Here is a 72,089-nt window from a genome sequence, read left to right on the forward strand (position 1 = left end):
TATTAATAGAAATGCTCTATATTTTAAAAGGCTTCTAAATTTTGATGATTTAACGGATTAGACTAAATCACTAAATATGACAAGGGAGAACGAAATGTTTCCTAACTATATTTTTGCGGAATTAATTGGATCACTAAATATTTTTGCGCAATGGAGAAGGAATATTTCCCAACTGTATGATTATGAGATGATTGATTGGGACACCAAGTATAGAAAAAGTTGGTGCGTCTGAGCCGAAAACAACTTAGCATTATCTCGAGAAAGTGGATTTACAAAATACTGAGTCGAATACCAAAATTTTCCACCCAATAAAAAGTCAACAGAAAGTATACTATATATATGATTAGCATAGAAAAGTCCTCCACCTAACATTCATAACAAGGAAACGAAGTATTCAATGATACGGGAATAAATCGCTAAAACAATTGTAGAAATCAAATCTAACGACTAAAACACTCGTAACACTGCATGATACGTAGCATTCAAGTCACACTCCATAATAAGTTTAAAATAAAGAATGTAGGATAATTATTAGGTTCTATAATTTATTAAACAGAGTACCATCAAATCGCGTACATATTGTTCACACCCAGTACAATTTCAACTGCCTATAAGAAGCAAGAAAGAAAAGAAAAGAGACTGTTTTTTGGACTTTACTCGGAAGCAAATCCACCGTCCATCCAATCATGTCGTATTCGAAATTCGGGGATCCAGTCTAATCTGCCAAATAATCAAATCCGATCCATTTCCACCCGATCCAAATGCATCTAGTGCTCCTTCGAAATTATCAACACTGTCTAAAACATCACCTATATTAACTTTGGCTAACGCCTGCCCCTGAACATTACCAGTTTTAAGTAAGCATATAGTAACAGTGGATGTACAGTACAAACATCAACTTGATCGAAATACATGAATGAAATCCCGATGTTGCCTAGCAGGACCATCACGATCTCTACTTACATGACATAGCCTACACCAAGCTTGCCAAAGTCTACTAAGAATTAATTTAAGCAAGTTTCAAATCCAAATTACTTCTTTTCCAAGGACACAACTACTCATCATAATGTATAACGTTATCAAACATACACCAACTTACCTCCAAATTGCCAATTGACTTGTATTTCTCCAAACTCTTCGTGCACCATTTAAGGGCTTTCTTGAACTCTCGTAGGTTCTGGTATGATTCTCCAATAACCAAAACTTTTCTTGGTCATAAAGCTCACTTGCTAAAACTTTCTTCTTTTTTGCAAATTCAAGGGTGAAACACACCCTTGAAGACCATATCCCAACCCAATTGGTCTGCTGACAGAGAATTTAGGAATGCAGAAGAAAATACATACATATATATGCTTGATGGAGCATAACTATCTCACAATGCAACATGCAGCAGCCTCATATGCCGCACTAAAATATAAAAGGAATTCTTTTCTACCAACAAAGATATATTAAGCTGGTTCTTTTACATATCATAATGTCCTTCTCAACTATTCCATCATAAACAAAATAAGAGACGCTAAAGAATTTAATTCCCTTGTTAAGACTACACAGAGGACAGAACCATATGAAAATCCCAAACAACAAACCGAAAAACTTGAACTCAGCAATTATAGGTACTAACCAGATCAATGGGTCATCATCCCTTTCACCTTCATGCATTTTCTCACTAACCAAACAGATACATTTTCTCACTAACAAAACATCTCCACTCAGCTCGACATTTTTTAATCAAATTAAGAAGTGGGATACTGATTCACCCGAGTCTTCCCCAAATTTCTCAGCGACCAACCAGAAAACTTTCCCATTGCCAATACATTCTTAATACCAAAATAAACATAAATTCCCAGGGAAAAAAGGACTCCAATCGAAATGAAATTCACACGAATCGAACCCAATCGAGAAAATACCTGATAAATAAGAGCCTCTTTGAAGCACTCGAGGCGAAGATAGAGCTCGCCGAGGGACTGACAGGTGGGGAGGCAATGCTTTTGGGGCAAGTACTTGACAGACAAATCGTAGTCGATTCGGAGCCACTGGAGGGCCGCCACGTACTCCCCTCTCTTCTTCAACATGTCGCCGATTGCGTTTGCCCACCGGGCCTCCTCCTCGTGGTTCCCCACCGCCTTCGCATTCCCGTATGACTTCTTCGCCGCCGTCAGCTGCGCGTGCTCCCGAGGCATTTCGTTTCTCTAATTCGTCGGAGGGATTCAGAAAGATCGGAATGCTAAATCCAGCATTTGCTATAGATGCAAACATTTAAAAACTTATAAACCACACATTTTCACAAGTTATCATCAAAAAGTTATTTTCATTAATTGATACTTGAGAGTACCATTGTTTTTCTCATCATAGAACAATGACTGATAGTCGGTACCATGGTAGCTACACATGAACAATGACAATGAGTTCATCATCCATATTTATTACAATATAACTAAGATTTCTTCACGATCTTAGAAGATCAGTGATGGTATTTAGCATTGAGGGGTGGGAACGCCGCAGGCAGAAGCAAGTTTTCTGGCGTTGGGGCTGGTGACGTATGTCCTGAGGGCTGGGTTCTTGATGTATCCGCAGAGGCAAGGCCTCTGCTCCCTCAGCTTCTGGCAGCAAGTGCCTGAAGGGGCTGACCCTGACCTTATTGGCCCCAAGCATGGGCTCAACTCCACCGGACTGCATGTCACTGCCTCCGCCGTCCCCGCCACTTCGCAAAGCACCACCGCCACCGCCAAACACAACACCAAACTGCGCGATGACAGCTTCATCGTCTTAGTAAAGTGGATTTAGAGAGAGAGAGAGTGAGAGAGAGAGAGAGAGAGAAAAGAGAACTGTATGTGGTGCACTTGGGCAAGTACCCTCGGTGCGTATTTATCGGAGTGAGCAGGCAACGCGTGGTGGGTGGGAAAGACTCATGTTACGGCTACTTTTCCCAAACTACTACGTGACCACCTTCATAAAGATATTTTTGCCAACCAACTTCTCCACTTGACGAGAATATTGACAATTTTTTCATAGAATAATGAAAATAATTTACGAGAGACAAATTCAGAGACCCAAAATTTTATCGATTTCAATGTCAAGGGCTAAAACGAGGATTTATGCCAGTTTTAGAAATCATTTTAATTGGCTAAAAATCCAAAAATAAAGTAAAAATACTTTATGCCTATTCTCTCAACTGGATTGAAGGATACGTTAGTTTTGTTGACATAGTACGGGTTCTTCTTGATCTTTTCAACTCGTTTTCACATTTGAGACCTGAAACCACAAGAATCAACCTAGCATAAAAAAAAAAGAATAAAAACCCAAAAAAAAGAAAAAAAAAACCCAAATTCCTATTGATTATCGGAGATGATTTTGGAACAGAATTGACTTGTTGACCAAATGATGTCCAGGAATATGAAAGAACAAGCTCAAGTCCATCTTAATTTCACACCAAGTGATAAAGACTCCAACGGTCATAATTACATTTTTTTTATCTGGAGAATTGACCCAAAGTTGTCCTAATTCATTGTCATATCAAAATCCATTAAAGTAGTGATATCTAAATGCATAGAAAATGACAATAAAGCAATATTATTAATGAAAGAAAGTATAACGTTAAAGCATATATGAAGGCGTAGAGTGAGACTTTGTGAAGAGTATAAAACAATTTAAAACATGAAGCCAAAAAAATATTATGTTGTTCTACTATTGAGCTTCTAGAGTTTAATAGTATAATGTTCTTCATCCATTACAATCGTAGTCCAATCTTGTTAAGATCACAATTTTGGACGAGATTAAAGGTAACACAACTCAAAATGAAGAAGAATTTTGTAGCATGTTGATTAAACCGTTGCTCGAAATTATTAAATAAATGGATCGAAATATAATTGATCGTATTTTACACACACACAAATGATGTGACACAAACAAAACCTTTAATATGATCAAGTCTCAGCTGTCTAACCTCATGAGTTGATAGTGGAGGGCAGACAGGGCGCTATATATGATCATAATAGTGCCTTATGCACGGCAGAAAAACCGCAAAGAAATTACAGTTCAGTTCGCTAAAAGCATTCATCCTTTCGTTTATAAGGGTCTCAAATTTTTCTGGCGTTAGGGCTGGTGACGTAGGTCCTGAGGGTTGAAATTTTGTAGCATAATGTTCTTCAAATATTTTTCGGGTGTTGGGGCTGGTGATGTAGGAAAGACCGATTTTATTATGTGAATTCAGCTGATTTGATTGGTTTGTGAGGGGTTTTTTTCTAGCATGATCTAAAATTATTCATTTACTTCAAATATTTGACTTTCCTTTTGTTAATTCATGCATATAAATACATATAAAATATTTAGGTTACGCGTAACACGTTGTGATTAAAAAAATACATTCTGCACGCGTATGAGCGTGTACATAAAAGCTAGTGTGTATATATATATAGTAGGCAATGCTGTGGTGGATGGGAAAGACTCTTGTCATGGCTACTTTTTCCATTTTTGTTTTTGGTGTGTGTGTGTGTGTCTATATATATATATAGATAGATAGTAGGCAACGCCATGGTGGATGGGATATATATATATATATATATATATATATATATATATATATATATATATATATATATAGAGTAAGCAACGCCGTGGTGGATGGAAAAGACTTTTGTCATGGCTACTATTTCCATTTTTGTTTTTGGTGTGTGTATATAGTCGGCAATGCCGTGGTGGATGGAAAAGACTCTTGTCATGGCTACTTTTTCCATTTTTGTTTTTGCTATTGATGTAAGACGCACGCAGTTTGCATTTCTCTTATGTTTTTTTTTTTTTTTCCGAAACGCTGTAACTTTTTTGTCTACCATGCTTGAACTCTACACATAATTTTTATATTTTGTTTTGTCTATCTTTTCTCTCTTATACTCATATTTCATCTTACTTTTCTCATACTAGTGTTGAATCCTTCATCTTCTCTTTAATAGTAAATAAATTTAAAAAAATTAAAGGCCTTGTCTCTGAAATTGGTATAACTCCTCATTTTGATACTTGACAATGAAAATTAATATAATTAGTCTGTGAGTTTGTTCACTATAAATTATTTTGATCATTTCATGAAAATATGTCGTTATCGTCGTTAAATTGTCACGTGAACGGTCATATGACCACTTTTTAGTCCTTGACATAACTCCTCACTTTCGTCCTTGACAATGAAAATTAATAGAATTAGTCCGTGAGTTTGTCCCTTATAAATTATTTTGGTCATTTTGTGAAATATTTGTCAATATCGTCGTTAAATTGTAACGTGAACGACCACATGACCACCTTTTATGGATATTTTGGTCAAACTAACCTCTTCACTTGACGTGAATATTGACAGATTTTTTATAATGACTAAAATGATTTTCAGTGAAGAAACTTTTGTTAATTTCAAAAACCATTTTGACTAAAAATCTAAAAATAAAATAAAAATACTTCGTGTCTATTCTGTCAACTGAAATGAAAAATGCATTAGTTTGTTGACATAGTACGGGTTCTCCATGAAACCATAACTGACAAAAAAAGAAGACATGAAACCATAAGAATCACCTTAGCACAAAAAAGAGAGCAAAAACTCATGCAAAAAATTAACCCAAATCCGTTCATTGAGAAACCCCAAGTAGCTCTCTATTATTAAACTACACGATTCTCTCAATGTGAGACAGAATAGAGTATGGAAGTAAAGTTAGATTTCGTATAGAATGCAAATGACATAATAAGTGATATTATACCTTAAAACTAATTGTGGAGAAAAATTTGAGCTCATTGTAGTTGAGATAACATTCACTCTAGTAAATTTGGTTGCACTCACGTATCTGTGTCAAACTAATTGTAAGAAGATCATCCAAATTTTGTAACATGTGTACAATTATTATTATTTGACCTCTAAATATGTAACGATAAACCCGAAAATTTAGTAGAAATTTATAAAATTACACAAGAACAATTGCTATTACTCAAGAACCAAAATACAACTCAATATCTTCAACATACTTTGCTCTGGGACAAAGCAAAATGTATAGACTGTTGCAGGCTAAAGATTCGAACTAACTTCCTAACAATTATTACACATGGACCAATAAACTCATATCACAAATCATGACATGGTAAGAGCTTAATAGCATCCTAACAATAATTGACCATTAAATGATAATTACATTAAGTTAACGTAGGCTAAGGCCTGATTTGGTACTGAGGTGATTTTGAAAAAAGCTGGGAGCTGTTTTTGTGTTTGGTAAACATTCAGCTTCAGCTTTTTTTCACAGTTTTGGATGAAAAAAAAAGCCAAAAACAAGAAGCTGCAAAATCCAGCTTTGAAAAACCGGTTTTTTTTCACATCTGTTTTACATAAAAGTTTACCAAACACTATAACACTGATTTTTTTTTTCAAAAGCACTTTTACAAAAAAGTTTACCAAACACTCTCCTGCTTTATTTCACAGCTGCTTATTCTCACAAAACAACAGAAACAATTTTTTTTTCAAAGCACAACAATACCAAACCAGCTCTAAGTCCTACCATTAAAATTGATAACAAAATAGTTTCAAGAACTTGTACATATTCACACTTTGATCCTTCAATTGCATTGCATCATGCGTTTCCACCAATTTTCGAAACTAGTCATGGGGTCCCCACCTTGCATTGAATAAGTGAATCCCACTGGTAATATGGGGACTATATTCCACAAGAAGAGATGATGAGTCATGGAAATTGCAAAGGAAAATGTAGACTAGTAAAAAAAGAGTCCTTAAATCGCTGCGAATTCGATTCTTTAAAACACCAGACAAAACCGTGTCACATGATTATCCCTTGAAACGAAAACGTCAAACTGATCTTTATCGTGGATAAAGCTTTTGAACTTTGTTTACTTCTCTTTCGGCATTGTGTCGCTGTCAGCGTCGGATTCATCATCGATGAAATTTAATCTTAAAATTTTTCACGTATAAGTGAAGAGTAGTATTTCTATATCCCAATACGAAGTTGCGAGACTGAAGTAGACACTCTCTATATTAATAGAAATGCTCTATATTTTAAAAGGCTTCTAAATTTTGATGATTTAACGGATTAGACTAAATCACTAAATATGACAAGGGAGAACGAAATGTTTCCTAACTATATTTTTGCGGAATTAATTGGATCACTAAATATTTTTGCGCAATGGAGAAGGAATATTTCCCAACTGTATGATTATGAGATGATTGATTGGGACACCAAGTATAGAAAAAGTTGGTGCGTCTGAGTCGAAAACAACTTAGCATTATCTCGAGAAAGTGGATTTACAAAATACTGAGTCGAATACCAAAATTTTCCACCCAATAAAAAGTCAAGAGAAAGTATACTATATATATGATTAGCATAGAAAAGTCCTCCACCTAACATTCATAACAAGGAAACGAAGTATTCAATTATACGGGAATAAATCGCTAAAACAATTGTAGAAATCAAATTTAACGACTAAAACACTCGTAACACTGCATGATACGTAGAATTCAAGTCACACTCCATAATAAGTTTAAATTAAAGAATGTAGGATAATTATTAGGTTCTATAATTTATTAAACAGAGTACCATCAAATCACGTACATATTGTTCACACCCAGTACAATTTCAACTGCCTATAAGAAGCAAGAAAGAAAAGAAAACACTGTTTTTTGGACTTTACTCGGAAGCAAATCCACCGTCCATCCAATCATGTCGGATTCGAAATTCGGGGATCCAGTCTAATCTGCCAAATAATCAAATCCGATCCATTTCCACCCGATCCAAATGGAATTAGACCGGATCAAACTGGTCGATTTGAGCACATTGAAACGGATCTTCAACACCCGTATCAGCACTAATATATAGAACCAATACTGAAATATATCAAGGAGATGATGTAAAGATCAAGTTGTCCGATATAAAGCCGGTTTACATAACGGCCAGCAATGGCGGAGAGGTCACAATGAAGACGTAATGAAACTATCGATTAAATTCAATTGGTTGATCAATCTAATAAGTTCTGCACTCTAAAACCAGAATCACAAAAATGCAGCACAATATTGCTCTTCCTTTCTTCAAACCCTTTTTACGACGAGTAGACCAAAAAATGAAAAAAATGTTTGTATTAACTGGACGATCTTCACCTGAGACCGCGAGACGCGAAATAAAACTCTTGCCACCCCCTTCCAGAAACAAATCACATTTTATTGGTTCTGAGTTTCCTCTGGTCCCTTTGCTTTGCCTCTCAGCATGTCAGTGAAATTTCCCCGCATGATTCGCCTTAATCTAGTGTCTTCTGCAGGTGGTAATGGTGCAGCCTTCGGGGACTCAACCAGCTCCGGTGGTGGCTCAGGACTTTCTTTCTTTCCCAGTAGACCACCTTCACCAAAGAAACTACTCACGGATGATGCAAGCCCAGCCCCCATCACCTTACTGATAGTGTCGAAAGTTCCACCAGATCTGTCCTTCATTACAATTTCAAGGGCTTCTTTGTGTGCAGGGTCAAGCGCATCAGTGTCTCTCAACAAGTTCTGTATCGCAGGCATAAGGAAGTCCCGAACACTTGTTGCTGAAATATCTGGATTCATTACATACATTTGAAACTCAATATCAGTAACACATTAGAATGCGCTGAAAAAACTGAAACATATGGCTGCAAATATAAACTAAGCTGACAATGGATTTAACATAATCGTAGTCCATCGGTTTAACATAATAGTGAGTCATCAAAAGTCTTCGCACAGATTGCCAACCAGTTAAGAATGCTAGGAAACTACAGTTTGGCATGGTGGGAATTGTTAGGGCACCAACAAAATAATAGTTTCTAAACGTGATTGTAAACTTCCAACGAAGATCAGTCAAAGTGAAAACTGATATGATCCAAGGGTATTGACTCAAACATCTTGTTTTTACATAAACACATGATTTCCAGCGTGTAAGCTCAAAAACTTAGAAGAACTAGTGAACCGTGTATCATAATAAACATTATAGTAGTTTAATATTGATGTTTGTTCGCATGCTAAAGAAGCATAACATCGTTGAGAGTAAAACTAAAAATAAAAATGCATGTGATTCCCTTTGACAAAATGCATAATGTATATTAATTCTGAAAATAATTTGCATAAACAAACCAAATTTCTTTAACATGTTCCAAAGAAGTGGACACAAGTGTCATGTTCAACATTATATGAAGGAAGCAAATGATAATGTTGCTCAAGATGTGTAAGGGCACATAAACTGAAGAAAAATTAATAAAATAACTATAAATAGAACATTTGGGTCCTAAAAAAAAAAGAAAACCTGTTGCATCCAGAGCACGGATTGCTTCACAAAATGCATTGGCTCTCTCACGCCGCCGCATCAAGTCACTTGAAGGTGGAGTGGCTGTCAGTTGAAAAATCTTGGATAAAAGATGTACATCATGTCAAAGAAACAAAGTAACCCAATGACTATTCAATAATGAATCCACTAGAACATTGCCCAACGAACTAAATAATGTGTGTGTGCTTATTAACACGTTGATGAAAATGTGCTAATAGTAATTTATTGAGTAAACATGTAGAGGATATAATCTTTAAGTCGATCTGTTGTATGTGGTACAGCAACCACCAATGCACGAACCACGGCAATGGTAGCTTCATGAGATCCATCCTCAAGAAAAGCATCCATTTGAACACGTATCTTATCAACAATCTGGGAGGTTTAAATTTGGTCAGCCAGATGTATGAAAATTATTCAATTAAGATAGCTAATATCTTAATTGCAGAAGGAAGAAAATTCATACCATGTCATTTTTAAAATGTTGGGCCACTGCTCCAAAGGCATCTATGCTTGCATACTTCACACTCAGGTTTTGGTCAGAGCCCAGAGTAACTAGGGCAGGCAATATATGAGTTGATGCAACTTTTGCATCAATATATGGAACCTATAAACGAAAGGAAACAAATTAATTATTGCTTAATGTCTGACACATAAAGAACATAGGACTCCAAGAATGGCAAAACTCACAATGACTTTCAACAGATTGGCAGCATTTATTTTCATATCTATGTTGGAGCTGACAACCATTTCCCAGAGTAAATTAAATATCATACCGTGATGATCTTCAAATGTGCTGCATTATGAAAAGCCCTTCAGTCAAAATTGAGTTATGAAAAAGTTAGTCGTAAAGGGTATTTATTGCTTTACTAACCAAAGGAAGCGAACAGCATCAACAATCTCAGCATTGCACTTCGTAGATTGATTTGCAACACCTTCAACTAATAGCTTTCTCAGGTACTCCAGTAATTGTTCATGCTTGCTTGGACCACCCAAAACACCAGCCAAGAGAAGAGGTAGGACACACATAGTAGCCAATCTCCTAGTCACAGCCGTTCTTGGCCTCAAACCTGTTATGTATTGTAGATAATATCCACAATTAAGAGCACAACCACACTGGTGTGAAAGGATTTCACATAACTTTAAAGTTATTACCTTTGATTCCGGAATGGGTTGCAGATGGAAAAAATGTCAATTCAGCATCTTCCCCAATGGCTACCAAGAATACAGGCAGCATTATGTGTGTCAAATAAGAATCCCCATAGAGTTCTGATACAGCCAATAGAAACTGCATTACCAACATTTAGATTAGAAACAACTAATAAAAGTATTGTTGATGATGTAATATAAAAATGACACCAAAGATGGAGAAAGATACCTTGGTAATTTGGTTTCGCAAATTATCCTCTTTTGGAGGTAACAAGCATGCGAGTTGTATTAAAGCAGGAAAGCAGTCAACATGCAGCCACTCAAATGCAGGCAATTGAACATGTCCACTATCGAGATAACAAAATGCTCATAAGCAGTTATAGTAAATCAAAATTTAACAATATCACTATCTCAAGACAAAAGTCAAACAGAAAATAGTAGACAGACCTGAAAAAAGAATATATAAGAAAGTAAAATAAAAAAGGAAAAATGAGAATAGAGCTTACCCTGCATACAATTCAAGGAAAGATTTGGAAAATATTGTTCCAGTTGTTTCAGGATCAGAAGAAACTGGGCACATCTGAATTGCTTTCTGGTGCACGTAAGGAAGAATTTCCACAAGCATTCGTAGTAAAACATCAACATTCCAGCGTTCTCGTTCACCTAAAACACGAAGATGTGACTCCACAGAACCTTCAACGCCCGAAAGAGGAGGACAGCGCTGCAATCTCACAAGGATGCAAATTAAAGAGTATTATTAGAGAGACCTTAGTCATAAGTGGAAAATATATTTTTACACAAACTGACCTGAACAGAACTGGATATATGAGAGAGTAGAACTCTTAAGATATGGTCTAATTTGTTTCCCCACTTGTTTACTGCAGGAACTAATTGCTTAAGCGTCGTTTCCACCACCACTCCAGAGGGATCACAGACCAATTGGAACATCAAGTCCTCAACCTATAAATAAAAAAATAGTAAAATATTGGAGAAAAATATCCTTGCCTACTTTATACATTTATTTCTTGTCAGTCATCATATTATGAGGAGAAAATTCTCCATTCCCTAGACCATGTGGCATCAACCTGTTCTAGAGCTTACATTGTAGCCATTTCTGTCAAGTCAGAATTCCTCTCCATGAGAGCCTCTGAAGCATATTAGTGAGGCTGACCTTGTAATATTTGTCCATGTTCGGGAAGAGTGGAAGCAGCAATGCAAGATTATGTGCAGCAGCCTCGCGGACAATAGTTGCAGAATCTTCTATGAGTTGTTGAACAATGGACAATATAAGAGAATCACGAATCTCAGGACGGACAAATTCTGCAAGCTCTCCACATGATTGAGCAACTAGCAGCCTGCGTTCCTCATACATATGATTTATCTGCAACCCACAAACCGGAGAAACATAAGAAAAACTTATCAGAAATACTAAAAGGTTAGAGAAGATCCTCTCAAGATGGGGCTCAAACTTACTTGTTCCCAACACTGGGGAAGCAATTCTGTTTCTGTTCTCATCTCTCCTACATCCTTAGCAAGGGTAACACATGCCTGAAATGCAGTTAAAATATTCAGGAACAAGTCCAAAACACTGCAGCTAGTTACAAATAATGTAGTACTTTAAATATTAGCCTCACATCCATTATAATTCTTCTCTGCTGCTCATCTGGGCGTTTGATTAGATTAAACAATGTGTGGGTTAAGGAATCCCGAGTGCTGCTATCTGGATGGCGTTCAATCGCACACATGATTAGGGGAAGAAGCTCCTGTGAATACATAACCAATAAAAAAAATATAAATATGTCCTTCTGTTAAAGGATCCATTTAAAGGTCCATATGTAGAAAACTTAATATAGAATACGGTGTACATACATACAATAGATAATAATATAGACATACATATATACACATACATAAAATATATATGTACATATGTTTATTAGGAAAAAGTAAAAGAAGCAAACCTCCCGATGGTTAATCAAAACATAAGGAACAATCTTCGGCAAAGCATCAGCAAGGATCTGAATGGTCTCTAAGCCCTGTAAAATATAAGCATAACTTTAGAAAATGAATAGAACGGAAAGGCAGGGTTCCAAAGCTTCCAAAATATCATTCTATGTTCTATTACTGAAAATTTAGATGGGTGTCCCATCCAAAATGAAAAGAAAAAGAAGCGTGCCAGGGTAGATATGAAAAGAAGAGCCAACCCTGGAAGAAGAAAAACATTTCTGATCCGGTCCGCTTATAAAGGCTTTGATGCAATAAAAGAAATGTAAAAGAAACTTGCCCTTTTCTCAGAAACATTTTCAGGACTAAGATTCTCTGACGTTAAATGTAGGCCGCTGCCTGTTGATGATTCGCCATTTTGTTTGGAGACGCTATCACCATTCACCAAGTTACTGCTATCACTTAAAACACTGACGGAGACCTCATGTGAAACTTCCTTCGGTTTAACTGTGTTATCATGAAAAGATTGAGCAGCCAGAGACTGATCTTCTTCCTTTTCCACAACTCTCGATTCCACATCAACTGGTGGGATTACACTTTTATCTTCATCCACGACAACGACCTTTTCTTCCATTTGCACAGACTCTTTTACAAAATTGGTGGAATCTGAATAATCATGAGCTTTTGTGTTTTTGGATTTAAAACTTTCTAGTTCCATCTGTAGTGATTTAATTTCTTCCTTGTATTTTTCCAAGGATAGAGGTTGGATTTGATCAGTTTCAGCAGCTACCATATTCCGTCCAGAACGATATCCTTCAATGTGCATTTTCAATGCAGTAACTTCAGCTCTGCAATCATTGAGCTCCTTTCTCTGGTGTTCCAAGGACTTCTTCAGATCTTGTACCTGAAATGAAGGGTTTATTATTTTCTTACGTATGAATATTCATTAGATAGCATCTTAATGCAGTGTAGTAAAGAGACTTACAAGGCTTTCTTTGTCTTTAAGATCCTTCTGAAGAGCTTCCATTGATTTGATTAGTGTACTTATTTGGCCTTCAGCCAAATCTTTGTTTTTAAGTAAGGATAGCTTTTCAAGATATAGACTCTCCTTTTCTTTCGATAAAGAATCATTTTCTTGGAGCATGGAAATTTTCTCCTGAATATAGCAAAGTATTTATTTTGAGTTGAGAAAAAGAAAAATGAAAAACCCTACATAGCAGTTGAACTTGCAAAGTTTCAATAATTAACTAATTAACTGCAAGTCTTAAAACTTGACATCAAGACAATCTAGGTATTTAAGTCAAAACAGTATGCATCCACAACAAGTGTTGTTGCAGAGGAAGTAGAAACCTATTGAGAAATAAATTAAGAGCAAAACTTGATGAAAATTTCGCAACCCACAGATATACAGATAGATATGCTTGAGCCATGGTTTTAGAGGAAAAAAAATAGCAAACTTAAATAACAAATGCGTTCAGCACATCAGAAAGTAAAAGAGATGGGTTTAGTTGTGGTCGAGTTAGCTCAGACTTCCAAAGTGCTAAACATGGATTACTAGATAGACGTAGCAACAGCCAGCAACTAATGAAGCATTAATTTCAGATGAAGTTAATTTCCAATGGCTAAGACTATTTGTCCTACACAGCTACCCAAGTAATAAACATATAACAAACATGCTACAGGACACAGGCCACGACCACAAAAGCAGAAGCAAGTGAAAAGCTTTGAATCCCTTGTCTAACAAGGTCGGGGAAAGCACGGCAAAAGACATTCTGTATATGGAACTTCAGAAACTTGCCAACATCACATATTCTGGGAAGTACCTCAGCAGCCTCTGTAGTGGATGAAAGATACTGATAATAATAATGGCGCAGTGCATCTGGCACACATGCGGGTGAGTTCTTCCAAACGTCTAGATTCTGATCTGTGACCTGCGGAGAATGTATTGACAGGTTATTAGAATATTAAAAAGATTAGTCAAAACAGGGTATCATAATATACCAAGATTTGCCACACAAAGAAAGTGACAATAGCACCACATTCACCTGATGAAAAGGTTTAGAAACCTAGTGGGCCTTCCAAGAGATCAACCTAGTACAATAGTTCCTAAAAAGTTGTTCAATGCTACGTATTACTGCAATCGAACAGCAATCCCAATCTTGTAAAAACATCTTTCTTTTCTTTATTTTAAATATTTGTTTTCCTCAAACCATTTTCTTTCTTTTGGTGATAAAACAAATTAAGCCTGCTGTTGTTACAATGTTAGAAAGCTACCATTACTTAAATAACAAGTAAGTCAAACTAACATTAAACAACTCATCAGCAGGGAAATTTCAACCATGAGAACAACAGGGTTCTTCACCCACAAAACTAGTTTTAAGCTTGACTAATCAACATAAAAACAAAAAACAGAATAACTTGTTTTTTGGTCTGACGATATTTGAGAGCAGAGTAAGGAAATACAAAGAAAGATTAAGGTATACGAGTTAGTCATCATCCTTCCGCCAATAAGAGGGATAGAGAAGGTATTACACCAAGTGATCAGTAAGGATATTACTAGTTACTAGTCATCTTCAATATGGATTTGTTCTTTTATAAGAGTTGCATCATCTTTTTGGTGGCCCTCTTGTTATAGTACACTACATTTGTTGAATATTTGTAATAAATTTTATTTCTTATAGAATTAAAAATTATACCGATTGAAGTGTGGAAGATCTTGGGAGAGATGGGTATAGCATGACCCACAAACCTTTTCAATAAGATTTTGAAAATGAAGAAGATGCCAAATGAGTGGCGAAAAAGCACTCTGGTGCCTATTTACAAAAACAAAGGCGACATACAAAATTGCATGAATTATATGGGTATTAAGTTAATGAGTCATACTATGAAGGTTTGGGAGAGTATAATTGAGCATAGACTGAGGCAAGGGACTTGGGTCTCAGAGAATCAATTTGGGTTCATGTCATGACGCTCGACGATGGAGACATTATATCTCTTACGAATATTGATGGAACGTTTTAGAGATATGCAAAAGGATTTGCTCATGGTCTTTATAGAGAAGAGAGGAGTTAGAGTGGCATATATCCAAGCAATAAAGGATACGTATGATGGAGCAATGATTGTAGTATGAACTCATGAAGGACAAACTGAAAGCTTTCCCATAACCATAGGGTTACACCAAAGGCTCAGCTTTAAGTCCTTACCTTTTGACATTGGTAATCGATGAGTTAACTGGACATATTCAAAATGATATCCCTTAGTGTATGCTTTTCACAGATGATATAGTACTGACAGATGAAACGCAGGGGGAGTAAAGAAGCTTAACCTTTGGTGGGAAGTGTTGGAATCTAAAGGTCTTCGCCTAAATAGGTCAAAAACAGAGTATATGGAGTGCAAGTACCAAAGAGAAAATGCTTTCGTTATCTTGGATCTATCTTGCAAAAGAATGGAGAATTAAATGGAGATCTTAACCATATAATACAAGCTGGATGGATGAAGTGGAAGAGTGCATTAGGTGTGTTGTGCGAAAGTCGTATGCCACTAAAGCTCAGGAGAAAATTTTGTAGGACGGCAATAAGACCAGCAATGTTTTATGGCATGGAATGTTAGGTAGTCAAAAAGTAACATGGGCAAAAAACGAGTGTAGCGGAGATGAGACTGCTTTGTTGAAATAGGATTAAGAACGAGCATATCCGAGGTAAAGTAGGAATGGCCGCAATTGAAGATGAGATGAGACAAAATCGATTAAGGTGGTTTGGACACTTGAACCTAAGACCTACAGATGCTCCAGTTAGAAAATGTGATTATGAGACGGAGGCTAAAGGAAAAAGGGGTAGAGACTTTGAAAGAGACTTTAATAAAAATATGGAGTACTTGGAGTTAACGGGGAAGCCTTGGTGTAAAATCGAGCACAATGGCATTTTAGGATTCAAACAGCCAACCCCACTTAGTAGGATAAGGCTTGGTGGTGGTTGTTGTTGTATAGAATTAAAAATTAAAAGTCATCTCCAACACTCTCAAAGCCCCCATATCAATTTGTAGGTGATGGATTTGTGACACATGTTTGAAGCAAAACTTCTAATGTTTGGATGGAAACGTTCCCTTAAAGAATGGCTAGAAATATAATTTACTCACTTTTGATATAAAATTTTAAACTTTCCAACATCACTTGCCTACAAACTGGTTGAATTCATGTGTCGCCCTGACGGTGTTTCATAGCTCTCCCTAATGATGGGCTGTAAAACACAAAATAAAATAATCTCTAGACAGGAGTATCAATAACCCAACAAACCACAAACTCAACCAAACACCTAGCAAAAAGAAATTCTAACTAAGATAGAATTCTAATTACAACATAATTTTACACTGCATATACATAAAATCTAGTAAATATTGTTAAGACGTGTTGTGTAGTTACCCTAGCAAGACTTGTTTACAATCCAGTACGATTAATCTGTTGTTGGAGGTTGAATCCAATAAACAGTAGGTAAGCCACAGAAACGAAAGGACTCGTCCTTTCACATATTAAAATACTGGGGAAAAACAAGGAAAGAAGAGAAACACACAAAGATAGATGCAAGAAGAGAAAAAGACAAGCATTCATGGTGATCCATACCTCCTCAAAAAACGTCATTGCAGTGAGCCGGTACCCCGCTATAAGCAAATATTCTTTTACTGCACAGTTAAGATCTCTGCGTTCGTTGTCCTTCAATGGACCCAAATCAGAAAAGGAAACATCTCTCTTTTGCCGCTGAAATTCTGGTCCATTATTTATGGAAACATTGGCATTTGAATCTGAATACAAATATGAGCAGAAAGTCATGGAACAGAAACATTTGCAGTTTACTAGTAAAGGAGTATATTGCACATATTGTGAATCTCGAATTTTTCCACTGTTTACAGGTGAAATACTGATTCCTGAAAATATAAATGCAATGAACAGTAACAAGAAGACGAAAAAGTGGTGGAAGTCTCCAGCAATGGCATTCATTTGTTAGAAGGTTTTCTACAAATCTGAATTCCAGTACATCTAGGAACAGGCACGGATGGAAAGAAAACCAAGGTTTTATGGGGCTGTATAGTTTCAGCTATCTTTTGGGCTATTTGGATGGAAGAAACAGGCTGATTCTTTAGGACTACGAAGTAAGTATAAGGGACCATCTTTGGGATAAAGTTTGGTTATGGTTATCTCTGTGGGCATCGGTTACTACAGAATTTAGAGATTTGTCTTTTTCAGAAATTTGGTGTAATTGGAATGCTGCTATTAGTTAGTTTTGTGATGTTTTCGTAGTTCCTAAGTGTCAGGGTGATGTTGCTATTTATCCTATTTTGTTTGTGCTTTTGCAGACTTCTTGTCCGCTCTTGTATTTTTATTGTTTCTTTGCATAAAAAATTGTTTGTTCTTCAAAACAAAGGAACAGGCATGGATGTCAATATCCAGTATGACAAAACCAACAAAGCTTGCCTCGTTATTTTACCTAATAACATCACTATAGATGTGCCTATGGCATTATGGTCGCACTTTATGAGCAGAGATTTAATAACCAAACTACATGAAAATACAAAGTTACTTAATACAAAGTTCTGCAGCAAACAAAATCACAGTGACTACCGTTCTAAAAGATATATCAGACTAGAAGCTAAAACAAGCATAACAATAGAATTTGAACTTCTGGAAAGAAGGGAAACTTACCTCTCAATTCATTTGAAGGTGATTCTGCTTTCTTCTGCAATTCGGCCTTCAGTTTTGAAATGTCCTCTTGGGCTAAGCGAAGCTCATATTCACTAATTGCTAATTTTTCTTCTACTGCTTCTTTCTCCTCTAGCAAACATTGAGGGTCTGCAACTGCATTCCAAAAATCAAAGCAGTAGAAAAATAAAACATTAGTAATGTTCCAATAGAAAATATTAGTAACAAGATTAAAGAGGTACAAGAAGTTTTCTTTTCAAGCTTCAATCATCACCTCATGAGGCAGAGACATAAACCATTTGTAAATCAGTTCTATCACTTTACTGAGAAAGTTCAATTGAAGTTATATTTAATTAGCTCAGCTTTCTGTTTAGTGGGCTCATTAGGCTTTCTTGCCCCCACCCCCCTACACACACACTCAGTCAATCACCACTACCAGAAACGCCCTTTGTAGTTGCGCTTAGAAGCCGCAACATACAATACAAATGGAATTCCTTCCCTTGGCTAGTATTTTTTTTCCCTTTTCATTATAAACAAAAATCAGTTAGGGGTTGGGTTGGTAATGGTAACCTCATTAAGAAAAAAGCATACTAGGATTTTTTTAGTTCAGTTTTTCGAACTGACAATCAAGATCAAGCCCGTTGCACTATTTTGACAACCTTATTTTCCGGAAACTTCAGGTTTTAATGAATCAACCAAAATTTATACAGAAAAGGCAACCAATGAAGCAAACATAGTTCCACTTAACAGAAAACACAACTAAAGAAGGCTATACAGAACTCCAGAACAAAGCCATCAAGAAACTGATATTCAGATCTCGCACCTGGCAGCCGAAAGCACATGCAATACAGTTATGCACCCACCACATACTCACACTTTTGGTTGCGTTCTCTAAATATGCCAAGTAACTCCTCCGCAGAAAGTAACATTTTCACAAAATTGACATATTGCTAAACTAATTTCTTTCTCAATTCAGGCTAATTCCTAGAATAAACCAGTGTTTTCTTCCAACCAACTGCATTTCTGCCTATAGCCTATCGCCTATCGCCCATCCTTTACATAGTGCTTCTATCTGATGGTTGAGGTAGCCCATTTGGGCAGATAATTAAAAGCATTTCAAACACTTTTGAGTTCTGTAACTAGTTTCAAATATAACTTGCCCCTCAAACAAACAAAATGTAATTCAACTTTCGCTATAATTGCCATCAACAACGATGTTTTGAATGCGAAAATTTTCAGTTATCATTAGCAAGAAGCCGCTAAGGAGACGAAGGATCATTCAAAATTAGGCAAAGTAAACGATCACGAGCGCGCCATTTTGATGCCATTAACAATGCCAAAGAAAACAGAGTAGAAACCAAAATTCCAAATCTATTAGCTCAACACATCCCTGCATTTTCTTAGAAACCAAACAGAATTAACGAAGATTTAAAATCAACCGAATTCAAACAGATTCAGAAGAGCGTGTGCGAGTGTGAATTGATCTTACGAACCTCGGAGAGAGTTGAAGCGAGAGATCTGATCGGAAGGGAATTGAGAGGAGTCGGCGAAGAAGTCCTTGAGTCGAATGGCCTGGTCGTCTCTGCCATCGTCGAGCAGCTCGTGGAGTAGCTCGAACGCCGTGAGCAGGTAGTTCTCTTCGAGCAGAAAATTCACGACGCAATTGCACAACGACGACCTCTCCACGTCCATCGGAGCTCACAACCTCCGAACCTTATCGCGACGCCATTGAAGAACCAGAGAACCAAAGCAGATCTCTCTCTGTGTCTCTCTATCTCTCTCTGTCTTTCTCTTATCGCTGCGTATGTTCTTCAGGAGCTCCTCCGGATCGAGTCGTTGAGCTGTGAGAGGGAGAGGGGAAGGACCGAGGGAACGTGGGCGATTGGGTGCGACGCATCATTCATTTCATCCGTGTTCTCTTGTCTTTTAAACCGTTGATGCGATGCTTGTTGGTTGTAGATCTACTGACCGCACTTTTCATTAGTACGTTCACCACGTGTATTTTGCATGGAAAACTGGAGTGGTGTACCACTGAGGAGGTCAACTAATGACTTTTTTTTATTATTTATTTTAGTACATCAATATTTTTTTATTAGAAGAAATAAGAGTTTGGCTAAACCACATAATAGCCAACCTAATTCGGTATCGACATCGTCATCCATGAGATTCAAACTTAACATATCTCACTTCCAAGTGAAGAAAAATATCACCAGTTTGCAAACTGAGTGGCAACTATAATTTAATTTAAAAACTGTAACTTAACCTCAAATTAAATTACAATTTTCACACTTAGTATTGTTTTGAAAAGTCGCCATGTGGCTTATACCAAATTTCTCTAACTCTAAATGTAAAATATATCGTTATATTTAAGAAAAACAACTTTGCAACCTCGTTGCTTTTGTGCCAAAAAACAATTATGAGAACATTCCTTGTAATTCTTAATTTCTTATAATTGGTTTAGTCTTTTAAATCAAATCATTTCATTCGTAGTTGCAAGTCGCTTTTGATGAAGCAATATAGGCAAAAGCTAGCTTCAATGGCATGGGTAATTGAGTATGTAAATTTTGCATGTTCTCCCAAAGTGGCAATGTTTCTTATTGTAGAATTATCAGAGAGACAGGTCGGAGGTCCACCTTCAACAACATCGATATTGTCATTAACTTGGTAATTACCAGCTGTCCAATCCGTCAGGTGTAGGGTTTTATCATAAAAGGCATCGGTATTAGTTGAAGTGGGATTGGGGTATTTAAACTCTTCTTTTTCTCATAGATACGATTGATGTGGAACATTTCAACATGCCTCTTCATGTGAGACCCAATTAATGGGTCATATGTGGGAGATCAACATGTCGACAACCACGTAGAGCTAGTGGGACTCACCCAACACATAGGGCCAATGGACCCACCATCATCATAGCAGTTAAGGAGACACACCCATCACATGGTAGTATAGCACGGGCCTGCTCCTTGTCTCTAATACCATGTAGAATTATCAGAGAGACGGACCAAAGGTTCACCTCCAACAACACTGATGTTGTCCCCAACTTGGTAATTACCACATGTCCAATTTTTCAAGTGTGGGGTTTTATCATAAAAGACCTCGGTAGTAGTTGGACTGGGTATTTAAACTTTTATTTTCTCATAGATACGATCGATGTGAGACATTTTAACACTTACTACACCACGAGTAGGCAAATCAAGCTCTACATCTCTTTTATTCATAACAAAATATTTTTTGTCGGAAAAAGATGACAAATCTAAAAGATAAAAGTAGATGTTATCGATGAAAGAAAACAATTGAATATAAATTTGACTACTAGGTTTAACTAATCCATTGGAGTGATAAACTTTTTTTATGAGTCAATTGAGTAAGCAACATGTAAAACCCCACCCCTGTATTATTTAAAAAAAAAATGGTTTTTGGGTCTTAATTGGTGAGCCCAAAAGGCCCACCCCTTTATTTGTGTCCCTCGACCCCAATCTCTCTTTATCATCTCATTCTTTCTCTTTTCCCTAACTCTCTCATATTTACCCATGCTCTCTCTCCTTCTGCTCGAGTACCACACCCACGCACCCACCACCACAACCACCTTATCACTCCGGCAAGCACACCCTCAAGCAACCATCATTCTAGGTCCTAAACGAAGCAAGGAAAACCCTTCTTCTCCTTCACATAGCATGACACAGTTACTGTGCATCCATTTCTGACGTTGTATTGTCGTCCCTTGCGAAGGTGAGCTTCAAAACTCCTTCTATCTTCCTCCCCCGTAGGCTAGATCACTTTATTGACGATTAAAAGTGACTTCGATGAAGGTTTGGACGTGAAAACAGATTGTGAAGTTTCCCCCATATTTTCTAGCGAGAACCCGGCCTTTGTAGGTATTTTCCAGCCGACTTCAGCCATTACTCGCCTCGAAATTGGTATAGATCTCTTCCTTGCTTCATGGACTTCATTTTGGTTTACGTTAAATGGTTATGTTTTGAGCTCTGTCGGAGCTAGGGAAGTCCTTGGCTTTGTTCTGGCTTTTCTCTTCCTTTAGGTCCGGTGACCTATGTGTTAGACTCAGGCCAGGTTTTCAAGCCCAAAGCCCCAAGGAGCCGAGGCCTTTTGGGCTATGCAAAGAGGGCCTAAGGCCCGTGAAACCCCTAAACCTTTTACCTAGAAACCTAAACCCAACCTAATTTCCTAATTCTAGAACCCAACCTAAAACCATAAGCGAACTAAGGCCCTTGGGCCGTGTGAAGCTTGGACCCAAGCTCAAAAACCCTAGGACCTTTCGACCCAAACCCTCCAGCCCATCAGATGGAATATTCTTGAAATATTTTAAGGAATATTCACCTGTTGACTTTTGTTGACTTTTTGAAAATTTAACCAGGACCTTTCTTAGGGTAATTCAACGTCCTGAATCCATTTTTTTGACATCCGTTTTCCCAAATTCAATTGTTATAATAAAGTTTTATTAATTGGACCCTTTATGTGCTTAGGTGCATATATTGTGGCGCCTCCACCTTCGTTAGTTCGCGCGGTTCTTCGGCGGCGAAGTATTTATGAGTGGACCCCTTCTAAAATGCATGTTTTAGTAGTAGAAATGCATACATGAAAAGCATGATTTACTACGTTTTGTGAACTTTTTATGAGAAATTGGTTATCATGTTATACTCAGCTTATTTCGAAATACCATTTTTTCTATCAAAACCATGTTCTTGTAAGGTATCTGATGGATGACGATATATTATTTAGAACATGTTTTCACACACTTCTTTATAGTATAGATGATGGATGACTTTATACTATGAAGATGCTTTTGATATATACGTATTTGGAAAGATTATTTTCAGTGGTTTTGTGCGTATCTAGTGGTCCCTATTATTGACATTTGGGTTGGGTGCTGTAGGAGCCTTCGAACGATTGATACTTATATTGACCTTCGGGTTAGATGCTGTAAGAGCCTTCGGGTGATTGCTACTTATATTGACCTTTGGGTTAGGTGTTGTAGGAGCCTTCGGACGATTGATACTTATATTAACCTTCGGGTTGGATGCTGTAGGAGCTTGCAGGCAATTGATATTTGTGAAGGAAGAGTTCTGAAGGAAGAGTTATGTGTTTTGCCTTTGGGTGATCATGATACCACTAGTTAGCACACTAGATATGAGATACGTTTTATGAAAGGTTTTATGGCACGTTAGGGTTTTCGGAAAAACATACTATATATTGTGCTATTAGGTTTCATAAAACTTGGTCCACTCATGTTTGTTTTGCGCCCTCATCAGGGCTAAAAATTGAGGCGTACAATCCCGGCGTCAAGGCACTTCTGCATCAGCATCTTTGAGTCATCTCGGTGTAGGACCCACTCCTTTATTCATTAACTTTTACATTATTTTCCTTTTAGTGTTCTAGATTAATGTATGCTTTGAACATGTTCCTCATTTGTATATTAATTATATTTAAATTTCTATTATTCTTATTCATATTTTTTTAGTTCTCAGCATTTGCACTCAACAAATGGCTTTTGTCACCCTTGGGTGTCAACCAACACGTACCTACCCTGGTGTTCGGAGAATATCGGGGTCGGGGTGTGTTAGATTGGTATCAGAGCCTAGTTTGTTCAGAGTATATGTAGGATCTTCTGTTACTGTAGTAGTGCGTCTGTCATAACATTATTTGGATGTCACGACTTCCGGATTTGCTGTCATTTGGCACGGTTGTGCAATCCTCATCACGTTATGAATTGTCACATCCTATTCAAAAAGAAGAAACTCATGTTTGGATTGTGCCTCAGAGGTGACAAATTGGATCGTTGAACGACTTTCAACATCAGATCGATACTCTGCAACATGCGTTCCTTAGGAATTGCGGGCAGAGTTGGTTTTACATTGAAGTGACGTGAATAAGGAAACTCAGTAAAAGGAAATCTGGTTAGGACCAGCTGAAGATCCGAGATGGCAATGCCACTATGCGACACGCGTTTCCTTGGAATTGCGGGCAAAGTTGGATCGACTTATAAGTGTTTGGAAAACAGAAAGTTTTTAATGGTATGAGTTGTTTAAGACCAATTAGAGACTTGAATTGGTGATGTCACTCTGTGACATGCATTCTCTAGGAATGGTGGGCGGAGTCACATCTATTTGAAAATTATTCGGAACATTCGAAGTTCATGTTGGAGAAAGGGAATGGATGCTAGTTGTTACGAGGATTAGTAAGTGGTAGTTTGGTGGGATCGAACTAATGTCTTCGGACTTGTTCCCACTGAGTAAATTCGTGTGGATCTTTAGAATAATTCTCGGCGATTGTTCTATCGATTACCTCATTGCTTACTTCAACGACGAAGTCAAGTTCACTGACCTTTGACCGTCAGCTTCACACCAAATCGTTCGAGCGTTGACTTCGTCTAGAGATTATACTTTTCTTGGGAAACTCCTCGGCAGCAGACGCTATTCTCACCAATTTCCCCAAAATGAGTTGAGATTCTTGTTGTTGTTGTAGTTGGACTTGGATGATGAAGATCTAGTCTTGTTTGGATAAACAAACTCCTTGAACTTCACCTGGGTTTGGTACTCGGCGGTAAACCCTAGCTCATTGTCAAGTACTTTTTGGTAGAGGTGAACTTAGGCTCTTGCTTGTAGCCCAACTGACAAGTGTTATTGTCTACTAACTATTCAGCCTTGTAATTTTCAGTGTAATGGCTTAAGACTCCACCATATTCATCATTGTACGAAGATTGAGCTTTGCTCTGAACTTCTCTAGACTCATAGAGCTTTGGTTTGCTCAAGGGCGTCACTCTAAGGTAGCCAATCAAGCCACTGCATGCATATGTAGGCTGCTTTGTATCTTTCTTCTTCGTCATTCTATTGATTCAAAGGTTCTATGTTTAATTTTTGAACTTTGAAACATCTCTCACAAAGTATTGTGAATTACGATGTCTTTGGCCTTGTCAAATCTTATTAGCAATTCTTAACTATTCTTTGATATTAGACCTTTTTTGGCTAAGAAACCAATTAACCTTACTGTGATGATTAACCAAATAATCATAAACAGTGACTTCTATTCCTGGTTCAAATCCTGATATCTTGTACTCTAAATTTTAATGGACTTGTTTTAACCCTCAAATTCTTGAGTGTTCTTTCAGCCTTCTCGACATGGTTTCTTGCTCAATCAGTGAGGAATTCACACTCGATCGATTTGGTGGAAGTGTGCGCTCAATTCTTATCGATTCAGACCGAAACGTTAGGAGCATAACCTTTTCACGAGCTTATCGAACTTACCAGGAAGAGTTCCACATGGCTGTGAGATTTGAGCCGCCTATTAGTAAGGATTGGTGAAGGTAGTGGTGCGAGTGGTTAATGGATTGCATCAGCAATCACTATCTTCATGCAGAAATGATTAGCCACCTCATATTATCTTGCTATAATTCATAGGCATCACATCCTACTCTAGTAATTCTTTCCCACCAATAGATAAGTTCGGTTGCTCAATTATTTTCAGTGTATCTTCCACCCAACCCTAATGCACCTTTGATAGACATCTATTGAGATTAAATTCCATCTTGAGTTTCGAGTCTTGTATCTGAACGATCTATCTAGACCTTGGAGGACGTGTTGTGTTCACTCGTATTGTAGCTTTGGCACATTTAGAAGTTGCACTTCTCTCGAAAAGTTTGTATTCTCATGGGATTTTTAGGTTGATCACTTGAGAGTCCTTCTTCTTTCCACTAACTTGGGCTTTGTTTGGCTAGAAATCTACGACTAAGCAAAAATGGAGAGGTGGTTTAAACACTACAATAGCTTCCTAAAGATACTGCTTATTGAGGAATACGACTTCTCATTTTCTGCTTGCTTGACTTGAGCTTTTGGTTATACCATTAACACGGTAGCCACTTCTCTTGAATTCCAAGATACTGTTTTCAAATGGATTCTTTAATGGTGAAACACTGGTGTAGTTAGTCACATTTGGAAGAACTGAGAAAGATGGTATGCTTGGTATTGGATGAAGTCGTCACGACGACATTTCTTATTTTGTTCGCATGGGGATGGCACTTTTTGCAACATGGTACGAGAGTTTTCTACATGCAACACTAGTTAACAAAAGAGTTTTGTGAACTTGTTTTCGGAGGATTGAATTTATGACATATGAAAGTGTGCACCCTTAGGAAATCACTGCTTGCTTATCGAGACAACAAAATGTGTGGTCGATATCGCGGGCAGTCGACTGTGATATTAATGGCTTATTCGTCAAGCAAGTGTGCATGAAGACCCTTCTACGGTAGATGTTACTGATTTGTTATTGTTGGGGCTCGACCCAAAGATAACTTTTCTCGTAATACATGACATTACATATGTTTGGGCGAGACCCACTTTCGTTTTCGGTTTTGGCTTTTAGTACGAGTTTTCAACCTATATGTTTGTACATATTTATTTTGACGCTATCAGATTTTACGTACATATTTTTGACCTTGTGTCGATATATGTTTTTAGCTTTATATCTTTATAAAGTATGGTTTTTATTTGTACACTGACAGGGGAAGAAGGTATGAGCCTGGAGGCATGAAAGATGGAATCATTGCAACTCGATCATGACGGTGTGGCATTTTTCCTTTTATGCAACTACTCTGACTTGATTTATTTGTTACGTGTGTGTATATATATATTTTAATTTTTATTTTCTTCTCCCTATTTTCGAGTATTTCAGTGTAGTAAGTTATTTCAAATTTTGGGGACGAAATTTTCTTTAAAGGGGGTAGATTGTAAGACCTCATCCCTGTTTTATTTAAAAAAACAAGGTTTTTGGGTCTTAATTGGTGAGCTCAAAGGGCCCACCCCTTTACTTGTGTCCCCCGACTCCAATCTCTCTTCATCTTCTCATTCTCTCTCTTTTCCCTAACTCTCTCCTCTTTACCTATGCTCTCTCTCTGCACTCTTTTTTTTTGGCTCGAGCACCACACCCACGCACCCACCACCAACCTTATCCCTCAAGCAACCATCATTCTAGATCCTAAACTAAGCAAGGAAAACTCTTCTTCTCCTTCAAATAGCACGACATAGTTACTATGCATCCATTTCCGACGATGTATCGCCGTCCCCGTTGAAGGTGAGCTTCGAAACTCCTTCTATCTTCCTCCCCCTTAGGCTAGATCACTTTATTGACGATTAAAAGTGATTTTGGTGAAGGTTTGGACGTGAAAACAGATCAGGAATTTTCCCTCATATTTTCCGGCGAGAACTCGGCCTTTGCAGGCGTTTTTCGGTTAACTCCAGCCACCATTTGCCTCGAAATTGGTAAAGATCTCTTTCTTGCTTCATGGGCTTCATTTTGGTATTTTGGTTTATGTGAAATGGTTATGTTTCGAGCTCTGTTGGAGCTAGGGAAGTCCCCGGCTGTGTTTCAGCCTTTCTCTTCCTTTGGGTTTGGCGACCTATGTGTTGAACTCAGGTCGGGCTTTCAAGCCTAAAGCCCTAAGGAGCCAAGGCTTTTTGGGCCGTGCAAAGAGGGCCTAAGGCCCGTGAAACCCCCAACCTTTTTACTTAGAAACCTAACCCAAAATCATAAGTGAACTAAGGCCCTTGGGCCATGTGAAGCTTGGAGCCAACTCAAAAACCCTAGGGCCATTCGGCCCAAACCTTCCAGCCTATCAGACGGAATATTCCCTTGTTGACTTTTTTTTTAACTTTTTGAAAATTTAACCGGGACCCTTCTTAGGGTAATTCAATGTCCTGAATCCATTTTTTGACGTCCGTTTCCCAAATTCAATTGTTATAATATAGTTTTATTAATTGGACCCTTTATGTGCTTAGGTGCATATATTGTGGCATCTCCATCTTCCCTAGTTTGCGCGGCTTTTCGGCAGCGAAGTATATGTGAATTGACCCCTTCTAAAATGCATGTTTTAATAGTAGAAATGCATACATGAAAAATATGATTTACTATGTTTTGTGAACTTTTTATGAGAAATTGATTATCATGCTATACTAAGTTTATTTTGGAATACCATATTTTCTATCAAAACCATGTTCTTGTAGGGTATTTGATGGATGACGATATACTATTTAGAACATGTTTTCATACACTTCTTTATAATATAGATGATGGATGACTTTATACTATGAAGATGCTTTTGAAATACACGTACCTATGTTTGGAAATATTATTTTCAGTGGTTTTGTGCGTATCTAGTGGTCCTTATTAGTGACCTTCGAGTTGGGTGCTGTAGGAGCTTTCAGGTGATTGATACTTATATACCTTCAGGTTGGGTGCTGGGTGCTGTAGGAGCCTTCGAGCGATTGATACTTATATTGACCTTCAGGTTGGGTGCTGTAGGAGCCTGCGGGCGATTGATATTTGTGAAGGAAGTGTTCCGAAGGAAGAGTTATATGTTCTGCCTTTAAGTGATTATGATACCACTAGTTAGCACACTATATACGAGATACGTTTTATGAAAAGTTTTATGGCATGCTAGGGTTTTTCGGAAAAACCTACTATATATTGTGCTATTAGTTTTCATAAAACTTGGTCCACTCATATTTGTTTTGTGCCCCCATCAGGACTTAGAATCGAAGCGTACAATCCCGATGTCAAGGCAGTTCCGCATCGGCATCTTCGAGTGCTCTCGGTGTATGACCCACTCCTTTATTCATTAAATTTTATATTGCTTTCCTTTTAGTGTTCTAAATTAGTGTATGCTCTGAACATGTTCCTCATTCGTATATTAATTATATTTAAATTTCAATTATTCTTATTCATATTTTTTTAGTTTTCAGCATTTGCACTTAATAAATGGCTTTCGTCACCCTCGGGTGTTGTCCAACAAATGACCATCCCAATATCCCACGGACATCGGGATCAGCGTGTGACATCGGGATCAGGGCGTGTCACAACATGTCACGTCAGAATTTATAGTGTAATTTAACCTACTTTAATTACCTTGGAGATTTTTGCCAAAAAAAAATTACTCTTAAAGATTCTCTACACATGAGATTAAGGTGAATAAAATTGTGGTAATAGTTTGAGCTCCAAGGTGATTGATGACTGCGTTCCCAGTTGTGTAACTTAGAAGAGACTGGGAGCGGAAAACAAGCATTCTATCATGTTTAAGTAGCAAGGGTGTGGAGAAGAAACAACCTTATATTAGGAGGTTACTAAGTTGGGTTTTTGCCGGTCCTATTTGTAATTGTTTGATTATTGATAGGATTTTTACCACCTGTAAAAGTTAGGATAAAGACACTTAAAAATACTTGTAAGAGTACAAGGTAATCGTAATATAGTCGGCTCTAGCAATGTCATTCTTTACATGGGTTGAATGAATAATTTATGTTAAAACCAAATCTTAATTAATTATATGAAAACAAAGTTTAGAAAAAGATGATTTTATAACCTAAAATTTAGAAACAAAATTTTAGTAAAAACAATTAAATAAACTGAGAAAGTAAATAAAAAAAAAAAGTTTTGAAAGTAAATTTGAGCACTACGGTTTTGCTGTCACCTTAATAATCCTACACAGTTCTTCCAATTACTTATGAATTACATATGTATATTTTGAAGGTTAGGTTTTGCTAAAGTATGTCCTACTTGGAACCTCCAACATAGAACCTATATATAATCTGCAACCCGTCCTTGCTATCTAGATCGAATGTGAACATGCAAGACTTATTAAGTTTTGTGAAACTTTTGAAAAACCATATAACCCTTAAGACGTGTCGTCTATCCTAAGAAGTTACACATATTAGCCACAAGAAGCCTTAATCAATTACAGGGATATCCCTCCGTCAAAATTGCATCTAATTACTTTTCTAAATATTCTAATGGTGCCCAATCAGTAAGACAAATAAAAAGTTTCAACATAGTGATTAATAATTCAAAACTTGTATGCATAATATCATAAGCAAATTGAAAAGAAACTAGATATTCTTGCTAAGGCTTGTTGCCTAGCCCTGGCAAAAGAAACTAGTTACAAACAATCATAAAATAAAATATTATTAAGAACATGGATAAAAAACACATTAAAAATAAACTTAAATCATCAAAATAGGGCCTCCCTAAAGTCTTACCTAAATAAATCTTACCTAAAAAATTGTCTTCTAAACACTAAGAAACATAATAGAATAAATAAAAGGTTTCTATTTATACTGAAATTCGGATTGCAGAGCCAACTAAATCAACTTCGATTTCATTTTCCTCTGCTTTTCCTCTCTCTCCGCTCCCCATATCTCTCGGCTTCAAGCCCACAAACCAAGTAGTGACGATCGAGCCTCAAACATGGCGGAGGCAAAATGGAGGTACAGTGACGGTCGACAACCACCTCCGGTGTTGATGAATTTGGCTGTCGGAAAGCGTCCTCGCTCCGATTATGGTATGTTGAATTTCTCGATTTTCCCTTTATTTGAGTTTCCTCTCTCCTTTTGCGTTTGTTTAGGGTTTATAAATTAGGGTTCTTAGGGATTTTAGGGTTTTCTCGCTCTCTCTTTTTTTCTTCAGAATTGCACTGTATTTCTCAGATCGGAGCTGTTCTTATTTTGAAAAAATTGGACTAATGTTGATTTTAGCTTTCGTCTCTCTGGTAATTACTCTGAACCCCCAAAAGATTTGAAATTTTTGGGAATTATTCTCATTGTTTTTGACAATTTGTTGTTGGAATTTGTATAAATTGCTGCAATTATGTTGTGAAGTGTTATGATTATTTCAAAGAACACCAATTCTATCAGTTGCAATCTGCAGATGGCTTATGAAATAATGCCCTGCGAAAGGAAGGGAAAAAAAGCCTAGAAAACACCATCGGATGATGTTTTAATCAATGGAGAAAACTGTAATTACCCACATTTTAACAAATGAAGGTTTCTTATTTCACTTTTTTGCAGGAAGCTATTAATTCTGCATCATCGGTGACTCAAACCTTAAGCGGAGAAGTGGCTGACGTTCAACGTAAGCTCATAGCTCTTGCAGCTGCATAAGGAAACTCAAGTGCAGTAAATCCTCTGGTCACACAACTCACTAATGGACCTTTGGGTGGTCTTCATGATAAGGTTTGTTCTATCTTAAATATGTGGAATATGTGGATATGTAACTCCACATGTTCAATTTTATCAAATGAGTGTTGGTTGGTAGGCTATTTTAATCATGAAAAGAAATTTATTTTAGTTGAGCAAACATTATGCACGGACTTGGAACTTCTTCCTTTGAATTGTAGTTGGAAGGGTGTATGATAAATTTAGTGGGATTTGAGCATAAGCCGGTTGCCAGCCCAATACAACTGATTGCATCCCGCAAGATTAATTTATCCACATTGAAGAATTTCTCATTATACAATTCTACTACATTTTTTTTCAAATTTAAATTTAAATATAAATTTTAAAATTTTGGTTTTGATTATGCAGTTCGTGGATTCCGTCTTGCTGCGGTATATTTAAATACTGCTGCCTGCTGTCCTCCACCATTTGAGCCTGGGCCTCCTCCACCCCCATAGTGGTATATTTTCTTAGGAGCGTACTTTGCATGAATTATTTTGTGTAATTGGTTGACTTAAATCTTTATTTGATCTAACTATTCCAATTTGGCTAATTTGTTTTTTAAATTTTTATTATATTGGAGTTGAATTTGGTATTTTGGGTATGCTATCTTTGGATGCTTAGAAAGATATGGATATGTTATATAAGAAACTGTAATTTACTTTTGTCTTTGATTTTTTACTAATGGGATGTTGTGATGGGGTTTAGTAATTTCCAGTATTCTTCAATTATTTTGAATTTACAAAATCAAATAACTCATGGAAATAAATTAATATTTCATTAATCTGTATGTAAGAGGACTTTACAATATGTCATCAAGTTTAGACCGACAACAATGAATGGCAAACTTAGGATTAATGCCTCTATTAATGTGATGTTTTCTCATGGTTGAGAAATATATACAGCTGTCTTATTTAATGGACAACATCATTCATCCTCTATATTTAATATTAATTGCTTTTCTTAATCTATTTTTCCGTCAATCTTTTCTGCTACATAACCTCATTTGGTTTTCCATTTTGTGAAATGTTTTGGAAGCGGGAGTGTGTGAAATGTGTTGATGCTGATGATAGTGCCGAATTTGGTGACACTCCTTAACTAGCAGAGCAGGTAACATAGCTTCTTCCAACTCAAATTTAATGATTCAAGCTGCCTAAGATTTGCATAACATTCCCAAGTTGTAGTTGATGTGCCTGAGTGGTTGAGTGCTTGACTAATGAATGTAACCACTAAGATTTGGATTGTTTTTGGGGGGTAAGAAATAAAATTGCTAATTTCGGATTTATGGGTTTGAATTTTTCTCGAGTATATGATTTTGTGTTTTGTGTGTATTGATTGACTGATGAAAATATGTAGCCATAAAATATTGATTTTGACATTTTTTTTTATAATAAAAAGGTTGTATGATTTGTAAAGATCCATGATTGATGATTTGGTGTTTTTGGGTTCGTGGGTTATTTTGATTGTTGAATGCCTTATCAATTTGGTTTTTAATGTCATTGTTTGTTTATCTATTTCCATAATAATCTTTTCAAATAAATGTTACTTTTTGACTTGTGAACTGTAATTTACCTTTCTTATTTTATCTTTTCTTGTAAATTTGATTTATAGGGCTCTTGGGTTGTGAATTGTGACTGAAAATTTGATCCTCACATGGAGTTAGGCAAAAACCACTATTTTTTTCTTATTACTTTTCTTTTAAATGCATTCTGATTCTGAGATTGCCTCTTTATATAATGTACAATTTTTGTAGTTGCCTTCAATGTTATTGTCATTGGCTCGGGTGCTCAAAAGATCTATACAATATGGTTTTGCCAATAATGTGGGTATTGGGTTGAATATCATAAAAGCGAATATCTGTAACTATAGATCTGCAAATGTTTGGTAGATAGAGCAATTTGGGAATTTGTTACCAAAACATTGATGGATAACATGTATATCATTTTTTTTTACGTGAATGTTGAATGTTGAATGCCTTATCATTTTGGTTTTTAACATGCCATTGTTTATCTATATCCAAAATGAGTCTGAATCTTTTCAAATAAATGTTACTTTCTGATTTGAGAAACTGTTATTCACGTTTTATTGATCTTTTCCTACATATTTGATTTACAGAGCTCTTGGGTTGTCAATTGTGACTGGAAATTCTACTCCTCACATGGATCATAGGTAAAAAACACTATTTTCTTTTCTTATTACTTTTCCTTCAAATGTGTTTTATTATGAGATCGTCTCTTTATATATTGTAAATTTCCAGCACTTATGCAAACTTCAGAGCATATAGGAAAGCAAATGTTTTCCATTTTAGATGCAAAGAACCAAATATGTTATCTATGTCTTCAATGAAACGCTTTAGTGTTATTCCTTTTAATTGTTTAGTTTTAATTGATGTTTGGATGCTTAAAAATATTCTTCATTTTGTCCTTTTGAACCTGAACGGATAATCAAATTGGAATAGTTTCTAATTTTTTAGTTCATTTTGCTTATCAGTTTATCGTACTTCTTTGAACCAAATGCAAATTCCAATCTTGCATTGTTAAGCCCTGAAATTAGAACAAAAAAACTTGCATGAAATAGAAGTTCTTTCTGATTGAGAACTCATTGTTCTTCTACTTGAAGTTTTCTCTGAGTGATTTCTGAATAATTTAGAAATGGGTATGTTAAATTGTGGGTTACGATTTCAAAACCCACGGTAGAGCACGGGCATTTTTTTTTTAGTTATAACTAAGATTAGGATAAAATATAAAGTATAAAATTGACTCGTCAATTATATATAGTGATTTGTTTTTTGCCTGATAAAATGCCTGTGAACGTTAATTTCTCTAAGTGGTGAGGTTTTACCTAGTTAAATCATGTTCACTGCGAGTTAACTTGTTGCTTCGCTTACTGTTATATAATATAAAGAATTGAATCTGTTTGTTGTCCAATTCTCATAAACTAGCAGAAGACTAGATAGTAACGCTATTTCAATCTTACTACCGGATTTGAACAAATTGGTGCATCATCCCATTGCGTTTTCAATTGGCACCAAACCCATCTTGCAAGTATTTTAATCCTAATGGATGTATGAGGTGCGTATATCCAGTTAGGCTTATGTACTCTATATTGGTGTTATACACGTTATAAATAGTATCTCCATTCAATATCATAAAATCAGTAGATATTATTTGTACCGGAATTTACGCTATTCGGTGTAATTAGCTTTAATCTAGCAGTTCAATTACCTAATATGGGAATGTACGGCTTATATAGGTTTAGGGCCGAGATCCCAGACTAATCTAAATTGAAATACAATGTGGGCCGAAATGACTTTAGGGTTGGTTGGGTATTGCTGTGCTTTGAAAAAAAGCTGCTTTAAACTGCTTTTGCTGTGCTGTGAGAATAAGCAGCTGTGAAATAAAGCAGCAGAGTGTTTGGTAAATTTTTTTGTAAAAGTGTTTTTGAAAGAAAAAAAAAGCAGTATTATAGTGTTTGGTAAACTTTTATGTAAAACAAATGTGAAAATAAAAACCAGTTTTTTAAAGTTGGGTTTTGCAGGTTCTTGTTTTTGGCTTTTTTCACTCAAAACTGTGAAAAAAAGCTGAAGCTGAATGTTTACCAAACACAAAAACAGCTCCCAGCTTTTTTTGATACCAGCTTTTTTCAGAATCATCTCAGTACCAAACCAGGTCTTAATATCGTCACGCCACTATTCGAGTTAATGTGATTTTGTGTTTGCCCATGTTCACGGTTAATTCAATAGTGCGGCTGCACTAATTTATGCAAGTGTAGAAAAGATGAAAATAAAAGGTTTAGCGTAAATTTAGAATTCTCTAAAATTTCATAGTTCTCAAATACTACCTCAGTTCTGTTGTAGATCTATTTAGCTGAACTATTCTAAGGGAATAGAGAGGGGGCTGACGGTAGCAAGAGAGAGGAGAGATTTAATTGTGAGGTGTGTGTTGTATCATCTCCATTGTGCATTTATTTATAGTAGTAGGATAAGTAAAATCCTTATCCTTTGAGGATTACAATTCTTAATAGGTAATCAACTCCTAATAGGAATATAAGAGATATTCCTAAATCCATTAGGATTTACATAATCATGTTCATATTCTAAATATGATTGCAACACTCCCCCTTGAGTATGTAAATACTCAACAAACCATCACATCATATCTTCATCAGATAGGGTAGAATAATTGATGAAGTTATCAGCACAACGGGTGAACGCAAGTCTCAAATTTAAAGAAAGTATGAATTGGTTGTAAAACTCATAAAATCTCGCTATGGTAAAACCCAAGGCATGGGGAAAACACATAGACTAAGGAGAAAAGTGAGAAGTATGCATAGTGTCTAAAACAAACGTAAAACATGACGAAAGCAATGAACTCAACGAAGTATGATCATCCTAGCATGGGTGCCTCATCAAAACCTCGTTAGGTGGCAAAAACTCAGGGGGAAAAATGCTCCTAATCGTAGGAAAAAGAGGAAGACTAATGAAAAGAGTTTGAAAACTTTGAATTTTAACGAAAAAGACAAAAATGTGTTGTAAGTGAATAGTATAAGGATTGACTTTTTAGAGTAAAAATGTGGTTTTTCGTTAAAATAAACAATACCGGGAGTTTTTCGTTAATGCTCCTAGGAAAAAGAGTATATTAAGATCAAGTGAGTATGCTTCAGGATACTCCCATTGAGTTAGGCATAACTTCCAAATAAGAGAACTACAAATGATTCAACTCAGATAATTTACGCATACCGATTCCTTGGACGAGTTTCTGAAAATTAGACTTGGGCAATGATTTGGTGAAGAGATCGGCCAGGTTGTCCTGGGAATAGATTTGCTTAACTTCAATGTTCTGATGTTACTGTTACTGGTGAGAGTAAAAGAATTTTGGTGCTATGTGCTTGGTGTTGTCTCCCTTGATTTATCCTTTCTTTAACTGTTCGATACATGCTGTATTGTCTTCAAAGATCGTCGTAAGAAGGTCAACGACGGAAGTAAGACCACTTGTACTTCGAATATGTTCCATAACTGCTCTTAAATAAAAGCACTCAAGCGATGCTTCATGCAGGGCGATAATCTCATCATGGTTCGAAGAAGTCGCAACTAGTGTTTGCTTGGTAGACTTTCAAGATATAGCGGTGTCTCCAACGGTAAAGACATAGCTCGTTTGAGAACGTGCCTTATGTGGACCAGCCAGATATCCAGCATTTACGTAACCAATAAGGCAAGAATTAATTTGATAACCATAAGGGGCAGCAATACTCGAAGATTCGTGGGTATAGAACAAGCCCAAATCCGTCGTACCCTTGAGGTAGCGGAAAATATCTTTAACACCATTCTAGTGCCTGTGTGTGGGCGCATTAATGTATCTAGCCAAAAGATTAACAGCGAAGGAAATGTTGGGTTTAGTGCATTAAGCCAAGTACAATAAAGCCCCAATTGCACTTAGGTATGGAACTTTGGGTTTCAAAATCTCTTCCTCATCCTCATTTGGATGGAAGAGATCTCGTTTAGCATCTAGAGTCCGAATGACCATAGGAGTACTCGAAGGCTTCACTTTATCCTCATTAAAATGGCGCAACACTTTTTGAGTGTAGTTCGATTAATGTACTAGGATTCCATCCAAACAATGCTTGATCTCTAGGTTGTGGTAATATCAAGGTTTCCCAAGATCTTTCATCTCAAATTCTGATTTCAAGTGTGCAACAATTTCCTCAAGCTTTGCGGGAGTTCCAATGAGGTTCATGTCTTTGACGTAAATTGCAACGATTGCAGATCAAGAATGTGACTTCTTTATGAACACGCATAGGCATAATTCGTTGTTCACATAATCCTAACTTGTCAAATATTTACTCAGACGGTTATACTACATCTGCTGGATTGTTTCAATCCGTAGAGTGATCTCCTCAATCTAATCGAGAGTGTTTTGTGGTCTAGATCTATTTGAACCAGTCAATAGAAGTCATTCTGGAACTTTCATGTATATTTCCGTATCTAGATCCCCATAGAGATACGCGGTTACTACGTCTATAAGCTGCATATTCAGTTTTTCAGAAACTACCAAACTTATTAGGTAGCAGAATGTTATAACGTCCATTACGGGGGAATACCTCTCTTTGTAATCAATCCCAGGGCGTTGAGAGAAGTCTTGCGCTACGAGGCGTGCTTTGTATTGCACTATTTCATTCTTCTCATTGCATTTCCTCACGAAAACCCAATTGTAGCTAACGGACTTCACGCGTGGTGGTGTGCGAATAATATGTCCAAACACTTTACGTTTTGCAAGTGAATTGAGTTCGGCTTAGATTGCTTGTTTCCAGTTTGACTAATCCGTTATGCGTCGGCATTCATCAACGAAATATGGTTTAATGTTATCACTAAGCATGATGTCAGTAGCTACTGTGTACGCAAATGTATCGTCGACGATCATCTCATTCCTATTCCAAACCTTATCCAATACTGCGTGATGGGCCGAAATCTCACGATTCTTGGGAGGTCGGTTTATCTTATCTAAGACATTACTGTAATCTAGAATAACCTCATGCGTTGGAACAGATGAGTGAGTGTTGGTCGGATTCAAACTAGGGTCATTAGTTGGTGTCGATTTCCTCTTTCGAGGTTGTGAATCCTTTGAATCAAAGGGTCTGCCATGCTTTAGGGTCGGAGCAGATGATTGGCTAGCCGTCAATGTATCGAGCCACGTGGAAGGTGCGGCCTTCCAGCCTTCGGGGACGGTCCAGCCTTCCCAGGCGGGATTGTGACGTACATGGGGTACATATATCCTTGCATGTGCTTTTGCAGCGGGTTTATGTGATCTTGTTACCTTAGCTAGATCATTAAAAGCATCTGGCGTACTCTAAGCAATGCTCTGAAGATCTATAATTTATCGTACTTCAGTTTCAGATTGGGCAATGCGGGGATCTAAATGAGACATAGTGAGAGTATACCACGACAATTCACGGCGTTCTCTAAGAACGTTAGTATGCTTAACTCTTCCTAGTGACAGGAAGACTGTCTTATCAAAGTGACAATCCACAAAACGTGCAGTAAAGAGATCTCCTGTCAAGGGTTTTAAATAGTCAACAATTGATGGTGAATCATAATCGATATAGATTCCCATTTTTTTTCTGAGGATCCATTTTGGTATGTAGTGGTGGCGCTATTGGCATATAAACTACGCACCTAAACACACGTAAATGTGAGACGTTAGGCTCGTATCCAGTAACTAATTGTAACAGTGAATCAGGTTCGATAGTGGTGGGCTTCAGGCGGATCAACATGGCTGCGTGCAATATTGCATAGCCTCAGGCAGATACCGGCATTTTGGTTCTCATAACCAAAGTTCAAGCTATCAATTGAAGGTGCTTTATGAAAGCTTCTCCTAGGCTGTTTTGAGTGTGAACATGAGGTACAAGATGTTCCACATCAATCCCTACTGACATGCAATAATTGTCAAAAGTCTGTGACGTAAACTCTCCAACGTTATCCAGTCGGATCGACTTAATCGGATAATCAGGATGATGAGCCCTTAGCTTAATAATTTGTTCTAGGAGTTTCGCAAATGCAACGTTGCTTATGGACAACAGGTAAACATGTGACCATGGTGTCGATGCATCAACCAACACCATAACATATCTAAATGGTTAGCATGTTGGTTGGATAGGTTCACAAATATCCCCTTGAATCCTCTGAAGAAACTTAAGGGGGTTGTGAATAATCTTTGTAATCGAGGGTTGAGTTTCAACTTCTTTGAAAACAGTTTCCATAAGTCAAAAAATATATCAAATGTTACAAGAATTAAAGCAAGAAAAAACAATCAATGTTTTAGAACATCCAGATGAGTCTCATGTAGAAACAATTTCTACAGTATGAGATTCAGAAAATGAAACTGAAACTGATTCCATTAGGAAAGTAGAACAAGCTTTTCAAAATCTTGAATTAAAACGAATCACAAACAAAAAAGTCAACCTAACAACTCTTACAAAAAATTGGTACCCGAGGCCAACATCCCTGGACATTCAATTTGAGGAAAGAAACATCCAAAACCAATTCTCAGTCTCTGCTGATAAACTCTATGAATGGAATATAGATGGTTTATCAGAACAAGAACTATTGAACAAACTACAACACATTTCCATGGTTGCTAATAGTTATATTACCAATCATAATCTTAGTCAAACACAAGTTGTCGACTTTTTGGTCATCGGATTCACGGGAATGCTTTATTCCTGGTGGGAGAAACATCTCACTAAACAGTCAAGAAATGAAATCAAACATGCAGTGAAAAAAATGAGGATGAAACACCCATCTTTGATGCGCATATTGGACAAGGAGTCCCAGATGCAGTTAATACCCTACTCTTTACCATCATAGAACATTTCATAGGTACACCCAACAATGTCACCTCCAGAATCCATGACCAACTTAGTAACCTAAGATGTCCTATCCTAAGCGATTTTAGATGGTACAAAGATGTGTTTATGTCTAGAGTCATGATTAAAGAAGATAGTAAACAACTATTTTGGAAAGAAAAATTCATTAATGGATTACCAAACATTTTTGCCCATAAAATCAGAAATGTTTTAGTTAATGAAGAAGATATCATACCATATCATACCCTTACTTATGGAAATATAATTAACATTATCCAGAAGGAAGGATTGAAAATATGTATAGATATGAAAATCTCAAAACAAGTTAATAAAGATAAATCAATATGAGTTAGAAACATTTTGTGAACAATATGGATTACCTCCTATTGCTCCATTCAACCAAAAGAAAAAAATCAGACGCCTACAATAGGTACCCATACAAATACTCCTGTAGGAGACACCCTAAATATAAAAAATTCAATAAGAATTTTGAAACAAATAAATTTTACGAGACACCCAAGTCCAACAAGTGGAAGAGAAAACCCTTAGGAAAATTCCACTAAAAAAAAACAAGAACAAAAAGAAAATTGCTACAAATGTGGCAAATTCGATCATTATACAAATAAATGCAGAGTCAAGAAAACAATCAACCAATTGAAAATCTCTGAGGAAGACAAAACCCAATTAATCCAAGTCTTAGAATTAAAGGACACAGACAATAGTCAATCAAAACATGATTTAAGTTCTAATTCGTCTTCTTCCAATAATTCCTCAAGTAACCTTTTATCCCCCGACATTAAAATAGGAAGCACTGATACTTGTTGTAAAAAGATTTCAGTCCTCAACAAACAAGAAGAACAAGAAGATCTTCTTATTGAATTAATCAGCAAGTAGATAACCCTGAATTAAAATCATTTTATTTAAAGAAGCTAAAAAAGCTAATTTCTTCTGAAGAAGCCAGTACTACTCAGCCCAAAGTATACCAGAAAATCAGCCGTAGTACAACTTTAGAAAGATTCAATAAGTCTAAAAAAGAGATTATAGTTAAGGATTTACAAAGTCAACAAAATCAAAGATGAAATTAGGTTTCTAAAATTAGAAAACCTAGAAATTCGTACATATCTCAGTAGAGTTCAAAAACAAACGCTTACCAACAATAATGACGAAGAACATAATAGTTCTTCCTCAAATCACAATTCAGACTCCTAGTTTGAAGAAAAATCAACAAAAGGATTAATATTAAGATTATTAGACAAGATAAGAATCAAGAAATGGTATTTTAAAATCAAAATAATAATTGAAGACTTTCATTTAGAAACAATTGCTTTGATTGATTTTGGCGCATACTTGAGTTGCATTCAAGAAGGATTAGTTCCTACTAAGTATTTTCATAAATCAACGGAGATACTTAGTGCTGCAAACCAATCACCAATGCAATTAAAATATGAAATTCCAAAAACCCATGTCCGTCAAAACAATGTTTGTTTTAAAACCCCATTTGTTTTAAAACTCCATTTGTTTTAATTAAAAATATTTCAGATCTAGTTATTTTAGGTCTTCCTTTCATAACCCTCCCATATTCTTTTAAGGTACACCATAATTGTATAACTACCAGAATGTTGGGGGAAAAAAAAATCATATTTGAGTTTTGCACGGAGACATATCTTTAAAAAATTAAGACAATTACAAAAAGATAGCATTTTAAAAGCCATCAACTTAGTTATAAAAAAATCACAACAAATTAATTTCTTCTTTCCTTTTAAGGTACACCATAATTGTATAACTACCAGAATATTGAGGGAAAAAAAAAAATCATATTTGAGTTTTGCACGGAGACAGATCTTAAAAAAATTAAGACAATTACAAAAAGATAGCATTTTAAAAGCCATCAACTTAGTTATAAAAAAATCACAACAAATTAATTTCTTAAAAGAAGAAATTAATTACAAAAGAATTGAAGAACAATTAACAAATGAATATTTGTTACAAAGTATTGACAATTTTCAAAAGAGACTTCTTAATGAATTTTTTTGGATATTCACGAGTCAAGAAGTCATAGAATTCTGCAATACAGAAATCCAAAAACTTCTCAATAAAGGAATAATTAGGAAAAGTAAATCACCTTGGTCATGTCCTGCTTTCTATGTTCAAAAGAATGCAAAATTAGAACGAGGAACCCCTAGGTTAGTCGTCAATTACAAACCTGTTAATGATGTCCTGGAATGGATACGATATACAATTCCTAACAAAAGAGATTTAATTAAGAGACTTAGCCAAACAGTAATCTTCTCAAAATTTGACATGAAGTCTGGATTTTGGCAAATTCAAATTCATGAGGATGATAAATATAAAACAACATTTGTCACTCCTTTTGGTCATTATGAATGAAATGTAATGTCATTCGGTCTTAAGAATACACCTAGTGAATTTCAAAATATTATGAATGAAATATTTAATCAATACAGTCATTTCTCAATTGTTTATATTGATGATGTTCTCATTTATTCCAAATCGATAGATGAGCATTGGAAACACTTAAACATGTTTGCTATGATAATTAAGTCGAATGGATTAGTTGTCTCAACAACCAAAATCAAGTTGTTCCTAACCAAAATTAGATTTTTAGGATACAATATCCACCAGTCAATCATTGAATCAATAGATAGAGTAATTCAATTTGCAGATAAGTTTCCAAATGAAATCACTGACAAAACCTAGTTACAGAGATTTCTAGGATGTTTAAATTATGTTGCAGAATTTTACCCACATCTTAGACAACAATGCAAACCCTTGTTTGATCGTCTAAAAGAAAATCCCCCATCATGATCTAATACTCATACTTCCATAGTCAAGCAAATCAAATCACATGTTAAGACTTTGTCTTGTCTTGGCATTCTAACCCCCAATTCATTCAAAATTGTTGAAACTGATGCCTCTGAAATTGATTACCAAGGTATTCTCAAACAATTAATTTCTTCTGGATTTCCTGAACAAATTGTTTGTTTTCATTTAGGACTATGAAATCCAGCACAAAGTACTTATAGCACTATTAAAAAAAAGTTTTTAGCAAATTGTTCATTTTCATTCCGGATCTATTGTATTATGTATTAGCAAATTTCAAGATGATTTATTAAATCAAAAGTTTTTAGTCAGAGTCGATTGCAAATTTGCAAAACATGTTTTACAAAAAGATGTTCAAAATATTGCATCAAAACAGATTTTTGCACGATGGCAAGCCATATTAAGTATTTTTTATTTTGAAATTGAATACATTAAAGGCAGACAAAATTGCATTCCTGATTTCGTAACTAGAGAATTTTTGCAGGGGAAGAATGACAGCAAGAAAACTTGATCAGAGGAGGCTTCCAACCACTCTACCACCTTCACCAGTCAAACAAGAATCAAGCCTAGCTTCTTCATCGGCCTTAGCCATTACCAACCGCTTCACTCCCTTAGGTTCCACAATAGGAAACTTCAGGCCAAACTACCAAACACCACAACCAAATTACCAAACGGCATTAGTTAGTCAATATGATCCTTATTCAACCTCGACATACCAATCATCATCATTCCAACCAGTCAGTTATACCAAAACATCACCATATGTCAAGAAAAATCCCAATGAATATCTTTTCAGTATCCCTTTCAACATCTATCAACAACAAGCACTAGAAAAAATAGCCAAAACAGTTTTCCCCCCAATTTCCATTATCAGCCTACCGAATCACATAAAACCCTAAAATATTATCAAGCTATTCTCAGTGAGACTGAATCCATTTCAATAAAACCACTCTACAGCAAAACCCATGAAAACAAAATCCTTTTATTATTCTCTTTACATTGGAAAATTTCTAACTGAATCAGAATGGGTACTCCCCCTTTACCAAACCAAACCCCTTCATACCCTACATGTTCTTATCCCTCACAATCATTACAATTATTTTGATTATATTCAAGCATGGACTAACGATTTCCTTCATCAAACAGAAGACTTTAGCTATTCATGGTTTATCAATATTGACAAGAGTTTTAGATTAAATTTCCCTGCATGGTTCCCAAAATGGTGGTCAATTCACAGCCCAACAACCAACCTTTTACCAGAAGAATTCATGCAAGCTCTATCAACCAGCTTTCAAAAGAAATTTGACAGAAGCCGATTCAATTACAGAATTACACTTCTCCCATTATTTATGGCCAATTACAAAGTCCCATGGATTTTAAAATAGAATTATGAAGTTGAAACCGGTGAAGTTGTACAGATCAAGATCGGTAAAGTGGTGGGATAAATTCAATCATTAGAAGATCATCAATCTGGTCCTTTCCGAGTTTCCCATCGACCCAATTCTAGCTATTCCAGCTCCATCAACAATGGCGTTGCTAACCATTCCAGAGCAATCTCTATCAGACATTAGTCCATCATCATCTCTCAAAGGAACAACTAAGTCATCCAAATGAACAAGTTCAAAGAAGAAAGAAAAATCATCCCAGCTCAAAGATTTAGCTCAATAGTTAATTGCAGAAGCAGCTTTGCTCTATGATGAAGACTCAAACTTTGCTGCTTCGGACACATTCTCACGACATCCAGCCAACTCATCAAGTCAGAAAACACAGGCAACATATTATCAGAATTCCTAGGACCCATTTGAAATTTGAAAAATTTAGCCATTTGAAGTCACAGTAATAAGGCATGTGACCCTAATAGGAAACATGTCGCTTATAGCACCGAAAGTTGTAGCCATCATTCCAAATTCTGGACAAAACACTATTCATCCATCATTATGTTCCCAATTATGGCCGCGTGATTCAACAGTCATCTACTTTTAGCATATTTCCAGCTCATAGCACAACCAGATTTTCCGCCTCAATTAATATCAACAATCCATAAAAACACAACCTAAGTTTCATTCAAAGGAGGCTGAAACTTCTGCGCATTTTCAGATCATAACAGAAGTAATATTCAACTTACAATATCTCAGTTCAAAAATTGTAAAATTTTAGAATGTCAAGGATGCCTGCGTGCACCAATATCCTTTGCATCAGTTATTTTCTCATTTGCTGCCTCAATCGTCAGTAAATCAATTGTAACTTTCAACGTAAGTTTTGCAACAAAACTTATTTTCAAATTATACCTGCATCATTATTTTGAATTCATTATTTTCATTAAGAAGAATATTTTCATAACAACTGATTTTGAATGGCACAAAATTCTTACTCACAGTAAATTCATCGAGTATCTCAAGTTCAAGGTAAACACGGACCAATCATTTGTTCAATTCTTTTTTTTTTATTTTTTTTTATAACAGTTGGTTTCATGGCATCTTTAATCCAGGATATCCTCATCAGATTTCACATAATTCCATGAATAATTCTTTTAACAGCTCATTCAATCCTAATTATCATTACCCTTGGTATAATTGTCCTCATCGTCATTATTGTCATTAGCTTCCGCCCTATTTGCTATATATATATTGACAATTATATGAAACATATACAATATATGTATCGTAAGGAAAATATGAACACAGAGGGGTTCATGCATCATGGGAAATGTTTTCATGCTTCGTGGTTCAAATATCTTCCTTCATTTTAAGTGTACCTGATCGGCAGAAAACAAATAAAAGCCTTTGAATTGGAAAAAAGCCTCATCCTACGATCCATCAGTTCCTCAGCTTCTAGCAAGAGCGTGTTGATAACGTGTTGGAGGGCTCTTTAATTGAGGTATTCTAAGGAAATAGAGATAGGGGGCTGGCGGAAGCAAGAGAGAACAGAAAGATTTAATTGTGAAGTGTGTGTTGTATCACCTTCATTGTGCCTTTATTTATAGTAGTAGGATAGGTAAAATCCTTATCTTTTTAGGATTACAACTCTGAATAGGTAATCAACTCCTAATAGGCATATAAAAGATATTCCTAAATTCACTAGGATTTACACAATCACATTCCTATTCTAAATATGACTGCAACAAATTCTTTATTCTTCTTCAAAATGAGGTATTTATTACATTACAAATGAGCAACACTAAGAAATAAATCAAAACAATCCTTTGTCTACAAGACAATGAAACCTAGGCCAAATCAAATCATATCAAAATCCTAATTAAATCTTATAAAATAAAAAAATAATGCCCTTTTTATTTTTCAAAAAGAAACAACTCATTCGGATCCAAAAGTCACAAGCACGTAGAATGCCATGATGGCTAAGAGAAGATCCTCGTGTGGAAAATCTAAAATTGTTAAGGACCAAGGTCCAGAGAGTAATTGATGTCCAATCCTAGGCAATCAAGGTCCATGATCAATCTATATTCTGTTCAATTCCTATCATACCATAGTGTAGCCGTGGTCGTTTTTTATTTTTTTTGTTGGTAAAAATACCATGCCAAAACATGGTGAAACATTTATTTCAAACAAAACAAACTTACAATAAAGGCCCAATACATGTACATAAAGAAAAAGGGGACCTTCCAAACAAACAAAAAAGGGCCCAACAAAAAGTTGGGACCCAAGAAAACAAAAACTAAAAACAACCGAGGATTCGCTGCAACCAACGCTAGTACAACAGTGCTTGTCGATCCGCACAAATCCCATCCTCCAACCGAGCCTCACGTCAACAATCCCATCAACCAATTCCAATCTTTAGTCCAAGCACAGCCACAAACTACAAAGAACCTGCATCAAAGTGAAAAAAGCGCGTGGAAATCCACGAGCAACACTGCCATCCAAGGCAGATAGCAAAACGAAGGTGATAGTGTTTGGAACACCTGACCCAATGGAAGCACCAAATCAGAACTCACCAACTCGACAAGCCGCAAATTGCAGTGAAACTTGACTAAAGATCGAAAATTAGAGGAAGGAGGAGGAGATACACCAGTGGGATGAGAAGAGGGTAAATCGAACGGGAGCCATAGTCTAGATTATTTTGTTTTCATGTGCAATTTACTTCCCACACTTGTCTCTCAATTTCTTTACATTCTTCAATTTAATCAACGCATTGTATTTCAATTCTCTTTTACTATTGCAAATTCAATTCAAGCACTCGGCTTTTTTTTTTTTTTTTTTTTTTTTTTTTTTTTTTCTCTTTTTTTTTGAGTTCATCGATATTTTTACACTAAGCGGAGGAGGAGTTTGGCAAAGCCACACAATGGGCAACCTAATTTGGTATCGAATTTGCCATCCACAAGATTTGAACCTAAGACCTTTCACTTCCAAGTGAAGAAGATTACCACCACACAGTAGTACTGATTAGCTAGCACCTTTAAAATTTTTTATTTTACACACTTTACACTTAGTCTTGTCTTAATTTTATTTAATTTCGAAGCGCCTTTATTTCTACTCACTAGTTCTTCATTTAATTTATACTTTCTCACAAGTAGGCTAACTTACTCTTGTATATTCTCTATTCCTTTTTCTCATTCCATTTTCCCTTCCTCCCATCTATCTCATCACTTGGTTGTTCGATCAAAGCATTTGAATCTGAGGTAGAGAAAAAACCTAAGTTGAGAGAAGGTTCCTTGCTTGGCCCTCTTACATTTTTTCTATGTCGATCATTCTAGGCCACATGGTGGCACACTTGCACATCTAAATCAAAGAAGGATAAAAAAAATCCTTCTAGGCAACCCAGCCTGGCCAGGAAAAGAGAAACCAACTCTTGCTAGCACTTGGAGAGATTCAACACAAAAAAAAGTTTTTATATTTCCGATCCAAGTTAGTACTCTAGCGTGTTTTAATTATATGGACATTGGTATATATTAACTGTTATTTCTGTACTGTTTTATGTACTACTTTGGAAGTTCCAACAATAAAAAGCAGCAGATTTTCCTTTCAAATACTATTTGGTGGAGATGCATAATATAAAGAGATGATTATAAAATGGAAATAAAATTCTAAAAAAAAAATATTTGTTCCTTTATTTGATCTTGTAATTAGGATTGCAAATTCTTGACAAAAGCAATGTGTCAAGCTCCGTGGAATTTATTCTTCTCCATTATTGTTACATAAAGATATAGATATCATCATATGCATATGTAATCCTATTTCGTGCTTATGGGCAGAATGTAATGACGTAGTCAGGTCCACCAATGCAGGTAAATGTGCTGTTTTTATCATCAAAAGCGTAGCTATAAGCTTGAGGGCACTGCTGCTCAAAGATCTGAGAGTACTTTGTGGGAGGACATTTCTCTGGCTTATTATTCGGCGGAGGGCAGCAGTACTTTGGATCGCCAAATGCAACGCAAGCGCTTTTGCAACTGATGACACGCCCATCAGCTGCTTTCACTTGCAACTCAGCTGGGCACGCAGCGTTAACATTGACAGGGCAAGTCGAGGCCTTGCACTCGCCCGTGCCACCTTTTGGTGCAACAGACATAGGCAAGTTGAAGCCGTCAACAAGGCTAACATCGTAAAAATCTTTACCCCTGTTTTCCGCAATTGTGATTTCAACTAAAGTTGCTGGTGGAACTGCGCCTGCCCCGTTGCATTCGACCTTGCCAGAGCCACAGTTTGCAGTTTCACAAGTGAATTTTCCAGCGGCGTCCGTGGAGCATCTGGTTCGGGCCCAGAAACGACCAGACCATGGAGATGGAGCATCCACTGATCGGCTAGCTTTGGATGCTAGTTCAAAGCCGGTGAGTGATAATTGAGGTTTTTGGTCACCGGTTAGGGTTCCTGGCCAGATCGTATTGGGGCAGTTATTTGTGAAAGTGATTTTCGCTGCATGTGCACCTGCATTTATGTTCAACATAGAACTAGATACTAAGAATATTGATACTGAAAAATTTACATACAATTATAAATATATCTAATTAAATAATTAAATAAATATCATTTTTTTAAGAACCTTTTCATAAGTAAGCAGTAATTTTATTATAAATATACTTTGATGATTATTTATCTAATCTCATGTTCGCCTCATTGGTTAGTTCACTTATATGTATCCGGATTGAGAACTTTTACGGTATCCTTTTAAAAAGTACTATCCTTTTAAAAAGTAATAGTACTCCTTGTTTTAATAAAATTATTAGTGAACGTCACAGAATTATCCATCATCGTTATTCTCTTTTAGACTTCCTACTTGAGACTAATATGAAACAAAAAGAACAAAAAATATAATGAGAAGTTTGTATGATATTACCTGAGAAGAAGAGGATGGCCAAGGTGAGGCCGAGGAGGGAAGCTACTTGGCTCTTCATCATCGACATTGAGTATGTCTTAACTGCCTGTTTGCTGCTAATTAACTTCTGATTTGATGATAAACTTAGGAACGAAGGGGGGTTCATATAGGCTTAGAGCGTGCCTAACTTTTTTGATCTTTTGCATGAGTAAGAATTATGGGTCTAAGCTGCCTTGGGAACTAGGAAAACGAACGCGCTAACTAACAAATAGATAACGATATTTGGTCTTGGATGAAATGAAGGATATAGGATGAAGAAAGAATGGTGAGACCGTGAGAGACATATAGAAAAATGTACAAAAAATAAAATTTAAAAACAAAACACTAAAAATTATGTAAAGCTTTGCAAGTGGTCCTTTACTACAGTGGTGGAAAGGTGTTGAGCCATTGCATGACTGCGTGGGTTCAAATCCTATCGGTGGCTAATCTAACATCTAATCTAACAAATTTCTTCTCACAAAAAAAAAGAAAAGAAAAAAAAGAATTATGTTAAGCTTTCACTTCCATAAATTTGGTTCATTCATTCTTTTTTCTTTCTTTTCCTCTCACCACTCTTCACCATTCATCCTTTTTTTTTTTTTTTTATGTAAACTTCATATCTCAAGTATAAAAATTAAAAACTAAATGATTATCAAACAAACCTTATTATGTAATGTAATATATGTCTTTTTGAATGAGATTTTAACAGTGTCATGCAATGTTTATCGCCAATCACATATTATACATATGGTTTGTAAACACATTTTTAGATAATGGAAAAATGAATGAACAAAATAGTGTTATAATATGAGTTGAGTTGATTGATCATGCGGGCTAACTATTCATCTAGTATTGCAGTCTAGAGAGCTGTATTTCTCTTTACTTGTTTGTATGAGATTTTAGATTTGCCTCACATAAATGACAAAGACATATTATATTTATACTGAGTTCGATATCCAGTTAGTAGATGAATAACCCATTGTGCGGTCTATTCAATTTTTATTTTTATTAGAGTAGAATGTCCTCTGTTAAAATAGAATTTTTTTGTTATTTTTTATTTTTTTTTTGTTCTAGTACATGCAGCTGTTGGATTGGCAGTACATATCTCTTATTCAATTAATATGATCCATAAATATCAAATCCTAAAGAGATCAATTAGAAGGTTGATTAGTCATCTCATGATTTTGATTGTTTGACAAACAAGCTACACAGATGGCTAAGCTTACGATAGACTGGTTGGGCTACCGTGAAGGTAAGGGTGGAAAAAAAAAACTGAAAATTCCAAGCCAAACCGAAAAAATGCCTCATGATTTTGATTGTTTGACAAACAAGCTACACAGATGGCTAAGCTTACGATAGACTGGTTGGGCTACCGTGAAGGTAAGGGTGGAAAAAAAAACTGAAAATTCCAAACCAAACCGCAAAAATGCCGATCCCGAACCAAAAAAATTTCAAACCAAAAATCCTAAAAGTTTCAGTACTCAATACCAAACCGATCCCCAAATTTTGGTACGGGAATCGGTCTCATACTTTCATTCATTCGGTAATCCTGAACCGAATCGAAATTAAAAAAAAAAATGTTATTTAATTTTAAATATATATTTGGAATTGTAACAGCTGTCGGATTTAGTTGAGATTTAATCTCAATCGTTGAATACAAATCAAAGTTCAAACCCTCAGAGAACACAAATCAATCACTCTCTCTCTCCGTCTCTTCTTGACTCGACAACCTCACCGCCCTGCTCGACCTCACCTCAGACAACCTCATCTTAGAATCCGACCACACCCACATCGCACAAGTGAGTCACCTTTCTGATCTCTCTCTCTCTCTCTCTCTCTCTCTCTCTCTCTCTCTCTCTCTCTCGACTTCTCATCCCTCAGACCCTCACTGTGGAGGAGCCCTCCTTCACGGCACAGAGGCAGAGCCATGGCCACCGGCACCGCTCACCTCTCTGATATCTTTCTCTTGACTTCTTCATCCAGATTCCTGTGCACTATGCATTGATTCTTCCCTAAATCAAGTAAATTTTGGAATTAATTTAGGGTTTGTGAAATTTAGATTAGGGTTTATGAAATTTAGCACTTGGAACTGATATGGAGGTAGAAGATGAGAATTTATCAATAATAGTCAAAATTTAACACTCAATTTTATAAATGTCATTTTTTTTATAAATTCTTTCAAATATGGCAGAAAAACCACTTAAACATACCAAAATACCCTTATAATTAAAACGAAATAAACATAAGAGACAACACCCTATTAGATCAGAATTAAGGAAAAATGGGAGGCACATTTCGTGATGTCAAACCAACTGTAAATTGGAAACCAAAAGAAGTCCTTAGATGAAATTGAGCAATCCATGTCACCAAGAAGAGAAGAAACGAAAGACTAAAGAGGAGTAAAAGAAACAACGTGAGCAAAAATGTTAGAAGCTGTAGTAGTATTGCTAACAGAAATTCTGATGCCAATGAGAATTCAGAGTCCAAAGCTAAGATGGAAAAGAAGAGTAAAGGGTCTAGGCTTGGAGGAGTTCGAGTTGCTGCGGACAAAATCAGACCAAAGAGAGTTGGTACATGATACAAGAGGATGTTCGGGGCTTCCATCTTTCCATTTCAAAACCTTGAGTTCCTAGCTCCCCAAATTGCCCAACTTAACATAAAAAAGAGGTCAAAATTTGGGGATCATCTGTGAAACAGGAACACGAATACGACGATATGACATGACACGACACGCCAATACAAAAAATCTCTAAAAAGTAAGATACGATATGCGAGAGATACAACAATTAAAATTATATAATAATAAACAAAGATAAAAAGATATAATTTAGAACATATTTTGATAAAATAAAAATATATAATTTAGAACATATTTTGATAACACGAGATCATCCAAATTCAAGTTCATTTGATTTGTTGGATAAGAAAAGTTGGAAATCTAATTCTCTTGGCATAGATAAAAGAAGGGTGACAGTTGTATTCATAGTTTCAATTAGAGGTTGGCTATTCATAATTCATATTCACTGATTTCTGTTATATTTGAAAGTTTAACAGAAAAAAAATGACATTTATAAAAGTGAGTGTTAAATTTTGACCATTATTGATAAATTATCTTAGAAGATATGTAATGGCTGAACGATAGTATTAGAAATTTTAGAGAGAGAAGCATTCAATTGGTTTTTTCTCCAAGTCAGTCGGGTTATCCCAGAATAATCATTACAAGTTATAAGTCAAATGGTTAAAATTAAGGGAGTTTTAACAAAAAGGGCTTGACACTATTCATTCTTAATCAAAAGGACATTTTGTGTATAAAATGTCCATAATGGATCAAACTCTTTTCTTTATTTACTCTTATGCCATTTTTATTATTATTGCGGGGTTCATAATGATGTTGACATTTTCGTCTGGAAATACATTATTTTACATGATGCTATTCAACTTATGCTAATTTGCTACCAGCTCCTCATGCTTCTATCATGTTGTCGATGTTATGCAGCTCTTCTTCTGTCAAATTGTTCCAGTACTGTTCATCGCCTTCTACCAGCTTTTCATCTCTTTCTCTATCTTCTTTCACCTTGTAGTACATTTATGCTATTTCTTCTTTGAAATTTTGAGGCTTCCAATAGGGCTGATGACTGATCCTTGTCTTGCTATAAATATACACTTCTTCTTCTTCTGCTATACCATATCATACTTAAAATCTTCAAAATCATCTAAGACTAGCATTTGGATCCCTCGAAATTTTAGAATATTTTTGTATGAAGGAGTCCACCTATGTGAGGAGATAGGGGATAGTCTAAAGGAATCTTAATTAATCATGGGTATATGCCTAGCTTTCTCCTTATGCATATGTACATAACAATCTGGAGGACACTAATAAAACTTATGCAAATATCTTTCCATCTTTCTAGATAATCTTCTGCTACTTTCAAAAGCTTTTCAAGAAATAATTCTAGTTGGGAGACATGGTTGATAAATATTTTATTAAGATAGCCAAACTCTAATAATAAGGCTGGGGTAACTTCCACCACATTATGCTTTTTCTGATACTCATAACTAAAATGCCATGGGCTATAATCTCTCATGTTAATTCTGGCTACAACTATGCTAACCTCCGGTTTACAAATACAATTCTTTGTACTATCACAAAGACATGGTGATACATCTTTGTAATAATATCCATCCCTGGTTTTAAATCAAAGATGGACTGATACAAAGCACATTGTAATTGTAATTGCAACTCTTTCATAGACTGTGATGCTCTACTTAGGATCTCATTTTGCATATCTGGTGGCATTATTCTTAATTTTGCTTTTGAAATTTCTTCTAACAAAATATCATTTGTTATTAAGTTTAAAGATATATTCCTAAGAAAACTTTCATATTTTTCTTGTTTTTCTTTGTCACTCAGAAGCTGATGCTGCTCATTATTTTGATGTTGCTCCATTTCAATATCTTCTTCTAAAAGCTCAATTTTAATTTCTTCTATGGCCTCATTAGCCTCTTGTTCTATGGATTCAATAACCTCTTTTCCTTTGTTCTTATGTTGATTAGTTTCCAAACCTATTTTCAATTTTCTTTTCAGGATGTCACTTGCCTTCTGCTGCATTGTAAGATATTGGAGTTCTTGGTTCATTTTGGTAAACTTACTAAGTAATGACTCATGGTCCCTAGAGATAACTTGAAGGTTGTGCTCAAGAGAATGAATATGATGCTGGCTTTGATGGAAATTAAAATTAAAACTATCAAACTCTTGTTCTAAGGCTCTAATTAGTTTTTCATGGCCTAACCTCATAGTTGGCTGTTTGATTTGGATATTCCAAAAATTATTTAAGAGAACCTGCTACCTATCATAAAGTCCTGATACTCTTGGCCTATATCTCAAGGTAGGATTTCTGATTCCTTCAATAATATTGCCATTAAAGTTGAGGTGTTGATGGTGATGTTGGTCTGCTATTTTGAAATCCATTGAATGGTGGAGGTCCATGATGCATCATTATGCTACTGAAAGGTGTTATTCTGCCTTGTGGTCTTATGCTATTTGAGGATGATGGTCCATGATATTCCATACCTGTTCAACAAATTAATCTTGATAGGATATCAACTAATGTAGTGTCATTACCTTTTATATTTCAAAAATTGGTTTAAAACCATTTCCTATAATTGAATCAACAAAATTAACCCATCTTCGGGCTGTCTGTTTATTAGCATGTATCTTATTATAATGAGAAACTATATTTTGACAATCTGTTCTAATCGTAAATACTTCATTATGTAAAAATAAAGAAAATGCTTCAAGTGAATTAATTATCTCTAAAATTTCTAAATCTGTTGATAGTAATCTTGACTGTACATCACTAAGTATTCCTGATGAATATCTACAAACTTGTTCGTTAGACTTTGGTGACTCCTTATGCTTTTTCTGGTATAATATACCTGTCCATCCTAATGATGAAGTATCTGTTTCAACTATTTTGTAACTATCATCTAATTGTAATGTTAATGGTTTAAGTTTAGTAATTTCTTCCTTTATATTTTGAACTGATTTAATATCTTCACTATTAAAATATTTTTGTCTTGTTTTGCTAGTTTTACAATGTAATACTGCTATTTTTCTTCCTAAATCAGGGATAAATTTTTTTGCATAATTTAACAATCCTAAAAATGCTTGTAAATGTTTCTTATCTTCTAACTTATCTGGAAATTCTAAAACCTTTTTAGCTATATGATCTTGTAATTGTATTGTAACTGACTTGATATACATTCCTAAAAATTCTATTTCTACTTTTCTAATGCTATTTTATTTTTGCTAATCACAATTCCCTTATTGATAAATTCTTGTAAAATTATCTCTAAATGCTTTCTATGTTCATTTCTATTTTTACTATGTACTAAAATATCATCTACATAAGCACTACAAAAATTATCATATTTCTTGAAAATTTGGTCCATCTTTCTTTGAAAGATTGATGGAACATTTTAAAGGCCAAATGACATAACAAGCCACTCAAAATGTCCTTCTGGACAAGTAAAAACTATCTACTCAATTCTTCTGCTAATCTTATTTGCTAAAATCATGATTTACAATCAAATTTACTAAAATATTTACTCTCTTGGATTTTATTTATAAGCTTATCCTTATTTGGTAACTTATAACTATCTTCATATGTATTATCATTTAATCTCTTGTAATTATAAACTATTCTAGCCTTACCTCTCTTAAGCTCTGAATGTTTTTCCACAATAAATGCTGCTAATCTATGTCTAGACTTTGAGGGTCTAATTACTTTTAAATTTAACAACTCTTTTATTTGCTGCTCAAATTCTTGTTTATCTAATAAACTACAAGGCATATCAGCAATTTTTATGGTTAAATCAGGGTTAATTATATCTAATTTTGCTAATATTATTTTTACTACAATGTAATTGTGGGTCTTCTCCTATAATCTTAGTTTGTTCTGCTAATTATAACAATTCTCTTAAACTCTTTGGTCTATCTAACTGTAATATTTCTATACGGATTTCTTCTTCTAAAATCGGATATTCATGTTCAAATATTTCTTTATCAAACTCTTCTATGTTATTATGCTCATCATTTTCTTTTGAGTTTTCCAAATAATAACTATCTTGACTACTAGATTCCTCTATACTTAAGCTTTTGTATGCTGTTACAGTATTACTTTGATCAGTTATTGTAATACCTTTTTTGAAAAATGTTATGTTAGGATTCATAAATAAAAAACCTTGTAAACTTTTCAAAAAATTTAAACCTAAAATGAACGGGTATGATCCTATTGGTGAAACAAATGTTAATGGTAAATTAAATTGTTGTTTTCTACTTTAATAGACTCATTATTAATGCAATGTGTTAAGTAAACTGGTCTCTCATCAAATTGTGTTATTCTCACAAGTTTTGCTAATTTTTGTCTATATTTTTCTGGTACTAACTCTTCTCTTATGACACTCTTTGTAATTTATGCATCTATCATATCTGTTGTTTGTATCTTATGTTCTTTTGCTAATTTTATTTCACAATTTATGGTAATTAAAGAATTATTTTTTTGCTTTTCTATACTATGAACAGTATTTCATAATGTTTCTGACACACCCCAACCGAGATTGGAGCGTGCTAGCCGTCACACCAAGGTGACGTAGCCATGTGCACGTGCAGAAGCTAATAAAGTAGTAATGTGAAAGTACGAATAATTAAAAACAACTAGCATACAAAGTACTAAAACAAGTGCTAGTAAGTGAGATACAATTTCAGAGCAGGTCTATAACAGCCCAAACGAAAACGACGACAATAGTACACCCGAAGGTGACCCTACAATGGTGAGTGTCTGTCAGAAACGCCGGAAAGCCCTCAGGGGAAACCACCGCAACAGCTAAGCAACTAGAACCTGGAGGGGCGCAAAACAAAAGCGTGAGTGGGCAAAAACAAAGCTCTTTGAAAATCATTCGTAAAAATACTTTCTAACCCCTCGCCGTAAAACCTGTATACTTCCCAGAAAATAAACATATACACATATGTATAGATATGCTAGTCATGCTCAAATATATGCCATGTACTCTAAAATATGCCATGCCGAAGTCTCATAATGATATGCAAGTGCCCAGGTATAAACATATCAATATCATGTAATCTGGCAGCCGGAGTCACCTAACGTGACCTGTACGGCTGCATATAGAGCTCAAATCTCAATCTCAATATCTGAACCTGCCCACGAGTCGGAACCACCTAAAGTGGTCTGTACGACAGGCCTGGGTGTAAATAAGTGCTACGATCACGTGAAGACTGGGCGAATAATCGCGGGTCACCTACGAGTCGGAACCACCTAAAGTGGTCTGTACGACAGGACTGTGCACCTACCTTGAATCCAAGGTGAGCATAAGGTGCGGGAGGTGAACATCACGTGAAGGACTGTGCCCTGGCCACGGGCGGGAGCACTAACACCGGGGGTGCAGGTTATGAGCTCTCTAACTATCTCAAACTACTGCTGAATGTAAATATGAATACCACTTACCTGGCACTTACCTGTGCGTCCACAGCACCCAATATGCATATGTATAAATATATGCAACTACTAATATATCCATCAATGCACGAATAATGATGAAGTAATGCATGGCATAAACTAATAAACATTTATTCAATTTCTGGGAAAATATAGTATATAGGTATATACGGAAAACAAAAGCCCACTCACTGATACGTGGAAGGGTCGTAGCTCCCCTGTCTCGCGTGACCACGCTCGTCCTCGGGGTACGTGTCACCTATATGCGAAATAACTATAAAAACGTTAACTTTAAAGCACATAACAAACTTCTCGTAATAACTTCTCATACATTGCTCAAAATGGACAAATGAATATACCAACGTGCTCTACACAACCTCAGGATCACAACCATATTTTTAAAATAATTTTTGGACCTCTCACGCGCCCCTACGCGCCAAAATAGGCACGGACCTACGCGCCCCCACGCGCGGCCACGTGCCATGCACACTGACGGTGTCAACTGACACCGTCAGGAATATTCCGTTAGAATTCCGGAATATTCCGTTAGATTTAACCGGATACCGTTACTGCCGTTAGGAATATTCCGTTAAACTTAACGGAATATTCCTGTTTCTTCTCCGGCCTACCCTCGTCGGACTCCGGTCACCGGAAAAACTGGGAAAACTTAAAACTCACTATTCTCCTTCGTTTTTCATCCATTTTTCACGTACTTTATACCAAAACGAAGCCCTAAGCATAATCTACCACGTTGGACTAGTTTTAGGGCCTAAAAACAACTGGAATAAACTTTTCAAAAACATGGAAATTCGGCCAAACTTACAGTTCTTGGTTCCAACGTCCAAAACCGTCCAACGATGCACTCCCAAGCTCCTTGGGACCTCACCAACACATCTACAAGCTTCAAAAGTCCAAAAACTAACTAGATTAAACTTGCATGAACAGTACACAATTCGGACCACTTCGAATCGACGTGAAAATGGTAGTTTTCTTACCTGAAAATGGTACCACTGGACTCCTCTCAGCCTCACGAACTTGATGGTGTACTTGGTTCCTTCGATCTGTGATGATTTGGGTGGTTTTGATGTTTGTCCGTACGTCGAAGGAAGAAGAAGAAGAAGAAAGGGAGAGAGAGAGACACGGGACAGGGACAGAGGGAGAGGGAGAGTGTGACAGTGTGTGTGTGTGTGTGGTCCAACACATGACACACCACACAAACAACCAAAAACGTGATAAAAACGAACTAGGGGCAATAATGTAATTTCACACGTGCGTTTTAATAATCCCGCGACGGGATGTCACAGTTTCAATATTTTCTTGTGATTCTATTGAATTAACTTCTAATAATCTATTACTATAACACTTTTTAAATAATATAGAATATGAATTACAGTATTTGTTTGCAACTAACTTGCTATACTTATGATATTTTTTTAGCCAACCTAAATTTATATATTTATACTCTTCTTCATGTTGTTCTTCTATAAATACAAACATATACTCTTCTAAATCACTATTTGTGCTACTTGAATCATCCAAGTCTGAATCTATCATATGTATACTGTATACTATAAATATTCTCGTTATCACTTAAATCATCTAAGCTATATAGTGACTGTATATCTTCATCTTCTTCTAACTTAAACAACTCCATTAAATGTACTTTTTCTCTCGACTGTTTACCTAATTTTGGACATTTAGGTTTAATGTGTCCAGTCTCTCCACATGAATAATATTTACAACTACTCTTATCTTTTGGTGCTTTATATTTTCTAATCCAAGGTCTACCACTTCTTTTCCTAAATTGTTTTGGAATATATTTTCTCTTCCTATATGTTCTTGAAGGTCTTATGCTGAAATTCTTGTGCTGTTTGTATGATTTGTATGACTTATATTTCTTTTTGTATATTTTCTATGCTTATTCTTTTTATGACAACCATACTGTTGTGATATTTTTATAACTCATGTAAAATTGTTTCCTAATTTGTCTCTTAGCTTTTATTTGACTACACTCTTGTCTAAGTATATCATATGCATGTTGAATTCTAGGTCCTATTGCAATATCATTTTTCTTTGGATGCTTTTGCCATTTATTCCAAATTTTTTCTCCTATTGGTTCTTTTATTTTTGTCTTGTAAGTATCTAATAAATTAATATCACTAATTCTACCTGTTCTTCCTAAATATTTAAAGAAATTTGTGGTGTACTCAGCTATATACTGTAAATCACAAATTTGTAATTGTTCTAAATTTCTAATTGCTCTTATTTGTTCTTGTTCGCTTCTGCCATCTAACCTATTATGATCTAAAAATTCTTGTTTAATCAAAGTAACAAAACCATCAATATTAAAATGTGCTTTAGCTGCCTGATGCTTTTGGATTTTGAACTTTCCATGACTGAAAATAATAAAAAACTAAACCATCTAACGTATGCTCAAAATAATCTAACATATTTTGTGAATTACTAAAATCTAACTTAATGCTGCATGTACGCAACCTTTTTCCTATCTTTCAATTGTTCTCTCCCAATCTTGTGGATATACATTATCTAAGTTTAATATATTTTCTGCTATATTAATTTGTTCTAACCCTCTCAAATATGGAATCCTATTTTTTCTAGATGGTTTTATCATACTTTCTTCTATGTACTCTACTTTTGCTTTTTCATTATATTGTTCATTTGTTGGTCTCAAAAATTGTTGGTCAGTTCTACTTGTGTATCTTGGATTTTTATTTTCTACTCTTGATGTGCTACTTTCTTCTGCTGGATTACATGCTACTTTTAATTCTAATAAATTATTATATTCTTTTGATCCTAAAATATGTTCTAGTCCTATTTCTAAAATTAAAATTTCATCTCTTCATCTGAAATTATGTGCAGTCCTAAATCATGTCTTATATTTTTCTAAGTATTGTTCTTCAACTAAATGATCGATATCTTCTATAAGCTTATCTACAATATGCTCAAAATTTTGCTCAACTAAATTAATATCTAAATTATCAAAAGCCATATGTATACTCTCGTTTTCGATTTCACTTTCATCCTCTTCTATTTTTTCTAGTTGCTTGTAATTACTAAGCCTAATTGTTGCTTGACCTGTACTAGCTTCATATATTTGTACTGTATCTGGTTGTCTATTTCTTACTACTTGTAAATTAGGTAATGTCCACTGAGTTCCTTCTAAAAAGCTATTATCTACGGGTTTTGCTTCTATCATATTTACATGTTTATTACCAAATGTTTGAACTAAATTTTGAAATTTTAAATTAAACTTATGATTATATCTGTCAGACACTTTACCATTATACATTAAGCTAATACACAAATTTTTATACTCTCCCTTCATATTATAATTTTTTGTTCTTATGCTTACTTTAATATATTTACTAAATTCATTAATTATCATAACATAATTTGGAATACATCCTATGACTGCTAACTTTGAACTTAAATCTACTTTAGTTGTTGCTATTGCTGATTGTTGGTGATTATCCCATCTATCATCGTATATATATACACTAAAGTTTTTATGCCTACTTGTGCTCTGATTAATCCTGCTATCCCAATTAATATTGTTCCTATGTGAATCTCATTGAAATGTGATTTTCTCAAATGAGTAACTGCTTCTTTACTAATTAAATTAAGTGTAACTTCTTTATCGATACAGCTAACTGCTTGTTGACTGATGCTACTTACAATTCTACTTCTGTTTTCAAATAAACTTAATTGACACAAATTATATTTATTTTTTTGTGTTATCTCAAAACCTCTTCGAATAAATTCTTGTGCTTCTTCTTCGTTTGGATAAATATTTTCTGCTCTAACTACTTCTTTTCTTTTTTTCCTAAAGAGTTCCATTTTCTATTATCAAAAGGATTTAGCTTAGGTCTTCTAATATTATTATTTGCACTTAAAGTTAAATTTTCTAATTTATCTAGTAAAGATGGTGGAAGTGATGAAGATGCATCATGTAAAACTTGGTTTATTTCTGCTATTTGTTCTTCAACTTGATCTAATTTTTCAGCCAAACTTAAAATTAATTGAATAATTAAATTATTTTGCCTAATGAGAATATTACTACTGGCTACTTGTGTTGAAAAATCTGTTAAACCTACTGGTTTTTTGTCTAACTTACTAATTTCTTTCAAAGCTTGGATATATTTTCTGCTAGTTCTAGAATCGGTCATTAAATTAATAATTAAACCAATAATTTATCTATTTTATTATGCAACTTATCTACTTGTTCACTCAACTCTTTTTGCACTAATTGATTTTTTTGAACTTCTAATTTTAACTGCTCAACTATTTCTAATGATCAGAGTTCTATTTGCTTAGGCTTACTATCTTTGAGGTCAATAAACTCTTTTATCTCTCTTTTGCTAGAAAACCTTTGAATATTTTTATTATTATCTTCTAACTGAGATGTAATATAATCTAAATTTTGTCTAATTATTTTTATGAATTTTTTCTGAAAATGGTCTAACAACTAGTTTAGCAAATGATTATGCTTATTATCTAATTTTATATTTTCTGCTTGACCAATAATAAGATCTACAATACTATTGGCTTGTGGATTTTCTTCATTATGCAAAATATGATTATGCTTTCTCAATGGAAAATAACAAACGAAACTATTTTGGTCTAAGGTTATTTTTCTTTTTTGAGGTTCACTAATTTCTAATTTAAGGTAATCTATCATAAACTATAGTCTATCTCTCTCTAAAGTTACGGTTAATTGGCTTCTTGGAAACTCTCTTTCTTCTCTAAGGGTTTGTAAAGTTTGATTTGTTGCTCTTTTTGCTTCCAAAACTTTATGTTGCACTTATGTGTTATTATATTTACGAGTAAATGAAGGATGTTCAAGATAACCAAGATAAAACTTTTGCTTCTTCAAAGTCCTGCTAATTCTTTTGGATATATATGCTAATCTTCTCTTTATGCTATTTATAGTGGAGTGTCTGGGACAATAAATACCTGATGGTTGTGGTTGACAAGGTCTACAATGACAATAATATTTGTTATTCATACAAAATAAATAAGTGTGATATCAGTTGTATTAATGACTTCTGTCCTCAAGGTACTTTACTATTATAAATATACTATTAAAATGCTAAACTTGGCTTTGATACCAGATTCGCAAGGCAGGCCCGGTTAAATAGTCGGATGACCATTATAACAACTAGACATAGAACCTTGCACATGGAACTTGACATGTTTCAGCATGACGGCCATTCACAGTATAAGTATAAGGCCTTAACAGCTGAACTTAGGTACCCTAGTTAATGTCTAGTTATTTGTATGGCAAACATTCAACTATAACAGAGTGCTCAAACAAAGTGTGATCGTCAGTTTAGCAGGTTAATAATATAACTACAATAGTGTTTCCTTGTTTTGGACTAGAAGTCTAATTAAACAAACACACTAAAGAAAGAAAAGAAAACTTACTTAAGACTTGGGGATTGCTTGAATATGTACACTTGAACTTTTATTGATATATAGAATGTTTACAAAGATAGTTGTTTACAAGAAAGTGTTTACAAGGATGCTATGAAGACTACGGATGCTTGAGAGTATGAAGATGGTGTGAGTATATGGTGAGAGTAGGGTGTTCAGGTGTTGAGATGCTGAGGTGTTGAGGTCTTTTGATGTTGAGGTATGTTTTCAATGAATAAAACTCTACTTATATATACTAAATGAGGATACAACGGTATAAAAATTTACAAATGGTTGGTGTGGACATCTCTTTGGTATTTGTCACTTTGCTTATACTGTTGCTCGAAATATCAGGATTGTTTCTGAAACGTGTCTGATTTTTGCTTTGCATGTGAATTTGCTTGTCTCCTTTTGCTTTGCATGTGAACTTGCTTGTCTCCTTTTACTTTGCATGTGAACTTGCTGCATGATTTTTCTCCTAGAATTTTTATATTTTCTTTGATAAAAAGCATGTGACATGTGATGGATGTTGGAGATTGAGATCTGTTAGAAGGTTTTCAAGGGCAACATTGCCATTTTTGAAATTAATTGTCCTTAAGGTTAAATGAAAGTTTTCTAGGGTGTTTCCATTAGTTTTCCCTACAATTAAATTAAGCACTTCTTTTTTAAGAATGCTAATTACTTTCTTCATGTGCCTTTCTTCTTTAATTTGTAATATTGGTACGCAAAATTAATGATCAAATTGTATAATTTTGAGACTATTTTTAAGAGATTAGTATTGACAATTTTATTAAAAATTAATATTAGCAATTAAAAAAATCTATTCATCAGGCATTTCTTTTTAGTGAAGAGAGAAGAATGCAAAATATTTTTCTTAGTACTATATAAATTTCTATGGAAACTAGTTTAGTCTTTCTTTTTTTTTTTTTTTTTTTTTTTTTTTTTTTTTTGTTGCCAAGAAAACTAGTTTAGTCATTTAATTATTATTCTACTGTTAATTAAAATACTCTTTATTTACTTAGAAACTTTAGTAACCATCAAATAATTAAACGATTTGAAAAATACACAATTTCAACTATATGTGACTACATCAGGGCAATCCTACTGGCAATTTTAGTATTGTTTTTACACGTTTGCACTTTTCGATCCGAAGCCTTTGAAACTACTCCAAGCGCCGGTAATGATCTTGTTTAGCTGATGAATCATATCAAAATTACTGAACTTTTTTAGGAGATCTATGAACCCAACTTCCATTAGCCCTGTTGACCAAAAGAGAAAAAAAAAAAAAAAAGAAAAAAAAAAAAAGAAGTTGCTCTAAGCTCTCTTTCTAATAAACTTTAAGGACCAACACGTGACACTGGCAACTGGAAGTTTACCTAAAATCCTAATTAAATCTTATAAAATCCTAATGAAATCTTATAAAATAAAAAAATATTGTCCTTTTTATTTTCCAACAAGAAACAACACATTCTAATCCAAAAGTCACAAGCACGTAGAATGCCACGATGGCTTAAAGAAGATCCCCGTGTGGAAAATCTAAAATTGGCAGGGACCAAGGTCCAGAGAGTACTTGATGTCCAATCCCAGGTAATCAAGGTCCATGATCATTCTATGTTCTATTGAATTCCTATCATACCATAGTGTAGCCGCAGTCTTTTTTTATTTATTTATTTTTTGGTAAAAACACCATGCCAAAACATGGTGAAACATTTATTTAAAACAAAAAAAACTAACAATAAGGGCCCAACACATGTACACAAAGCAAAACGGGACCTTCCAAACAAACCAAAAAAGAGCCCAACCAAAAGTTGGGACCCAAGAAAACAGAAAACTAAAAACAACCAAGGATTCGTTGCAACCAACGCTGCTACAATAGTGCATGTCAATCCGCACAAATCCCATCCCCCAACCGAGTCTCAACTCAGCAATTCCATCAACCAATTCCAATCTTTAGTCCAAACACATCCACAAATTACAAAGAACCTGCATCAAAGTGAAAGAAGGATGTGGAAATCCACGAGCAACACTGACATCCAAGGCAGACAGCAAAGAGAAGGTGATGGTGTTTGGAACACCCGACCTAGTGGAAGCACCAGATTAGAACTCACCGACTCGACAAGCCGCAAATCGCGGCGAAACTTGACTAAAGATCGGAAATTAGAGGAAGGAGGAGGAGATACACTAGCGGGATGAGAAGAGGGTACATCGAACACGAGCCGTAGTCTAGATTATTTTGTTTTCATGTAATTTACTTCCCGCACTTGTCTCTCAATTTCTTTACATTCTGCAATTTAATCAATGCATTGTATTTCAATTCTCTTTTACTATTGCAAATTTAATTCAAGCACTCGGCTTTTGTTTTGTTTTTTTTTTTTTTTTTTGAGTTCATCACTATTTTTACACTAAGCGGAGGGGGAGTTTGGCTAAGCCACACAATGGGCACCCTAATTTGGTATCGAATTCACCATCCACGAGATTCAAACCTAAGAACTTTCACTTCCAAGTGAAGAGGAATACTACCAGACCGTAGTATTGAGTAACTAGCACTCGTCTTTTGAATTCTTTATTTTATGCACTTTACTCTTAATCTTGTCTTAATTTTATTTAATTTCGAAGCACCTTTATTTCGAAGCACTAGTTCTTCATTTAATTTATACTTTCCCACAAGTAGGTTAACTTTAATCTAGTATATTCTCTATTCCTTTTTCTCATTCCAGTTTCCCTTCCTCCCATCCATTTCATCACTTGGTTGTTCGATCAAAGCATTTGAATTTGAGGTAGAGAAAAAACCTAAGTTGAGAAAAGGTTCCTTGCTCGGCCTTCTTACATTTTTTCTACGTTGATCATTTCTAGGCCATGTGGGGGCACAGTTGCACATCTAAATCAAAGAAGGATAAAAAAAAATCCTTCTAGGCAACCCAGCCGGGCCAAAAAGAGGAAAACAGAAACCAACAGAACTACTTGATGAGTCAATTTCATATTATATATTTTACCCTATTCTTAGTATATTTCGGTTAATATTTTGGAAGAATTTTGATACTTTGAATTGTATTTCCAATATAGGACTTTCGACTTCTCCTGGAGCAAAACATGGTCAAATGGACGAATTTTGAAGTAATTCTAGTTGGAGGACAATCGTGAGTCACTTAGCTTGATCGTATGAAAATATTAGATTTTTCTACCAAGCGGTTATTTTCTGGCAATAAAATAAAGGAGTGATGGGCGGTGCTGGAATAATGACGTTTTGGGCATGAATTGCATTTTTGGATCCCAAGATGATCTCGGATGGGTCCGTGGCCTTCTAGAGATGTGTGCAGAACATCTTGATCTTCAAAATAAGCTATTATGGACCGGATTTGGAGGACATTGAGGCTAAAACGTGGCTGGATAGTTTCTGTGCAGTTTCTCCTAGTTTAATTAGGACTTTATGTTTTAATATATTTTATTATTATTTAGCTTCCTAGTGGATATAAGAGACTTGATTCCTAGGGTTTGTGCGGCTGGCTTTGAGGGAGATATTAAAGGTTTTAGTCAGCCCTAGTTTGGGACTACGCTTTCTTTTATGCAACTTTGGAGACAGAGAGAATTGCTAGGGTTTTTGGAGGTTTTCTACTTTAAGGTGTTTTCAATCATTTTCTTAATAAGATTTTCTATGATTTCAATTATTAATATGTGTAACTAATTCCTTTTGCTAGGGCGAAGCCTTGAGCCTTAGCATGAATATGTAATTTTTATGTAATTGCTTATGATTGATTGCATGTGCACTTTGAATTACTAATCACCGTGATTAAAACTATCAAATTGTCTTAATGCCTGATCACCATTAGGATCTTTAGAAAAGTAATTTGATGCAATTTTGGTCGGAAGGTTCCCTGAAATTGGCGCTGGCTTCTTGTGATTAATAATTATAATTTCACTTAAGATGAACACCACGTCTTAAGGGTTACATGGTTTTTCAAAGGGTTTTTATAAAGCATAATGAGTCTCTCATGTTCAGATTTGATCCAAATGTCCGGACGGGTTGCATGTTAGATATAAATTCTATGTTGGAGGTTCCAAGTAGAATATAAATTAGGAAAACCTAACCTTCAAAGTGGCATGTGTAGATCATAAGTAATTGGTAAAAATACATAGGATTGCTAGGTGATGGTGGAACCCTAGTACTTTCTTAATTTGATTTTTCCAAAATAGTTTTCTTTCCCCTTCATCTTTAATATTGCAGATTACTTTATTTTTATTAATTAAATTCGTTTTAATTTAAGTAGGTTATAAAATCAATCATCTCAACTTTTTGTTTTACAATAATTAATTGAAATTTGGTTTGTTTCGAATTATTTAATAATCCCTGGGGAGAACGACCTTGCGAGAACCGTTTATACTACAACAACCTGGTCATTTTTGCAAGTAATATAGGAGTTTTTGACCCGTTTGCGTGTGTGGTAAAATCCTTATCACCCATGTCCACGGTTAATGCAATAGTGTGGCCGCACCAATTTATGCAAGTGTAGAAAAGATGAAAATAAAGGGTTTAAGGAAAATTTAGAATTCTTTACAATCTCACAATTCTCAAATACTACTTCAATTCTTTATTATTCTTCAAAAGGAGGTATTTATTAGATTACAAATGAGCAATACTAAGAAATAAATCAAAAAAATCATTTGCCTACAAGACAAGAAAACCTAGACCAAATCAAATCATATCAAAATCCTAATTAAATCTTATAAGATAAAAAAAATATTGTCCTTTTTATTTTCCAACAAGAAACAACTCATTCGGATCCAAAAGTAACAAGCACGTAGAATGCCATGATAGCTTAGAGAAGATCCTCGTGTCGAAAATCTAAAATTGGCAAGGACAAAGGTCTAGAGAGTAATTGATGTCCAATCCCAGGCAATCAAGGTCCATGATCATTCTATATTCTCTTCAATTCCTATCATACCATAGTGTAGTCGTAGTCCTTTTTTTTTTTTTTTTTTTTGGGTAAAAACACCATGCCAAAAACATGGTGAAACATTTATTTCAAACAAAATAAACTTACAACAAAGACCCAACACATGTACACAAAGCAAAACGGGATCTTCCAAACAAACTAAAAAAGAACCCAACTAAAAATTGCCACCCAAGAAAACAGAAAACTAAAAACAACCGAGGGTTCGCTGTAACCACGGCCGCAACCAACGCTACTACAACAATGCATCCTATCCCCCAATTGATCCGAGCCTCATCAATCCCATCAACCAATTCCAATCTTCAGTCCAAGCACAGCCACAAATTACAAAGAACCTGCATCAAAGTGAAAGAAACGCATGAAAATCCATGAGCAACACTGCCATCCAAGGCAGACAACAAAGAGAAGGTGATGGTGTTTGGAAAACCTAACCCAGCGGAAGCACCAGGTCAGAACTCACCGACTCGACAAGCCACAAATCGCAGCGAAACTTGACTAAAAATAAGAAATTAGAGGAAGGAGGAGGAGACACACCAGTGGGATGAGAAGAGGGTAAATCGAACTAGGAGCCGTAGTCTAGATTATTTTGTTTTCATGCAATTTACTTCCCACACTTGTCTCTCAATTTCTTTACATTATGTAATTTAATCAACGCATTGTATTTTAATTCTCTTTTACTATTGCAAATTTAATTCAAGCACTCATTTTTTTTAGTACATCGATATTTCGCCATCCACAAGATTCAAACCTAAGATCTTTCACTTCTAAGTGAAGAGAAATATCATCAGACTGTAGTACTGAGTAGCTAGCACTTCTCTTATGAATTCTTTAATTTACGCACTTTACTCTCTGTCTTGTCTTAATTTTATTTAATTTCTAAGCACCTTTATTTCTACGCACTAGTTCTTCATTTAATTTATTCTTTCTCATACGTGGATTAAGTTTAATCTTGTATATTCTATATTCCTTTTTCTATTCCATTTTCCCTTCGTCCCATCCATTTGATCACTTGGTTGTTCGATCAAAGCCTTTGAATCTGAGGTAGAGAAAAAACCTAAGCTGAGAAAATGTTCCTTGCTCGGCCACTTACATTTTTTCTACGTTGATCATTCTAGACAACGTGGTGGCACACTTGCACATCTAAATCAAAGAAGGATAAAAAATCCTTCTAGGCAATCCGGCCTGGCCAAAAAGAGGAAAACAAAAGCCAACAGAACTACTCTTGCTAGCACTTGGAGAGATTCAACAAAAAAAATGTTTTTATATTTCTGATCCAAGTTAGTACTCTAGTGTGTTTTAATTATAGGGTTATTATACAAAATGGTCCCTGAGATTTGCATGATCAATAGAAATGGTCCCTGAGATTGAAAATCAATAGAAATGGTCCCTAAGATTGTTCACTATCCATGATTTTGGTCATTCGTTAAAAACTCTTTGGGCAATTTTCAAAATTTCGTAACTCAATCGATTCTTCACCAAATTTGACCCATAATATATCATAATGAAGATAAGAAAGTGTAGAACAAGATTATACCTATTTGGAAGCCCAATGATTGCCATATATGGCCGAAAAATAGCCTGAAAGGTGACTGGTTCGCAGGAAAATTGGAAAACTCACCGGAAACTTGGTAAACTTTAAATGTTCATAACTTCTTCAATACTCAACGAAATCAAGTGACTCAAAAATGAAAATCATATTTCTTGACGAGAGGAAGAGAATGCTATCTTTCTTTACTGCTAAATTGCCGTGGTTTTGCCAGAAAAACTGCTCGAACGTGGCTAACTCAAAAATGGTGAGCCACTTTTGAGAAGTTCGACCAAAAAACAGCGAGTTAGCCTTCGAAAAAGGTACCATTCTCTTCGTCTCATCAAGAATTATTATTTTTGTTTTTGAATCACTCGATTTGGTTGGGTATTGAAGAAGTTATGAAAATTTAAAGTTTACCCAGTTTCCGGGGAGTTTTCCAGTTTTCCCGTTGACCAGTCACATTTCAGGCTATTTTCTGGCCATATCCGGCAACCATTGGGCTTCCAAATAGTTATAATCTTATTCTACAATTTCCGATCTTCATTTTGATATATTATGGGTCAAATTTGGTTAAGAAATGATTGAGTTACAAGGCTTTGAAAATTGCCCAAAATCGTTTTTAACGGAAGGACAAAAATCATGGATGGTGGACAATCTCAAGGACCATTTCTATTGATTTTCAATCTCAGGGACCATTTCTATACGGCAGATTTTCCTTTCAAATACTATTTGGTGGAGATGCATAGTATAAAAAGATGATTATAAAAGGGAAATAAAATTCTAAAAATAATATTTGTTCCTTTATTTGATCATGTAATTAGTATTACAAATTCTTGACAACAGCAATGTGTCAAGCTCCGCGGAATTTATTCTTCTCCATTATTGTTACATAAAGAAACAGATATGATCATCTGCATATATAATCCCATTTCGTGCTTATGGGCAGAAAGTAATGACGTAGTCAGGTCCACCACTGCAGGTAAATGTGCTGTTTTTATCATCATAAGCGTAGCTATAAGCTTGAGGGCACTGCTGCTCAAAGAACTGAGAGTACTCTGTGGGAGGACATGTCTCCGGCGTATTATTCGGCGGAGTGCAGCAGTACTTCGAATCACCAAACGCAAGGCAAGCGCTTTTGCAACTGATGACAGTCCCATCAGCCGCTTTCACTTGAAGTTGAGCTGGGCACGCCGCGTTAACATTGGCAGGGCAAGATGAGGGCTTGCACTCGCCCGTGCCACCTTGTGGGGCAACAGACATAGGCAAGTTGAAGCCGTCAACAAGGCTAACATCGTAAAAATCTTGACCCCCGTTTGCTGCAATTGTGATTTCAACTAAAGTTGCTGGTGGAACTGCACCTGCCCCGTTGCATGCGACCTGGCCAGAGCCACAGTCTGCAGTTTCACAAGTGAATTTTCCAGCGGCGTCCGTGGAGCATCTGGTTCGAGCCCAGAAGCGACCAGACCATGGAGATGGAGCGTCCACTGATTGGCTAGCTTTGGATGCTAGTTCGAAGCCGGTGAGTGATAACTGAGGTTTTTGGTCACCGGTTAAGGTTCCGGGCCAGACAGTGTTAGGGCAGTTGTTTGTGAAAGTGATTTTCGCTGCATGTGCACCTGCATTTATGTTCAACATAGAACTAGATACTAAGAATATTGATACTGAAAAATCTACATACAATTATAAATATATCTAATCTCATGTTCGCCGCATTGGTTAGTTCACTTATATGTATCCGGATTGAGAACTTTTACGGTATCCTTTTAAAAAGTACTAGCACTCCTTGTTTTAATAAAATTATTAGTAGACGTCACTGAATTATCCATCATCATTATTCTCTTTTAGACTTCCTACTTTCACTAACAGTATTACAATATAGTGTGGACTAACCCCTCTCATATTTGCATCCGGCAGGCATGCATACAATATACTAGAGACTAATATGAAACAAAAAGAACAAAAAATATAATGAGAAGTTTGTATAATATTACCTGAGAAGAAGAGCATGGCCAAGGTGAGGCAGAGGAGGGAAGCTACTTGGCTCTTCATCATCGACATTGAATATGTCTTGATTGCCTGTTTGCTGCTAATTAACTTACTTCTGAGTTGATGATAAACTTAGGAACGAAGGGGGGTTTATATAGGCTTAGAGCGTACCTAACTTTTTTGATCTTTTCCACGAGTATGAATTACGGGTCTAAGCTGCAATGGCAACTAGGAAAACGAACGCACTGACTAACAAATAGATGACAGTATTTGGTCTTGGAATGGTATGGTTATCATCCTTGACTGCAATTACTCCCTCCAAAAATTCATTTTTAATCCAAAATTAAGAGTCATTTGATAATCATTTCATTTTTAAATTTTAGTTTTTAGTTTTGTGTTAAAAAAAGAAGAAGAAAAATATGGATGAAATGAAGGATATAGGATGAAGAAAGAATGGTGAGACCGTGAGAGACATATAGAAAAATGTATAAAAAAAAGTTACAAAAATTAAAATTTAAAAACAAAACTCTAAAAATTATGTAAAGCTTTGCAAGTGGTCTTTTACTACAGTGGTGAAAAGGTGTTGAGCTCTTGCATGACGGCGTGGGTTCAAACCCTATCGGTGGCTAATTTAACATCTAATCTAAAAAAAAAAAAAGAATTAAGTTAAGCTTTCACTTAACTATTCATCTAGTATTGCAGTCTAATTAGTTGTATTTCTCTTCACTTGTTTGTATGAGATTTCAAATTTAATATTTCTCTTCACTTGTTTGTATGAGATTTCAAATTTAACTCACATAAATGACAATAACGTATTATATTGATACTGAATTTAATATCTAGTTAGTAGATGAATGACCACATAAATGACAATAACGTATTATATTGATACTGAGTTTAATATCTAGTTAGTAGATGAATGACCCGATGTGCGACCTATCCAATTTTTATTTTTATTAAAGTAGAATATCTCTCTCTTAAAATAGAATATCCTTTTTGTTTCTTGTTTTTTGTTTTTTTTTTTTCTGGTACATGCAGTTGTATTGGCAGTACATGTCTCTTAGTTAATTAATATGATCCTCAAGAGATCAATTATAAGGTGACAGTAACTTTTAGATTTATAGTGAGTTTAATATCTAGTTAGTTGATGAATGACTCGTTGTGTGGTCTATCCAATTTTTATTTTTATTATAGTAGAATATATCTCTCTTAAAATAGAATATTCATTTTTTTTTTTTTGGTACATGCAGTTGTATTGGCAGTACATGTCTCTTAGTTAATTAATAGGAAACTTTAACGAAAAACTTATGATACTGTTCACTTTAACGAAAAACCACATTTTTATACTAAAAAATCAATCTTGATACTATTCATTTTATCTTTTATTTTGTCATTATCGTTAAAACTCAAAGTTTTCAAGCTTTTTTCATTAATTTTCCTTAATTAATATGATCCATAAATGTCAAATCCTAAAGAGATAAGGTTTGATTAGTCATCTCATGATTTTGAATTTTTGACAAACTAGCTACACAGATAGCTAAGCTTGCGCCATTTGTGCACCGTGATGGACGGATCGGGCTGCCGTGAAGGAGATGAACAAGTG

General features: G+C 35.4%; 4 protein-coding genes and 1 long non-coding RNA gene across 5 annotated transcripts; 1 reads left to right on the forward strand and 4 right to left on the reverse strand.

The window, feature by feature from the left end:
- Positions 1–2,474: 2,474 nt before the first annotated feature.
- LOC137740734 (non-specific lipid-transfer protein 2-like) lies at positions 2,475–2,762 on the reverse strand. The gene has a single exon (XM_068480554.1). It carries the CDS (start codon positions 2,760–2,762, stop codon positions 2,475–2,477), a length of 288 nt encoding a protein of 95 aa, XP_068336655.1.
- Positions 2,763–7,879: 5,117 nt separating this feature from the next.
- Positions 7,880–19,920, reverse strand: LOC137739847 (uncharacterized). The gene is made up of 20 exons (XM_068479570.1): positions 19,575–19,920; positions 18,085–18,237; positions 17,008–17,186; positions 14,216–14,323; positions 13,378–13,548; positions 12,733–13,296; positions 12,410–12,484; positions 12,083–12,211; positions 11,922–11,996; positions 11,620–11,829; positions 11,256–11,408; positions 10,955–11,169; positions 10,678–10,795; positions 10,455–10,587; positions 10,174–10,369; positions 9,990–10,095; positions 9,766–9,906; positions 9,549–9,674; positions 9,282–9,393; positions 7,880–8,559 (listed from the first exon to the last, which is right to left on the reverse strand). Exons 1-20 carry the CDS (start codon positions 19,771–19,773, stop codon positions 8,186–8,188), a joined length of 3,537 nt encoding a protein of 1,178 aa, XP_068335671.1. The 5' UTR covers positions 19,774–19,920; the 3' UTR covers positions 7,880–8,185.
- A 10,276-nt stretch (positions 19,921–30,196) lies between these two features.
- LOC137740901 (uncharacterized) lies at positions 30,197–33,442 on the forward strand. The gene is made up of 5 exons (XR_011069185.1): positions 30,197–30,421; positions 30,927–31,091; positions 31,443–31,533; positions 32,112–32,183; positions 33,189–33,442. It is a non-coding gene; the product is annotated as an uncharacterized lncRNA (long non-coding RNA).
- Positions 33,443–47,333: 13,891 nt separating this feature from the next.
- Positions 47,334–48,657, reverse strand: LOC137740925 (thaumatin-like protein 1a). The gene is made up of 2 exons (XM_068480729.1): positions 48,558–48,657; positions 47,334–48,148 (listed from the first exon to the last, which is right to left on the reverse strand). Exons 1-2 carry the CDS (start codon positions 48,622–48,624, stop codon positions 47,469–47,471), a joined length of 747 nt encoding a protein of 248 aa, XP_068336830.1. The 5' UTR covers positions 48,625–48,657; the 3' UTR covers positions 47,334–47,468.
- Positions 48,658–69,278: 20,621 nt separating this feature from the next.
- LOC137739381 (thaumatin-like protein 1b) lies at positions 69,279–70,603 on the reverse strand. Its single transcript, XM_068478949.1, has 2 exons — positions 70,492–70,603; positions 69,279–70,116 (listed from the first exon to the last, which is right to left on the reverse strand). Exons 1-2 carry the CDS (start codon positions 70,556–70,558, stop codon positions 69,437–69,439), a joined length of 747 nt encoding a protein of 248 aa, XP_068335050.1. The 5' UTR covers positions 70,559–70,603; the 3' UTR covers positions 69,279–69,436.
- Between the last annotated feature and the right edge of the window lie 1,486 nt (positions 70,604–72,089).

This window comes from Pyrus communis, chromosome 7, assembly GCF_963583255.1.
Source record: "Pyrus communis chromosome 7, drPyrComm1.1, whole genome shotgun sequence".
In the NCBI taxonomy this organism is placed as follows: domain Eukaryota; kingdom Viridiplantae; phylum Streptophyta; class Magnoliopsida; order Rosales; family Rosaceae; genus Pyrus; species Pyrus communis.

Excerpts from the sequence above, each read along its gene's own strand:
- LOC137740734 (XM_068480554.1), bottom strand. The coding sequence starts at position 2,762 with ATGAAGCTGTCATCGCGCAGTTTGGTGTTGTGTTTGGCGGTGGCGGTG.
- LOC137739847 (XM_068479570.1), bottom strand. The coding sequence starts at position 19,773 with ATGGACGTGGAGAGGTCGTCGTTGTGCAATTGCGTCGTGAATTTTCTG. Across the intron at positions 13,297-13,377 it reads TTAAAGACAAAGAAAGCCTT|GTACAAGATCTGAAGAAGTC; the intron begins GTAAGTCTCTTT and ends CCTTCATTTCAG. Across the intron at positions 8,560-9,281 it reads CCGTGCTCTGGATGCAACAG|ATATTTCAGCAACAAGTGTT; the intron begins GTTTTCTTTTTT and ends TAATGAATCCAG.
- LOC137740925 (XM_068480729.1), bottom strand. The coding sequence starts at position 48,624 with ATGTCGATGATGAAGAGCCAAGTAGCTTCCCTCCTCGGCCTCACCTTG. Across the intron at positions 48,149-48,557 it reads GGCCATCCTCTTCTTCTCAG|GTGCACATGCAGCGAAAATC; the intron begins GTAATATCATAC and ends ACATAAATGCAG.
- LOC137739381 (XM_068478949.1), bottom strand. The coding sequence starts at position 70,558 with ATGTCGATGATGAAGAGCCAAGTAGCTTCCCTCCTCTGCCTCACCTTG. Across the intron at positions 70,117-70,491 it reads GGCCATGCTCTTCTTCTCAG|GTGCACATGCAGCGAAAATC; the intron begins GTAATATTATAC and ends ACATAAATGCAG.